Below are 71,323 nucleotides of genomic sequence, written 5' to 3'. Positions count from 1 at the left end.
TCGCCTGGATGGGGAGCCACGCCAGGCGAGCGGCGGTCGCCACGCACGGCCCTCGCTTCCTGAAGCTCCTGAGTGGTCTTGGTAATGAACTCCTGAACATTGGGCTTTCCACGCCTTGTGTCTTCCTGAGGGAAACGTGCCGCAAAGCACGCCTCGAAGTGATGCCCGAGCGCCTCCCTCATGATGTTGGCGAGGTCTGAGGCCCTCCAGAATAGAGCCCCCAAGCCCTGCCCGAGGAGGGCGCCAGGTGCGCCTTTCTATGCGATGGAAGGAGGCGTCCTAGGCACAGGCGCTAATCCTGACGCGGCACCACCTGAGGTGTCGACGTCCTGAGGCCATGTGCGGAGTGATTGCTTCTTCTTCTTGGGGAGGGCCTTAGGAGGGTTCTCGCTCTTGCTGTCCGGGTCCTGATTGCTGCGGCTTGGAAGGCACGCTTGAGGGAGCACATCGCATCTCTCTCTTCGCAGGGGACCGTGATGATTCCGCCGCTTCCTGGCATCTTGAGGACGTTGTAGCCGTGGTGGGTCACTGCCATGAACTTGGCCAGGGCTAGATACCCGAGGATGGCATTGTACGGCAGGTGGATGTGGGCGACGTCGAAGTTGATGAGCTCGGTGCGGTAGTTGTTGCGCTGTTCGAATGTGACAAGGAGGCAGACCTGCCCTATCGGGGTGGTGGAACCGTTGGTAACTCCTGAGAAGGGCTTGGTAGGCTGGAGTTGATCATATGGCACTTGAAGGTTGTTAAACATCTCAACGGACAGGACGTTAACCCCTGCGCCGCCATCGATGAGGGTCTTGGTGACTTGCACGTTGCTGATGATGGGTGAACAGAGCATCAGGAGAACGCCAGCAGTAGCCACACACTTGAGTTGATCTGCCGAGCTGAAGGTGATGGCGCACTTGGACCACCTGAGCGGGTGCGTGGCCTCGAGCCTGGGGAGGGCTGCGTTCACCTCGCGAGCAAACTGCTTGAAGATACGCTGAGAGGCTGGGGCCTGAGCCCCTCCCAAGATGCAAGCGATAGCACGTGGCTCCTGAAAGCCCCCAGCCCCCTCGTCCTGATGATGGTCGTCATTCCTTCTTGGTGGCGGTGGCAGCGGAGGAAGGCCTACGTTACCCTAGGGGCGGTCCTCGCGAGGCTGATCCCTCCAGGCGCCCTTGCGAGGCTGGTCCTGCCAGCGATCCTCACGAGGTCGGTCACGCCACTCCTGGCGAGGGCCACGGTCGTCCCATCGTCCTCCGCCACGTCCTCCTCCTCGGTCGTAGCCCCGATCATTGTGCTCGGGGCGTCGACTGAAGCGTCCTTCTCGAACGGCCCTAAGCTCCTGGCAATCATTGTTGTTGTGGGTGTGGAGGTTGTGGTAGGCAGAGAACGGTCAGCTGCCCTTGGACGACTCCGGCTGGTCCCTGCCGCGCTTCGTGTCTGGTTCCGCCGCGAGCACGGCCACTCCCTTGCGCTTCACGTCCTTGGCCTTGGTCTTCTTTTCTTTCGGGTCAGCAGCTGGGAGCTCGAGGAGGGAGAGGCGTCCCTCTTCAGCTCTTGCGCACTTGGTCGCCAGGTTGAACAGCTCCACGGATGTGCATAACTCCTCGTGGATGGCAAGCTCCTCCTTCATCTTGACGTCACGAACGCCATCAGAGAACGCTGAGATGATGGCCTCGTCCGTCACCTTGGGGATCTTGAGGCGGACGCTATTGAAGGGATGGATGTATTTCTGCAGGGTCTCCCCGGGCTGCTGCCTGATGCGGCACAGGTCACCTGCGGTCGGGAGGGGGGGGGTCGCAAGTGCCCTGGAAGTTGGCGATGAAGCGGCTGCGCATCTCGTCCCAGGAGGAGATCGAGCCGGGAGGCAGGTTCAGGAGCCATGAGCAGGCACCATCCTTGAGTGCCATGGGAAACCAATTCGCCATGACTTTCTCGTCGTTGTTGGCCGCCTTGATGCTCAGCTCGTAGAGCTGCAAGAACTCCATGGGGTCGGGGATGCCGTCATAGCGAGGAGGCAGGTCTGGCTTGAACTTGCCCGGCCAGACGACGCTACGCAGCTCAGGGGTGAAGGCGCGGCAGCCTGCTGTGGTCACCGGGGCCCTTCGCTAACGTAGAGCTTGCTCCTGATGGTACCCGTGAACTGCTACCATGGGCAGTATGCGGTCTTGTCATGCCGGTGCAGGGAGCACGGGGGCGCCTTCTTGAGGCCGAGGGATTTCTAGACAGCTTCTTTCTTCTTGCGCGGGCGCCGGACGCGGTGGGTCACGCCCAGTGGCCGCGCACCTGGGTGCCAGGGCACCGTCTTGTGGCAGAGGTGGTGGAGGCGCTCCATGAGCCACGTCGCCCGTACCTGGCGGAGGGCAAGGCAATGAGAGGGACGGCGCGGGAGAGCCCCCTGTGGCGCTGACAAGCTCGGTGATGCGAGCGAGCCATTCCTCGTAGAGGTCGTCGACGGGGGCGGTAACGCAGGAGCTCATGTGCCATAAGCAGCGCGGACTGCGCGTCCGTGGGGGTGCGACGAGCGTGGGATGACGAACCATCTAGGATCAGCGATGGAGTGGCGGTGCGGCCGTCCCGCCGCACTAAGGGGTGCAATGAGGATGCTTGCTGCTCGTTCCCCGCCGGGCCGGTGGCGGCGTTGGCGGCAGGAAACGGATAACAACGGGGAAGCCCGCCGACAGGAGCCGTCCGGGCGACGCGTGTGGCGAGAGCGGACCGACGCTCAACGCGGGCTCAGCGGGTGTCAGACATGGATGCGACGAAGCGATGGGACGTAGATCAGCGGAAGGAAGACTTCGGCACACCCCTACCTGGTGCGCCAAATGTCGGATTTAGGGTTCCAGCAAAACTCTTGAGGTTCGAACACTGGGGTGCGCATGAAGACTTCCCCCTACCGAATCTCGCCCTCAGCCTCGCCGCGATCTCTAAGCTTAGCTCGATGAACTCACAACATAAGAGACACAAGATTTATACTGGTTCGGGCCACCATTGTGGTGTAATACCCTACTCTAGTGTGGTGGTGGTGGATTTCCTCTTGGGCTGATGATGAACAGTACAAGGGAAGAACAGCCTCCCGAGGAGAGGTGTTTTTGTGCCTGGTGGGTGCGAGGATGAACCGAGTTGGTCTCCCCCTTTCTACTGTGGTGGCTAGTCCTACTTATAAAGGCCCTGGTCCTCTTCCCAAATATTGAGTGGGAAGGGAACCAACAACAGCCAATTTGAAAGGGGACACCTAATACAAGCTATCCTGACTAAAGGTGGTCTTCGCCTGTCAAAGGTGCTGGTGGTGACGCTGTCTTGGGCTCCACGATGACCTTCGTCCTGCCGTCCTGCTGGTCTTGGTCTTGTTGCAGCGATATGGAAACCTTTGCCTGATGCCTCGGTACTCCGCGCCTGCGCTTGCCTCCCCCCCCTAGCACCAAAGGGGAAACGAGGACATTGCGCGCACTGGCGCCTGCTTGGCCTTGGTAGTCATGGCTTGTGTCACGGGAACCTCACGAGGTACCCCTTTCCTTGATCTCTCCGCCCCCTCGCGAGCCTGCCTGGTGAGGCCGCTCTTGAGGAGGCCTTGTGTCATCCGCCTCGCGAGGCTTGGCCCCTCGCGAGGGTCTTGAGTGTCGGCTGATGAAGAGGGTCGTACTGGGCCACTGGTGGAGCCACGCTGTGGGCCGCAGGCAGGCAAGTCTGGGGACCCCCATTCCCAGAACGCCGACAGCTGATTTTGTTGAATTCCTCGGGGCACAATCCATTGAAGAGAATATCACAAACTTGATCATTCTATTGCAACATCTTCAATTCTTCCACGGTCGCTTCACGATCCGGTTCTCTACCATCCTCAAAGAATTCACCTTGCAAGCCAATACGAACAACAACCCAAACGGCGGGGTTATGACCAAGAATATGCATTTTCATCGTATGCTTCCAACTAGCAAAATATGTACCAAATAAAAATCTTTCCTTTTCTCAATTTTTGTTGTGGACAGATTTTAGCAATTATGACAAGTCAAGCAATCAACCTACACATGCAATTCTAAGAGTATAGCAGCGGAATGTAAAACATTGCATACGAAGGTAAAGGGAAGGGTTTGGAGAAGGCAAATGCAATGGAGACACAAAGATTTTTGGCGTGGTTCCAATAGGTGGTGCTATCGTACATCCGCATTGATGGAGACTTCAACCCACGAAGGGTAACGGCTACGCGAGTCCACGGAGGGCTCCACCCACAAAGGGTCCACGAATAAGCAACATTGTCTATCCCACCATGGCCATCACCCATGAAGGACTTGCCTCACTCGGTTAGATCTTCATGAAGTAGGCGATCTCCTTGCCCTTACAAACTTCTTGGTTCAACTCCACATCATGACGGAGGCTCCCAAGCGACACCTAACCAATTTAGGACACACTCTCCAACAGGTAATAGACTGTTTGTTGATGATGAAAGCCTCACTCTTGTGCTTCAAATGATAGCCTCCCCAACACTCAATTCTCTCTCACAGATTTGGCTATGGTGGAAGAAGGATTTGAGTGGAAAGAAACTTGCGGAAGGCTAGAAATCAAGGTTCAAATGGTAGGAATGGAATCTCTTGATCTCAACACATGAGTAGGTGGTTCTCTCTCAGAAAATGAATGGTGGAAGTATAAGCACGTTTTGATGGCTCTCTTCAATGAGAAAGAAGGGGTGGATGGGTATATATAGCCTCCACACAAAAATCCAACCGCTACACACTTTTGACCCATATCAGTGGCACTGATCAAAAAAATTCGGTGGCACTGATCTGTGCAAAAATATGAATGTTAGGAATCTCGGTGGGACCGACGGGAACAACTCGGTGGGACCGATATTCTAGGGCTTAGGGAAAACCTCATCTCGGTGGGACTGAAGTGAAGCAATAAGGCAATAGAGAATCAGTCATGCCATCTCGGTGAGACCGATTGCAACTTATTGGTAAGACCAAAGTGGCTGCAACAAGTCACAGAGAGCTGGCAAGGCCATCTCGGTGGGACCGAGATCCATATCGGTGGAACCGAATTGTTAGGGTTTTGGCTGTGGCTAAGTCCAGATGAACTCGATGGCTCCGGATGGGAAATATCGGTGGGGCCGAGTTGGGAATTAGGGTTTGGACATATTTGGGTAGAGAAAGTGAGTGAGGGTTCTGGAGCAATATCACTAAGCACTTGAGCAAATAGATCATTAAGCAACACTTCATCCCCTTTTAATAGTATTGGCTTTCCTATGGACTCAATGTGATCTTGGATGACTTAAACAAAAATGTAGAGTTTTGAAATTTTGGCAATCCTTGTCCTTAGCATTTTGAGTGGTCCACATATCTAGTCCATGCCATGCCAATCATTGAACATCCTGAAATACTTATCTCAAATGGATATTAGTTCAATTAGATATATGTTGTTCTGAATTACCAAAACCACCCGGGGATTAGTTATATTTTCACCTTCGCATGCCATGTGTTAACCTCTCATAACCTTACTACTCAAGTACACATGTCAACATTGAAGTTTAAAGATCCACATGTTCAAATGTGCATTCATAATCCTCAAGTCAGTAAAGTGTCATAAGTAAATCCCATGCCACCAAACTCTATATGACACCACAAATAGCACCATTTAGAGCAACTTTAGCAGAGTCGCCATGTTGACAACCTCGATATGCATATGGGCCGCGCTCGATGCATTATGGAGGCTGCTGAGGTGATGCACAAACTCAGCGTATACATGTTGGTTGCCTCCCTATCATGGGACCCACTCATCAGTGGGGCATTCTTTTTCTCTGGTCTCTCTTTGATCCCCACGCGAGGTGGTGGATTAAAGTTTCCTTGGCACCATACACACAACTCTCATATGGAGGCGCTACAAAAGTTGGCACACAAAAAATGGAGCATGAGAGGCCAAATATCGATGGAGCTTCATAAATCCTCGTGATTCTGACATGTATGTTGACTCTGCTAGTGTTTTTGTTAGAATTGCCATATTAACAGTTATTATGGCAACTGGCCCACTATGAAGACTCTACTAGAATTGATCTTAATTCGGTGACACTTTCTTTTGTCACTGTTTTTTGTCTCATAGATGATCATATTCATTTGTGATGCAAAACTGGGGTTACATGGTACTTCAGAAAATAAGCTTATGGGTTTGCTCCTGGTTCTTGATTTTTTGCGGGGAAGCACAAAAAAACATACAAATAGGATTAGGAGAAATAGCACAAAAACACTTTTTGGCGGGGAAGCACAAAATTATTCTTAGAATCCCATTTGAAAAGAAAAGAACATTTTTTAAGGTAAAACACTATGTGGATGGGAAAGTTTTTTCTTTGGGCACCGCTAGGCGCCGGTGCACCGGCCGAAAATTTCGGTCGGTCCAGCCCTAGCCGCTTGATGCGAGCCGCGCGGCGGTTGGATCTGGAGCAAAAAAAAACCGCCCCAGCTTCTTCTTTCTCGGGCTCGATCCCCTCGCTCAGGTTGCGCGGCGCCGCGCCTCCTATCCCTTCTAGTAGCCGTCCTCGTCGCCAGTCCACACCCTCGCCGGCCATCCCCGTCGCCGGTCCCCACCCTCGCCGCCCGTCCCCGTCGCCGCTTCCAACCCTCGTTGGTCGTCCTCATCGTCGCCGCGACGCATGAAACAACTACATATGCGGTTGCAGCTTGCAGCGGTGATGCTTGTAGCTCTCCCCAGTTATATCTCCACCACTGCGGCTCCCCATTGATGCTCATCGCTGCACGAAATTGCGTCGACGACGGCTACCAGGGCATCAACTATGATTGTAGCTCCGGTGGCAACGCACGTCGGTTGAAGATTTTCACACATACGATTGAAGCTTTCTCTACAAGGGATGCAACTTGTCTAATTATGCAGCGTATGGTTGTAGCTTTTTGCATCCACGGGCGAAACTTTTCTATCAACGGTTGCAACTATTTTTCTTTGTAGCAGTCTTGGTTAATGCTTTCTCTATCGTTTCGGTTGAAACTTTTTTCATCAAGGGTTGTAGCATTTTATGTCAACGGTTGTAGCATTCCGCCATGGCAATGACTGCCTACAACTTTTCATATATCTCATTGAAGTTTTTTTCATCTCATTTGAAGCTTTTTGGTTAGCGGTTGTAGCATGAGCGCATGCAGCAGGTTTTGTAATGCCTCCACCACCGTCCAGTCGAGGGTCCTGGGAGTTGCAAGGCACTGGAGTTGCAAGGTTCTGCGGGAGGAAGCGGAGGTGATTTCTCCGGCGGCTTGCTTTGGCTGCTCGCTGAAGGTAGGGGATGAATGAGTGGAAGAGAAGAGTCTGTACGGGATGCCGGTTCCAGCAAAAAACTCATCAGTTGTAGCAAAAATTGATGCCGGTTCCAGTAACCACGGTGGGATCGTGAGACGGAGAAAGCAGAGACACCCGCGTGAGAGGATAAGGCTAGCGGGATGTGGGTGTGGGCCAACCAGCCCACGTGGGCCCGAGGTCGTGGCACTCCCTGTGTGAAAGGATCCAGCGTGATCCGATTGCATGCGCTCGACTCGCAAGCGACCGGTCGAAACGCTCGGTCGGTGCAACGCAGGGAAATGTTTCCCTTTTTCTTTTGATTGGTGAAGCCCTTGCACGGTGGCCGAGGTCCGAGGCAGCCAAGCTCTGCAATGTCCACAGCGCGCTCCTTTCTCCCTGCCCCGCCCCGCCCCGCTACACACGGTGCAGCAGAGGCCCGGGCGATTCTTCCAATTTCCTGTGCGGTGCAGTGCAAATCATGGGGCATAAACAGTGTTCAGAGTCACCACAATAAGGCCTCGTTTGATAGGAGAGGATCGAGGGGGTTTTGAAGGCAATTTCCTCGCGTGGCCCAGAAACCCCGCAGAACCGCGAGGGCCCATTTGGTACACGGGTATTCGACTGCCCAACCCCCTCCTACACCCTCCTTTCCACACGGAACAGAACCCTCGAGTGGGGCCTCGCGGATTTGGGAGGAACAACACCACGCTGCCGCCGCCTGCTCATCGCGCCGCCGCTCGATTCCTCCACAACACGCCGTCGAACGACATCTCTACACCGGCGTACCTCCTCCGTCATACTGTCCTTCTCCTCGGTGGTAAGCCCTCGCCTCGCCTCCCCTCCTTTCCCCTTGTCGTCTAGGGTTCTTTAATCCACCCGGCCATGGTTGCCGCCTCATCTTCCCCGGCGAGCTCGCTAAGCATGACGTCTCCGATGGCATCAAAGCCATGACCAAGTTCACCTCCTCTTAGATTGTGTCCCCTGTATCTAGTAGCAGGTTACTGTTGGTTTAGTGATTCACTGTCGACTCTGAATCTTAATGTGAACTGCAAGTAGTGGTAATGCTTGATGTGGTTATCTGCAAGTAGTAGTGGTAATGCTTGATGTGAACTGCTAAATCGGTGCCAATGCTTCGTTGGTTCGTTGGCTGCAACAACTTGGTGTGGGAGGAGGAGGACGAGCCTGTGAAATCCGACTGAGACGAGTGGAGTGGAGTTCAACATGTATCTTTATTTATCAAGAGATGTTTTGCCCATCTATGATGGGTTTGTGATTTAGGAACATATGTGTATTGGAGCAGCGCTCCGTCTTGTTCTACAATGCTGTGCACCTGCTTGCTTGTTTATTTAGCATCAACAGCAAGAAGCATTGTTGACTTCTTATTTGGTTGGTGGATGTCGGTGTCAAAACCGGCGGATCTCGGGTAGGGGGTCCCGAACTGTGCGTCTAGGCGGATGGTAACAGGAGACAAGGGACACAATGTTTTTACCCAGGTTCGGGCCCTCTCGATGGAGGTAAAACCCTACTCCTGCTTGATTAATATTGATGATATGGGTAGTACAAGAGTAGATCTACCACGAGATTAGAGAGGCTAAACCCTAGAAGCTAGCCTATGGTATGATTGTTGTTTGTCCTACGGACTAAAACCCTCCGGTTTATATAGACATCGGAGAGGGCTAGGGTTACACAGAGTCGGTTACAATGGGAAGAGATCTACATATCCGTATCGCCAAGCTTGCCTTCCACGCCAAGGAAAGTCTCATCCGGACACGGGACGAAGTCTTCAATCTTGTATCTTCATAGTCCAGGAGTCCGGCCAAAGGTCATAGTCCGGCCATCCGGACACCCCCTAATCCAGGACTCCCTCAGTAGCCCCTGAACCAGGCTTCAATGACGACGAGTCCGGCGCGCAAATTGTCTTCGGCATTGCAAGGCGGGTTCCTCCTCCGAATACTTCATAGAAGATGTTTGAACACAAGGATAGTGTCCGGCTCTGCAAAATAAGTTCCACATACCACCGTAGAGAGAATAATATTTGTACAAATCTAATCTGCTGACGTATTCCGTGGCGTGACATCATGCCACAGCCAAGCTTTTATTCGAATCGTTTACTGTCCTACCTCAGTGCGTTTAGCGAGGCGGTTTCCTTGGCACGTCTTGTCAAAGCAGAGATCATGCCCCCTTATTCCGGGATTCTCATCAATACGGGCGTGGGTAACCCAACCGTGCCATTGGTATGACTTCTTAATTGAAAGTGAGTCCCAAACAGTCACGGGGAGGGCTCTTGGTATTCAACCTCTTTATAAAAAGACCAAGGCTCGACTCATTTCTTTAAATCCAATCAAATCCGCCTCTCGCCTCGAGTTCCAACACCCAAAGCTCCAGATTCCAGGCGCTTCAGACCTTCAATGATGTCCGGCTCCGACCTCCAAGGCCGGTGGACGCCTTCCTCCGTTACGGAAGAAGACATGCGAAAGCTGAGAGACGCCAGGTATCTAACCGGTGAAATCTCGCATAGGCTGCCTGCTCAAGGGCAGGCTATTCCCACTCCCCAGCCCGGTGAGAGCATGGTGTTCGCATCTCACTTCCTTCGGGGGCTAAGTTTCCCGATTGATCCCTTCGTGAGGGGGCTCATGTTTTATTATGGACTGGAATTTCACGACTTAGCTCCGGAGTCCATTCTCCAAATCTCATCGTTCATTGTCGTGTGTGAGGCCTTCCTCCATATTACTCCTCACTTCGGACTGTGGCTTAAGACTTTCAAGGTGGAACCGAAGAGGATCGAGGGGCAGCACGCTGAGTGCGGAGGTGCTATTATAAGCAAGATTGCCGACGCTCCATGGCCCGAGGGCTCTTTTCAAGAGGAGTTCGGCTTGTGGCAACAAGAGTGGTTTTATATCACAACTCCCAGGGGCACCAAATGGGTGGCGCCTCCTGCCTTTCGCTCGGGTCCCCCACCACAGCTGGCGTCATGGGTCAATAAAGGGCTCAACTGGGGGCCGTCCAAGGACGTGCCTTTGTTGCAGGGCCGCATTCGAGATCTCCTGGAAAGAAATATTAGTCTGGCCGCAGTGACGCAGGTTATGTTGATTCGTCGCGTCCTGCCCTGCAAACATCGTCCCCTCTGTCTATGGGAGTTTAATCCGGAAGGACCACGAGCTCTCCAACATTTTATGGGCACGACGCCCGTGGAGATGTATAAATTGTACTTCGGATCACAAGCAATGTGTCCGGACTTGTCCGAGGACGTAGGTCTGAGCTACAATCGCCTGGATACTCAAGTACGTAGCCCTGTACCCGGACACGCTATTCGTACATTTATCATAAAACTGCCCTTAAAAGAGCTATCCTTTGAACAGGAGTGGATAGCGAAAGCAAAGCTTATCAGGTGTCCGGGCCCCCTCCCCGAGACCACGCCGGATCCCGTGTTGACCAGGATGCTGGAGATTGCGCCTTTGGAAGAAGGTGAGGAGGGGAATAAAGAAGCTACCGCCTCCGTGAAGGAGGCTGTCAGGGAAGGAGGAACCCAGAATTCCGCTATCCTGGGAAAGAAGAGGACCGCCTCTGAAGAACCGGAGGCGATGGCCTCAAAGCGGGGGAAGAAATCTTCATCAGAGGGTCTGGCGCCGGAGGGTGCCCCGGCCGCATTGCACCCCCAAGGGGACCAGCTCTCCACCGAGCCGTAAGTAAAGAGAGGGGTTTTAAAATGAGAGACATCCCTATTTTAATTCTGAGGAAGATAACCGAAATTTTACCTTGCAGTTCGGATCTCAATCCTTCTCAGCAGAGCTCATCTTTAGGGGATCTTTGTCCGGAGATGATGGAGAGCAGAACACCTCCCCCAGCTGTACCGTCTTGCGAGGCGGGCGACCCTGAGGTGTCGTCTCAGAGGGTTTCTCCGAATCCGGCCTTAGAAAAAGGTCCGCGGACGAGTCCGGCACCGTCCGGTGCACGGTCGCAGGAGCTGAAGGATCTGCTCGGGCGAGCGTCTATCTCAGAAGAACACCGTGTGTTGATGAACATGGTGATTGGAAGGATTTCATCCGCGGAAAGCGGATTGCACGAGGCCGCCAGGAGTTTACTAACAGGTTTTGAGGTACGCGAAATGATGTACCATTTGACAGATCCGCATATATAAAATGCGCCCTGTATAGATAGTAGCCCCTGAGACTCTGTGCGTTGTCAAAAATGACGGCGCGCAGAGGATCATAATCCCACGTATAATATGTCGCCTTTCCTATGTAGGTGGCGGGGTGTTCGGTGGCTAGCCGGACTGATGAATTTGCCGAGTTAAAGCGGTAACTTGACATGGCAGATGCCGACATTGCGCTTGTCAATGAGCGGCTGGACGAGGCACAAGGTATGTAATGTCTCCGAAGACATCTGGTAAAAGGAGCTTGATGCTCGTACCTTATAACATGTGTGCTTAATGCAGATGGTGCCGCTGCCATGGAGAACCTTCGGGCGGAACTTGCCCGAGCCAAGGAGCAAGCCAGAAAAAGCGATGCGACTGCCTTAAAGGCGGCTGAAGAGCTAAAAGCCGAACAGGCTGCTCACTGCCAGAGCAAGAAGGAAATGGCCGAGATGGCTATAAAATTGAAGAATGCTGCCGACCGTTGCAAGCTTCTTGAAAAAGAAGATAGGGTGGCACAGAAGGACCTAGAAAAGGTCACTGCCGAGGCCAAGGATACTCGCTCTGCAATGAGAGCTATGAAGGAGGAGCTACGTCAGGCCGGAGATATCACGGCTGGAAAGCCCTATATGCTGCGGATGAAGTTCGGGGATCCTAAGTATGCTCCGTTGGACCGGAAGTGGAGTGCGGCGAACACTTATCTGGATTTGGCGGCGAGTGCCGCGGACGCGACCGAACACTTCCGGGGTCTAAATGACCACGAATTGGAAGAACTTTTTTGGTCGCAGTTCCACAATCCAGAGCGCCCACTTTCGGTATCCGATCGTTTGGCCGCATGGGCGGAGCTGAACAGGTTATCCGGACTCGCCATGAAGCATGTCGTGAGTCATCTGTGGCCGAAAGGGCCCGAGCCGAAGAGTTATTTTAGCTTGGTGCAGCAGTTCCTTGGTGCGGTGCCGCATATTGATGCAATGAAGAGGTCAGCGTGCATAGAGGGTGCACAGATGGCTCTTGCCCGTGTCAAGACATACTGGGCGGAGATGAAGGCCAGTGCTGTTGCATCCCAGGATTCGGACGAAAGCCGAGTACCTGCCGAGCACTATTTTGAGGAAGTTCTGCAGGGCGCTCGTTTAATAGAGACGCAGTGCTCGAAGGATGTTATGTTCGAATAACATGTACTATTGTAAAACAATGTTTTGATGGAATATAAAAGCTTTTTATACTTGTGCTTTCAAGAATTAGAATACCTCCTGTGCGGCCGTTAATGTATATGTGTATATAACCTGAAAGATGGCAGTCGTTGGCTTTAGCCCCCACGCATATAATGCGGGGGTGTTCGCAGAAGGCGCATTTTCACACTTGATCCAACGTCTTGGTCCTATAAAGGAGGTGATAGCGCAGCGAACTAGGCAACCGGACTATAATGCTTTATCACTTTCACTTAGCCATAGGAGTTTGACAGTGGGGCTACTGAATAGCCCCTAGGGGCACCGCGCTCGCCCGAGTTTGGGTCGCGTGTGTGCCTGACCGGGAAACGGCCCTTCATTAATGCGGAGGAATCCTAAAGATTCCAGCAAGTCATCGAGTGGTTGACCAGTCTCTTGCTATATCATGACAGCCAGTTTTTGGCTTTCTCTACTAAGGTGCTCGCCTGGCCGAACCGGGGCACAATCGCAGTAGTTCTCCTGGTGCCGCCTTAGCCTATAGAGTGGAACGTAAGGCAGCAAAACACAGGAGCCGGGCAAACCCAACATTTGACCAAAGACATGATTCGGAGCTGATGCATATAAGGCCAAACTCGCGACGCCAAACACTCCCTAAGGTATTCGGTCTTTTATGAAAACGGGCTGAACAAAAGCCCTTGGTAAGAAGCCCCTGGTGTCCAGGTACGCGCAAAATTCTGGTGTGGCCACATGCCAAGACGCCAGCCTCCTCTTCGGTTATAGCAAAAAACCGGGGGATGTTATCAACAAGAGACAGTAAAAAAGGTTTACGCAGGGTCTTAATCTGAAAAGAATCCTTTCAAATGGGTCCCTACTGCACGTCTGCGCCTGTGTCTCCGTTGTGCCGTATCCTAGACAAATGTAGCACGGTGTTCATCTGTAAAAGAGAGGAACTTAGTTGAAAACAATTGTGCGAGAAATCTATGTTAAAATAAACAAAGTATAATACAGAAAATTGGTAGAATTGAGCTTTATTGTCTCTTGGTGTAAATGCGCGGAGCCCCTCGTACATGGGTATGCGGCTACTAAGCCTTTGTATGTTTACGCCGGACTCGTCAAGCCATGTCCGGGGTCTTGAACGACCTGTTTAGGTGCTCTAACTAGTAAAGCTGGTTTAGTGTGCGGCTGTCAAGGCAGCCACACCATCGTTCGTGCTCGAGGAACACTCGATATTTCCCTTTAATGAGATGATGCCTCGTGGACCGGGCATTTTGAGTGTAAGGGATGCATAATGCGGTATTGCGTTAAGGCGGGCGAAAGCTTCACATCCTAGTAGTGCTTGATAGCTACTTATGAATGGGGCGATGTGGAAGGTTAGCTTTTCGCTTCAGAAGTTGTCGGGGGAGCCGAACATAACTTCTAACAAGAGGGAACCCATACAATGGGTATCTGGGCCTGGCGTGACCCCTTGAAAGGAAGTGTTGCCATGGCGAATTATTGCTGGGTTTATCCCCGTTTTGCGGATTGAGTTCTGATATAACAGGTTTAGATCACTGTCGTCGTCCATTAGGACTTGTGTGAAGTGGAGTCCGTCAATTATCGGATCTAAGACCAAGGCAGTCCAACCTGCATTCCGGATACCTCTAGAGTAATCCTAATGGTCGAAGGTGATTGGTTGTAACAACCAGTGGCGAGACTCCACTGGGACAGGCCGTATGGCGCATATCTCCATAGGCGCCACTCTGTTTTTCCCTTTTGTCACATGAAGTGAATTTACTGTTTTGACTTCTTGCGGGAACTTCTTTTGTTCTCCGGTGCTCTGCTTGTGGGGTTCGTCGTCATCCTCACTTGGTATGTCGAGCCCCTTGTGTTCGGCGTTGAGTTTGCCGGATTGCTTGAAGACCCAACAATCTCTGTGGGTGTGGTTTGCAGGCCTCCCGGGAGTACTGTGAATTTGGCATATTTTGTCCAAGATTTTGTTGAGGTTAGATAGCTCGTCACTATTATCTTTGGGGGGCGGCTTTTTCTGATTCTGCCGAGAGCTTTTGAATCCGGCGTTGACTGTCGTGCTCTTCGGGCTGTTATCCTTGATCCGGCGCTGTTCCTTGCTACGGCGCGGTTTCCCGTTTCCATCTCTGACTTCGGATGTACTTGGGTCGCTGGTGCTGCTTCTTGCCAACCAGCTATCCTCTCCTGCGCAAAAGCGGGTCATGAGGCTTGTCAATGCGGCCATTGTTCTTGGCTTTTCTTGGCCGAGGTGTCTGGCGAGCCATTCGTCTCGAACGCTATGTTTGAAAGCTGCTAGGGCTTCGGCGTCCGGACAGTCGACTATCTGATTCTTTTTAGTAAGAAATCTGTTCCAGAGTTTCCGGGCTGACTCTCCGGGTTGTTGAGTTATATGACTTAGATCGTCTGCATCCAGAGGTCGGACATAGGTCCCTTGAAAATTTGCCCGAAAAGCATCCTCGAGCTCTTCCCAACTTCCTATGGTGTTTTCGGGAAGGCTTTTAAGCCAATGCCGGGCTGGCCCTTTGAGCTTGAGGGGTAAGTATTTTATGGCGTGGAGGTCATCTCCTCTAGCCATGTGTATGTGGAGGATATAATCCTCAATCCAGACTCCAGGGTCTGTTGTTCCGTCGTATGCCTCTATGTTTACGGGCTTGAATCCCGCTGGAAATTCATGGTCCAGCACCTCATCGGTGAAACATAGGGGATGTGCGGCGCCCCTGTATTTGGGTGTGCCGCGATGTTCGGATATTTGTTGCGTTGCATTGCTTACTAGAGCTTGCTTTCTTGGCCCGTAGATAGATCTGGTTGGGCCGTCTTTTTGATGCGAATCCTTGTGCGGATCGCGTGCCGGATTGAGTGCGGCGCCCTTTGCCGCTCTATGTCGGTCATGGGGTCGTCTATCCGACCTGGTGGCTTCCTTGTTTTTGACTGTGGGGGCTCTAAGGCCTCCTCATCAAATTCCGGTAGTAATTTTCGCTTCGGATAGCTCTTTGTGTGGTGACTGTCGCCGTACTTGTGTGCGGTGTTGAGTACTTTGCCCCATCTGATTCTGAGTGCATCTTCCGCTGTTTTGAGCTTCCGCTTCTGCTTTTTCAGGCTACACGCAGTGGCGACGAGCCTTTGGTGGAGGTTCTTCTGCTCCAGCAACTTGTCCGGCGTGAGGTCGTCCGGACTATTATTTTCGCCGGGGACGGGTTGTTCGGTTTGTTTATCCAAGTTGCCCTGTTCGGATGGTTGCTCGACGGCATGTTCGCCGTCCGCCGGTTCGTCCCGCTCTATGGCTGGGTCTCTGTCGAGGTGGGGTTTGGCGTGGCGCTTACGCCGCCGCTTTGATTGCTTTTCGAGGGAACGATCCCTCGTTGCGCCCTTTTGATCCTCGTCGTCGTTTCTTTTAGGTGTGTCCACCATGCATACATCATGGGATGAGGTGGTTGTCCAGTGCCCTATAGGCGCTGGTTCTTGTTCGTCTCCTTCATCGGCGTCCATACTGTCGATGTCTTCTGAGTCGAAGTCGAGCATGTCGGTTAAATCATCGACAGTGGCTACGAAGTGGGTGGTGGGTGGGTTTCGAATTTCTTCGTCGTCCACGTCCCAACCTTGCTGACCATAGTCCGGCCAGGGCTCTCTTGACAAAGAGAGAGACTTTAGTGAATTCAGGATGTCGCCAAAGGGCGAGTGCTGAAACACGTCCGCGGCGGTGAACTCCATCATCGGAGCCCAATTGGGTCCAATCGGAAGGGGTGCGGAAGGTTCGGAGTCTGGAAAGGAGTCAGGCACCTTGGAGTCATGAGCTTCGCAAAGGACAAGGCTGGTATTCGACTCGATCGTCGTAGAGATTGCGGCCCCCGAGGCGGTGTCCAACCATCCGTCCTCGATTGGCGCAGTCGGCTCTGAGCTAAGGGTCGGAGCGGACACCTGAGCGGCCTTCTGGACACTGTCCGGCGGCAAAGCTAGATCATGCCCATCGTGACAGTGTGGCGTGCTCGGCTGTGGCTCGAATCCGTCGAAGATCAAATCTCCGCGGATGTCAGCCGTGTAGTTCAAACTTCCAAATCTGACCTGATGGTCAGGGGCGTAGCTTTCGATCTGCTCCAGATGGCCAAGTGAATTGGCCCACAGTGCAAAGCCGCCGAATACGAAGATCTGTCCGGGGAGAAAAGTCTCACCCTAGACCGCGTTGTTGTTGATGATCGAAGAAGCCATCGGGCCTAAAGGTGACGACACAGAGGAACTCTCAATGAAAGCACCAATGTCGGTGTCAAAACCGGCGGATCTCGGGTAGGGGGTCCTGAATTGTGTGTCTAGGCGGATGGTAACAGGAGACAAGGGACACGATGTTTTTACCCAGGTTCGGGCCCTCTCGATGGAGGTAAAACCCTACTCTTGCTTGATTAATATTGATGATATGGGTAGTACAAGAGTAGATCTACCACGAGATCAGAGAGGCTAAACCCTAGAAGCTAGCCTATGGTATGATTGTTGTTCGTCCTACGGACTAAAACCCTCCGGTTTATATAGACACCGGAGAGGGCTAGGGTTACACATAGTCGGTTACAATGGGAGGAGATCTACATATCCGTATCGCCAAGCTTGCCTTCCACGCCAAGGAAAGTCCCATCCAGACACGGACGAAGTCTTCAATTTTGTATCTTCATAGTCCAGGAGTCCGGCCAAAGGTCATAGTCCGGCCATCCGGACACCCCCTAATCCAGGACTCCCTCAGTGGAGATTTCTTGTTTTCCTCTATTCTTGTACTGTAGATTATTATGCTGACAGAGAATGTAGCAAACGAAATTACTGCACAGTTTTTTGAAGAAATTAGTGCACTTCTTTTTAAGATAAGACAGTGTAGTAGTAGTGTTTGGAGTTTCAGAAGGGAGGCAATTTGGTTTGTGACTGCACATTTTTTTAAAGAAATTACTGCACAGTTTTTTAAAGAAATTACTAAACATCTTTTTTTAAAATACTTGAGATTACTCTTGTGTTTGTCTTGCCTTGTGACTGTTTCAAACTGCAAATAAATTGTTTGCTCATCGGACTTTGTTGTGAGTTTTTCTCTTCCACGGAAACTCTCTATTCGGTCTGGAAGTTTCTATATTCTGTTGGTCTTGATGTAGCTTTAACAAGGCCATGAAATAATTCATACTATTTCTTCATTGTACTTTTCCCTTTGCAAACAGTCTTCAGCCTCTGTTGGTCTTGATGTAGCTCTAACAAGGCCATGATATAATTCCTTGAAATATACCCGATTGTTCTTGTGCTCTTAATATCATTTACTTGAAATATACCTGGTCATTTACTTGTACATAAATACTCCCTCTGTCAACTGGCTCCTCTGTTTGTGGGTCTTGGAATTGAAATTGAATGAGAAATATCTGCATTGAATTGAAATGAGATATAATTTTGTCAACAGTAGCAACATTACCTTGTTTTCTTCAGTATCATCAGTTTTTTTCTGGAGTCATTAAACCAGGTTGAGAAGTGGAACAAAACAGAGGAGGAATGAGACGTTTGCAGGGTCCCTCGAAGTCGTCTATTTGAGAGTCTCGTCAGTTGCTTTTGTGTCGGTTCTATTGTTGTCAGCATGCTTAAATGTACGCATGTCTTATGTATTCTCAGCATGCTTAAATGTACGCATGTCTTTCCTTGGACTTGTGAATGCTGAAAATGTACGAGATATTTTTGGTTCCAAGTCATGCTGGTGTGAGAGATTATGTTGCTGTTATGTGACATTGCAATTATGTGATGACATATTGGTTCCAAGTCAAGCAAATTATGTTGTTCATGTGAAGAACTGTTGCAAGATTAGATTTTTAACCGTTTTACACCATTTTAGTTCAATATGAAAATCCCTCCGTGTCAAACAGTGTTCTCTATGGAGGGGAATTTGAGGGATGTGTGGTTGGAGGGGGATTTGAGGTTTCAAGAGAATTGGATGGAAGAGGGGGATTCACCAAATCCCCTGGAATCCTCTCCACTCCAACCCTCCACAATCCCTTACTGTCAAACAAGGCCTAAATGCTTTCCTCTCTGCTCCAAAGCCATTGCTATGGAGCCGAGTTCGCTACGAAAACCCCGCAATATCCCGTCAATCCAGGGACCAAGGGTGAGCAGAGGTAGCAGAAGCAAAAGATAAGATCCCTAAAAAAAAGTTAACAAGATGGACACAGTAAAGAAGTTAACGACAAGATGGTAGATGGGCACAGTAAGAAAGAACTTGCACACTTCCATTTATTGTCCTTTCTGCGAGAAGCGTCTTTGCCCCTTTTCCCGGTCTTGTGAAGTCCTACTCCTGTAGCCCCTGCCCGCCGGGCGCGGGGCCACCCACACCCACATGCGAGAACCCAACCAAAGCTAGAGCCAGTCAAGTCCGCGTGACCTTCCCATCCGACGGTTCAGGTCGCGCCCGCACCAAGCGCCGCAGCATCCCGGCCGTCCACCTACACAAACACACAGCACCTCCCCTCCACCCTCCCTCCCTTCCCTGCCCTCTCCTTGCCCCAAAGTACACAGCGCCCACGCAGAACCAGCGTCTCCGTCCGGGCCCACTCGTCAGCCTCACTGACATACCCACTACCCACACCGTCGCGCAGGCCTCCCCTGGACTCCTACTCTCTCTCTCTCTCTAGCCGATTTCGCATGCACCGGCAGCGGCGGCCGTCTCCAGGATCAAGAACCCCAATTTTTTTTCCCTTCTCTTTTCCCCCGCCGGTTCTTCTTGCCGTCGCCGCTCGCCTGAGAAGAAGGGAGGGTTCTCGCTGCCGCTTCGTCCTTGCATTTGTGTGAGAGCGCTTGTGAGCGGGGGAGGCCATGGCGGATCCGGACGCCGACGAGAGCCCGGACTTGTGGCAGCTCTTCTGCCACTACGACCGGCTCTACTTCCGCGGCGAGCTCGACGCCGCCGCCTTCGCCGTCGAGTGGGCCTACCCGCGCATGAGGACGACCACGTACGTGCGCCTCTTGCACTCCCCGTTTCTTTGATTTTGGGGGTTGGGGCGGGGGCAGGTAGGTTCTTGTTGGAGCCCCCCGTAGGCGATGCCTTGCCCATATAATTTGTTTTACCGTCTTCCAAGAACAGTCCTGCCTAGGATCGTGGTGCTTTGGATTCTTCCCAATCTCCTCAAAGACAAACGTTTCATTGTTTAGCATTTGACGCCTCGATTCACATAAAAGACGCCCTTTTTTTCTTCTTCGTTCGATTCTTCGTAATCTTGCCTTCCATTCCCTTTTCTCCATGTGGGAAGCTGGGTGCTTCCGAGGGAATCGTGTAAAATGTTCAGATTTCCGAGGGTTGTTGTTCTTCAAATAAGTTTTTTTTTTTTTTTTGCGTGTGTCGTAGAGTTCGCTCCAACATAGATGGTGCCCGAAGTTTATTTTCCCCGTTGTGTTCGAGATTAAAAAAACTTAATAATAGGATTACAAACCCATGTTTCGTAAGGCGTAAATACACGTGCATTGCAGACTCTGCTTAAGGTTATTGCTTCGCTGTACATATCTATTCACAGTGCAAAAATGCCTAGGAAAAGGAAATGATTCATTGGCTATTGCGGCATTAAGTCAAATTGGTGTATTTAAAATTTTGCATGTGTGTATATGGATACAGGAAAAAATAAGTATTCCTACAAAAATTATTGTTTGTGCCCCAGATGCTATTTACAGTAAGGTACTTCAGATCTTGTTGTGTTTTCTTTTTGTTGTTGTTGTTGTTGCTTTCAAATATACTCCCATTGACTGCTTGGTTGAGCTAAGCTCAACAATCATTTTTGTAGATGGCAGCACATCCTTAATGAGCTTATTATTGCATTAGCTAGATATACTTTAACAAGAGCATTTTCTTACTATATGTTCATTCTGGACTATAAATGTGTGTTATATACTGCTGTTCTGCTCAATTATTAAATTGTCTTTGCACAATTTATATGAATATAAAATAAAGAAAGCACTGATTTGATTGTCTATAAGCAGTTGTTGACTTGTTTCTGATCCTGTTCCTTTGGAGCCATGAGCAAAACCATAACACTCTATGACTTCAAACCTTGATTTTCTTTTTCAAATATAGCATTTTCCCCATTGACTGCTTGCTTGAGCTAAGCTCAACGTCCATTTTTATAGATGACAATAAATGCTCCCTCCGTCCCATAATGCTCTTATATTATAGTGTCAAAAACGCTCTTACATTATGGGACGGAGGGAGTACATCCCAAATGAGCTCATTATCACATTAGCTAGATATACTTCAACAAGAGCATTTTCTTACTATATGTTGATTCTGGACTATAAAATGTGTGTTATATACTGTTCTGCTCAATTATTAAATTGTGTTTGCGACATTTATATGAAAATAAAATAAAGAAAAACAGAAAGCACTGATTTGATTGTTTATAAGCAGTTGTTTTGGATCCTGTTCCTTTGAAGACATGAGCAAAACCATAACACTCTATGACTTCAAATATTATTTATTTTTTCAAATATAGTAGAATTTTCACCATTGTCTGCTTGCTTGAGCTAAGCTCAACATTCATTTTTTATAGATGGCAACACAATGAGCTCATTATTGCATTAGCTGGATAGACTTTAGCAAGAGCATTTTCTTACTATATGTTGATTCTGGACTATAAAATGTGTGTTATGTTGATTTCGAGTCGCTCGACTAGTCGCGACTAGTCGACGACTAGTCTATGAGTCGCAAAAATATGGTCGACTCAGCTTAGTGTCGACTCGCGACTCTGAGTCGCGACTAGTCACAACGCAGGCTCGACTTCTTCCGAGTCGCTGCCCCAGAGCGACTCGCATGAGTCGCGACTCAAAAACCATGGTTATGTAGTGTTGTGCTCAACTATCAAATTGTGTTTGGAAAGTTTATATGAAAGTAAAATAAAGAAAGCACTGATTTGATTGTCTATAAGCAGTTGCTTCGGATCCTGTTCCTTTGGAGACCTCAGCAAAATAATACTCTATGAGCCAATGCTGCAATGTCGCACAAATGCTGATATGAAGAACGCCCTGCTGCATCTGATGATTCATGCAATCATATTTCTAAAGCATGGTATGAAGAACCTCGGGTAAATGCTTATTCCTTTTAGCTAAGATTGCGTGTTCAAATTTTAGTCATTGCCCAGCCTGCCTGTAGCTTAATTTTTCTGTGCATTCATGTACCCAGCCATGGTCCTGTTTTCCGTGATTGGATGGATGCTATCAACACTTGCACCGCTGAGGATCGCATGGTTAGTATTTTCTGGCAGCTATATTTTTAACCATCGCGGCCCATTGATGATTTGGATTTATGCTTGCGCCACCCTACCCAGAGACCGACAGGTGGCTACTGTATCACCACTACCCATGATTTCAGTGAGGAAAAATCCTGCAACATCCAGGGGATTCCGTGGAAGGTACTGCTTTCCATAGTTCTCTTTTTATTGTTTCCTTTTTGTTAAATTTCTTTCTAGTTTACCTCTTACTAGCATGTTCAAATTGTTAAATTTCAGTGTGAACAGTGTGGCGTTACACTTCTGAGGGCAACGAATTTGGGACCTCCATCTGATTCCTGCTGTATCGAGAATGTTAGCGGAGATGCAACCTGTGACAACATGCTTTGCCAGTGGCACAAGTAAGACTGCATAAGTTTACCCTGACATATAACTCATGATGTTTATCGATATAGTTGTAAAGTTGCACCTTACATTCTTAATTGTTGTTTTCTCCCACAAAGTCGATAAAGATATGCCCTTGGACTCTGGGTGGTGCATTTCTTCTTGTTAATTGCTCTCTATCATTTAGATGCAGAATAACCTCTCAAACTCATAATTAGATGCATATGCCACTTGTTTGTTATTTTTAATACTCTCCATGACTTCTCTTAATGTATTTCTAGATAATATTTACTTTTGACTAATGTTTGCATGGTGAACTTCAAAGGTGTATTGACTGATGCTATTTTCTGCAGCCACAAGACGAATTGTGGTGGTACATATGTGGTAACCAAACCACGAGGGCAAAGGATGGTTCGAAAAGGTACAGTCAGAATCAAGTATCTAATGCACTTTTGGTTATAAGCTCTGAACTAACCATAAAGAGTATCAAAGTCAAACTTGGATCCCGTGCTTCAGTTTTACTATTACGCAATCCACCTAAATTTTGTTTGGTTTACGACTATTCTTGCATTCTTGTATCTTAATTTTTCAGCATACAACTGTCAGTGCCCACATTTTATTTTTAATTCTGTAGTTTGATGCATTCAAGAATCAAGATAGTTGCCCTGTATTATAAAATTCTTTGCTGATGTTGTAGGTGTTTATCTATTATATATTCTTTATGCTATACAATTAAGTGAAAAAGCAAGATGTTTGTGTCAGGAGTGGCACTGAAACTAAAACCATGATATCTGACAAAAAATAGATCATCTGTTGCCTTACGAATGAAGGATCAAGTCCACTGTATGGTAACTCCAGAACACTTACACTTGAGTAACTTGGTGGGTCGTGTAAACATGTTGCTATAGTGATTTTTTTGCTTAATCATTTCATTATGTGAACTTTGGTACTTCCAACACTAGTGTGAAATATTGTTCGCCAACAAGAACGTAGACTTTAAAACCAAAGAAAATTCTTGCTATAGGTAACTTGTTATTGTAGTAAATTCATGTTGCCACATCAACTTACAACATGGCTTCTTCAGGTGGAGAGTTGCTTCTTCAGACTGGAACAACTGAAATGACCAAGTCACAAGGAGCTGTACAACAATCAGATTCAGATGAAGTGCAGAAAGCAATTGTTTTGTCTGCAGCCCCTCGGAGTCGGAGAAGATTGAAGCCGAAGCAAGAGTTTGTTGCATGGGAGAATATTGAACTTTTGTCTATGGGGAGTCGCAGTAATGCAAAATCAGTGGGTAGTAGCTCCTCAAAGAAGGCAGAGGATGTCCTTTCGAGCCAACTGAAACGGAAGCAAACATCTGTTACATCAGAGAAGCATGGGTTTCTCTCACTAGGGAGTTGCGACAATGCAAAATCGTCGGGAAGTAACACCTCCAGGAAGGCAGGAAATTTGCATGAGCCAGACGATGTTAAGCCTTATGCATCCCAGAAAAAATTGAAGCTAGTGCAGGACTTGGCCGCATCGGAGAAATATGGAGCTTTCTCTCTAGGGACTTGCAACAGTGCAAAACCACCACGAAGCAGCACGTCCAGGAATGCAGAGAAGTGGTGCAAGTCCGAGGGTGTTGAGAAATCCACTGTCCCGTGGCCTGCTGCGCCCCCTCATAAAATGAAGCTTGAGCAAGACTCTGTTACATTCCAGAAACATGGGGTTGCAAAACCATCAAAAAGTATCACCCCAGACAGAGTAGGCAAGCTGCATAAGCCGGATCGTGTTGAGAACTCCGGTGTCCCGCCTTCCACGCCCCTAAAAAAACTGAAGCTAGATAAGGACCCGGTTGCACCCGAGAAACATGGGGTGGCAACATCAAGAAGCCTACCTGCTGCACCTCCCACAAAGCTGAAGCCAGTCTTGGTTGCATCGGAGAAGAGTTTTGATTGCGGCAATGCAAAAGTACCGGACAACATCTCCTCACAGATGGCACACAAGAAACTTGAGCATGGAGGGGCTCAGAAGCACATTTCTCTGCATGCTGCCCCTCAAACTATGCTGAAGCAACCGAACAAAACCAGCTCCACAGTGAAGGCACCAAAGCAACATAAATTTGAAGACTTTCGGAAAGCAACTGTTCAGCCTGCCGTCCCTCAGAGTAAACTGAAGCAATCAAACCGTGCTGCTGCATCGGAGAGGCAAAAGACAAGGAGCAAAACCAAGAGTTGTGCTAGGAAAAAAGAGTATGTTTGCTTTAGTCTGTGGCAGAACTTCTATGAACCGGAATGCTCGAGTGGATCGGACGAGCCGCTTGTAAACAAGAGAAGTGTGCGGAGAAAAAGAGAGAGGGAACGCGCAGTTCAGATCACATATTCACGGTCAAGGAAGCAAAGCACCAGTGGGATCAGCTCCATCAAGGCCAAACTAGATGAGGAAATCTCAGCTGGACACTTGGAGATCATTGTTATCGATGATGAGGTGATGACTGAAGCCCCTGGAGAACAGTGCAAGGCACCAACTCCATGCATGAACGCTCCTGTCGTCCCACCCACTGATCAGGTGACGACTGAAGCCCCTAGAGGTCAGTCCAAGCCACCAGTTCCATCCAAGGACGTTCCTCCCACTGATCAGGTGATGACTGAAGCCCCTGGAGGTCAGTCCAAGCCACCAGCTCCATCCAAGGACGTTCCTGCTGTCCCTCCCACTGATCAGGTGATGACTGAAGCCCCTGGAGGTCAGTCCAAGCCACCAGCTCCATCCAAGGACGTTCCTGCTGTCCCTCCCACTGATCAGGTGATGACTGAAGCCCCTAGAGGTATGTCCAAGACACCAGCTCCATCCAAGGACGTTCCTGCTGTCCCTCCCACTGATCAGGTGATGACTCAAACCCCTAGAGGCCAGTCCCAGCCATCAGCACAGCGCATGGACACTGCCGTCCCTCCTGCGGACCACGGAGACCGGTCCGATCCATCTACTATCATGGACATTGCTGCCGTGCCTCCAGCTATGACCCAAGCCCCTATGGACCAGCCACAGCCACCAGCTCCTTGCTCCATCGCCGCTGATCAGGTGGTTCCACCTTGTTCGGCCGACCTGCCCGGTTTACCTCCTTCAAATCCAAGCAGTTGGGCTGGCGTGATAGACATTTCTGATGATGATGATGATGACGACGACGAATGAACTCCTTTTCCATCACTATATATACTCTGCTTATTCTGGATTAAACTGCTGATCAGTGATTTACCATAGATAGGTACTAGTAACTTATCAACTGTCGTTTCATTAAATTCTGCTGTGGAGGCATAGAGCTCTGATCTGAACGGCGAAACATCCTCCTATAGATGACTTTCTGTAGTATTTTGTGAGACGGTGGCTTGGGCATGGTGAACTGAAGCATGGAGTTAGCTGCACTGCAATGCTGAAGCATGCGCTGTAATTTTTTGTGAGACGGTGGCCTGGGCATGGTGAACTGAAGCATGGAGGCTTGTTGTACTCGCTGGATCATTTGCGCCATGTCGTCTATCATTCTTCTTGCTTCGAGAAAATCTCAGTGTCTAATACTGTGGTAAATTGGTTATTGTTGCTCCACATCTACTCCCTCCGTCTCGTAATATAAGAGCGTTTTGACATTACACTAGTGTCAAAAACGGTCTTATATTATAGGACGGACGGAGTATCATTCTGCGTGCCGTGTTACTGGTTATATTGTTGCTCCTTGCTTTCCATGGTATTTTTGTGAACATGCCATTTGCTTGTGAAACGTATGTTCATATGACACTGCCATATGCACCATTGAAATGCATCCTACTGCTATCCTGGGTCAAATAGAGACGAGCATGGGAACGGAAGGGTGAAGAGAAACGGATAGAATGTGGATTGTACATGCTCGCTGATATACGTACTTCTCAGCCGGAGCCATGGTATGAAAGCTCTGGAAGTTACCTTGCGGAGATACTGTATTTTTGGAAGACGGTCCCCATCGACGACCAGATGCGGTGGATCGATCGGCCGCCACGCACGCACGGTTCATGCGCGCGTCCAACCGAAGGTGGCTCGACGGAGACCCGCGACGGATTTAAGCCAGAGTGATGCGAAGCATCCCACGTTCATCCCTATGTACACTCTGACTACTCTCCAAATCCTAAGAGGACTTATGACGAGACCTCAATTATATGTTATTGGACACAAGATGAACTCAGCTCCTCTCCGAACCTTCACTTCCCACATGTGAGACATGGTTACTACCTCATATATATGTGCTATGCATGACCAGGAACAAGGAGGAAGACCATGGACAAAACGGCGAGGACACCAAGTACAAGGACCAAGAGAAGAAGTTGCCCGAAGCTACAGCGGTCGGACGTCCGACGACTCCCAGGCTCCAGACGACCGGCCCCCTCCGGACGACCGTGCCAGCGACCACCGAACCGAATCTGCGGACATCCGAAGAACTCCGGACGTCCGGGACCCCGCGAGCCTCCGGACGACCGGCCCCCTCCGGACGTCCGACCGAAGCGCACCCGAGCCGAATCTACGGAAGTCCGAAGAGCACCGGACGTCCGAACCTTCCCGAGCCTCCGGACGACCGGAACCCTCCGGACGTCCGACGCCTGTCTGCGCACAATGTGTTGGGCCGCAACCCATGTACCCCTTCACTTACCCCTTCGTGGTCCTAGACTATATATACTCCTCCACCTCCTCCTAGTTAGATTTAGCGTTGATTTAGCTCAATTAGAGATAGAGCTTCGCTCATCCACCGGATCTCCTCCTCGTGAGAGACCGCGGCTTCCTCGGAGAAGATCCTATCGGATTCAAGACCCCCTCGTGGGAAAATCCCCTCGTGGATTTCAAGGCCTCCTCACGGAGAAGATCGGTTACCTACGTATCCTTACCTTTGTTGACTTTGGATCTCGTGTATCTCTTTGTGTTCTTTGATCTAGCACTTGTGTGACCGATTTCTTGTTGGTTGAGTGTTTTCCCTCGTTCCTCCCCGTGATTTCCTCGTGTTCTTCCGTGCGTTCTTCGTGTTTCCCCGTAGGATCCACTCCAAACGTGAAAGATCGTCCACATAGGGTTCCACCCTACATCATCTTGGTATCATGAGCCACGTTGATCACGTTTTTGGAGCCCCTACCCTTTGTTTTCTAGCTTGATTTTGTTGATTTCGTCCTAAATCCGAAAATCCCCACCAAAAATAGCCCCAATTTTTTTTGTGATTTGTTGCTTTGATGATGTTTTGTTGATTTTGATCCATGGATTTGCTTGGTTTCAAGTGGATCTAGCATCTCCCCAGGTTTCTCCATCTTTCATCCACGAAATCCTGCGAATTTTGACCCCGAAATCTCCATTTTCCGCCCAAAATCGCGTCCCGAAACTCAATTTTCGCGTTGACCCCGACCCACCGGACGACCGGACTTTTACGGACGTCCGGAGCCCCAGGAACGACCGGACGTCCGACCTTTTCCGGATGACCGGAACCCCTAACCCGAGCTGAAATTACGGATTCCCGACCTTTCCGGACGTCCGACGCCCCGGAAATCCGACCTTTCCGGACGTCCGTAACCTGTAGGTTTTGACTTCGGCTAATTTTTGTTTTGTCCATAACTAATTCATCCGAACTCCGATTTTGACGTTCTTTAGCTCGTTTTGAAGCTCTTGACATCCCCCTTCCCACAAAAATACCACCAACATCATTTGACTCCATCAAATTTTTAGAACTTTGGCATCTTTGCCTAGGCCTTCCACCATATCATCCGCATAGCCACTAGCGACTTCCGCAACCTAACACATTTTGTTCACCATAGCATTAGTGGTTGCTTGAGTAGTGATTCGAGTCTCCTAAGGTGTTTCGGCTACTTAAGGACGATTGCTTCTTCACCAACCACCACCACCATTTCCGCATAGGCTTACCCACCATACATTTCGCCACCCCCAACTTAACCCAATAGTTGTTTGAGCTTGTTTGAGTTGTGGCTTGCGTCTCCTAAGGTGTTTCGGCTACTTGGGGACGACAACTTCAACTCCGACACGTGTATAGCCATCATTCCACCTCCGCATTGCCAAGTGCAAACCACCACCGCTTTCCGCTACCACCATTTGACATTTGTCATTCGAGATTTTGAGTTTGCGGTCTTTCCGTTTCCTAAGGTGTTTCGGCTACTTAGGGATGAGTCTCCATCATCTTGGTATCTACATCAAGAACACCGCCACTCATCATAGCAAAGGACGGTAACCTCGACGACACCATTGTATATTCTCCTTGCCATTGCATTATTAACCCCTAGCCCATTTCGCGTTACTTGCCTATCGAGACTAGCCATTTGAGTATTGCCGGCAACGTTACTTGTGCACATTAGTGATCTACACCATCCATTGCATACATACCATATCATCTTGGTATCATATCATCCATTGTGTCTCAAGTTTGTTCCCGCATATACACAATTGCTATCTTGGTTTATGCATTGTGCAAAAGTGGCCATAGAAAAAAAAGAGAAATAAAGCTTTTAAGCAAAAGAGAAAGAGCAAAGAAGCTTGTAAGCAAGTGCCATAGCATCATACCACATTGCATATAAGATTGTCATACCCGATCATCTTGGATCATCTTGAGAGAAACACCGGGAACCATACATACATAGCATACTTGGGATAGAAAGTTTATCCATTTTGCATCTTATAGGTTGTGCACAAGTGTCGTATCCGCCTATGGAGCAATAGTGCTAGCGTCTCTCTTGAGTTGTGCAACACGAGCGTTTTCCGTGGATTCCACATTTTGTGCTCATTCCTTGGTTGCACGACCCCATTTATCTATCCGTGTGTGCGTTTCCGTGTGCCACGTATTGCTATTGGTCCATTTGTTTCGCTTGCAAATTTGTGAATCTCTTTCAACATTATTGACTCTTGCTAACATTTTGCATTAAATTTTTGTGCCACTATCCTCACCGAGCTCCACCATAAGCTTTACTTGTGTAGGTGTGAGAACCGACAAGGATTGGTACCAATAGTGCTATTTCATTGTCCGCATTTGAGTGAACTTGATTCATTGTCAACATCGGTCAAGGTACATTGGTATAAGTTCTTCTCTTTCTCCCACTCATATTTGCTCGAGTCTTGTGATGGATAGGCAAGGCATTTCCTCTCTGGTCCTCAACAACAACGACGGCGTGAACAATTACATCACCAAAGCGTCTATCCTCGATCTACAATGACAAGTGCAAGGCGCACAATCAAGATCGCGAGAGCGTATCGAGAACATCTCCATCGACATTCGTCACTCCAAACAAAGGAGAAGGGACTACATCGACAAGAATCTTGCCGCACATAAAGAGGAGCAAGATGCAAGGATGGAGGAGATTCGGACCTTGCTCAAGTCTACCTCCCCTTCATCATCTTCAAGGCGGCGACATTCAAGCCACAAGTCTTCGGAGCGCGAAAAAGATGCAAGTGCAAATCGTCCTCGTCCACATCTACATGGCGACCACCATCACGTTCGTGATCAACATCGTCATGAAGGGCAAGTCACCTCCAAGCATCATGTGCACGACGACAATGAACGACATCTTCTACGAGCTCAAGCACGACACCGACATCATCATCATGAAGATGCTCCACAAGCGCAAATGCACAAGTCCCAACAAGCCCTACATCACGCCAAGTCGACGCTTCATGAGCAAAAAAGAAGATCGCGAGACGACCACCACCAAGACGGTGCTACGACTACAACAACCACTTCGGCATCTTCGTCAAGTGCTACCAAGGCATCTTCACCTTTGGACGTACGGCATCTTCGCCTACTTCCCACGAGTACGCCTACAATGACTTCGTCAAGTCCAAGGCGACTACCTACGAGCGAGGGCGACACTTCCATCTTTGGAAGTCCCTCAAGGAAGATGGCCGAGCATGGGAAACTCCCTTCGGTCATGGAGACGAGCTACGAGGTGCCACATCATATGGGCCTCCAACAACAAGACGGCGACAAGACGGTCGAGCAAGGGCCATTCCCTTCGACTACGGCGACAAGCGTGGACCTCTTCAACAACATGAAGACGGCGCCCATATTGGACTCATACTCCTAGTCAAGCTACGCGACCACACATGGAGACATTTGAACCAACATCTCTCCGACACCCACACATGTTGAGATGCCCCAAGTGCCATGTGAGGAGAGCCACCACCACATGAGTGACATGAGTGACTCCACCATACGTGACATTGAGAGCATTTCCCATGAGAGGATGAGTGTGATCACCACTAGCCCCACACATGAGAGCATGCTACACATCCTATGTGAGGTTGAGCGCCATTTGAGTGACTCCACCAACCATATGAGTGAGAGCATCCTTGAGGGAGTGAGTGAGCCACAACACTTAGAGAGTGAGGTAGTTGATACGGCATGTGAGGCCACTGTGATTTCTAACGACTTAACCTCTACTCCTAGTGTGTTTGCTTCTTTGGTGCTAGGTGTCCTACATGACGACATGCCTATCCTCGACGAGTCCATCCCTCCAATGGAAAAACCGATGGCCATGGTGGACGATGATGCACCCCCCCCCCACATGGTTCCATCAAGATGAAGATGACAACGAGACGATCTTCAACACCTCACCTACAACACATGAGAGACGCTCCAAAGGTAACATAGGTGATGGTGCTTCTCTTGTCCCACTAGTGGACTCTCTTGACATCGATTGCTCCCATGATGTTGACCCACCTATTCCCATGCTTCATGCTAGTGAGACTTCTTCATGCCTTGACTTACCTATTTATGATGAATATGATGATGAGCATGTTGAGTTGCCTAGTTGTGATGCTATGCTCCATAGGATATCATGTGAAAATTCTTTTGGTCACATCATGTTTGACAATCCTTTGAACTTGTCAGATGCTATGAGTGAGATCTCCCATATTGCCTCATTTCAATCTCAACATAGTAACTATTCATGCCCATTAAAATCAATCCCATTTGCACTTATGGCATAGATGACGAGATGATGGTCATTGGCTTTTGCTTTTCTTGTGATGATATATCCATGCTTCCTTTATATGATTTGCGCAATTCATCTACTATGCCATACCATGATCACATTGTTCCAAATATGCATTGTTGTGGATGTTGTCAATATTCTCCATGTGATGTTGCTACTCATGCTCATGAGGAGACCCCCATAGTTTCCTCATACATATTACGAGATCTTGATGCATTTCATACTTTGCATGATTCCCATGATAGTGTACACCATATGCATTCCATGAATAACAATGCTCTAGATATTTCTCATGATGCATTACATCCTTTGAGTCTCCATTATGACATACTCCCTCCGTCCGAAAATACTTGTCGAAGGAATGGATGTATCTAGATATATCTTAGTTTTAGATACATCCATTTTTATTCATTTCTCCGACAAGTATTTTGGGACGGAGGGAGTACATAATAACAAACCTCTCATGATGGATGACATGTTTCTATATCATGCATCTCGTTTATTTGAGCATTGGCTATTTTGTGCTAACCGACACATGCACGTGCGCATCATGATGGATGATGTGTACATATATCATGCACACACAATTTTTCCTTTGTCTGTTTTGTGTAGGTACTCATGTATAATCGTCAACCTCTTAATCCCAAGAGTTGACGAAATGAGCTCTTGAGAGCAACGATGCTTTGGGATCCCGTGGACTATCCTTTCCACCGTTCCCTTCGCGCAAGGACTACGCGCACCTCTTCTACTTGGCTCTCACACGGCTATGGGCTATATACCATTTTTTCACTTATGTTCATTTTACCGTCTTCACTTTGCATGTTATACTTGCTTCTATGCCTTTGCCATGCAATTGTGACCCTTGCTTGCATCTACCCATGATTGACCCTATGTGTATTTGCATGCTTGGTGGAGATCCTTGTTGCTTATGCCATGTTTATCATGTGCCTCATGCTATTGTTAATTCTTGTGTTGGGAGAGTCATGATGTTACATTGCTATTTACATAGGACTTCTTGCCAACACCATGAACCTACTTTCCTCATATCTTCTTTTCATGCTTGTGCTATGAAATGTGAATTATTCATGCCCACTATTTGCACACATGACATGCTTGCCATGATTTCTTCTAGTATGTTGCATCTTTGCACTACTAGCATGCTTGACTTGATCGCTATGATTGCTTGCTATGTTGCATCACCCATGTTCCACTATTGCTTACTTTCTTGGGTTGATGACATAGATGTGGATGCCTCTCACTTGATTTGTCATGACCATTGCCTCTTGTCTCCATTAGTTGCATCTCTCATATCACCTTGTATTGAGTGCCAACTTGCTATGCTTATTGATCTTGGAGACTTGGACACTTTACTTGTGATGCATGATTGTTTGATTGAGCCTCTTATATTTGGTTGTTCTCGCATCATATGCCTCCATACTATGAAATGCTCCCTTGTACCTTCTTATGATGAGCATATTGCATACACTTGTTGGGTATATTACCACTCGAATGATAGGTTTTGCATGTCCGCTAACCTCATTTGTTTTTCCAAGTGTTTGTCATGTTCTTTCATTTTGGAGGATTCACAAGGCGGTGCCGTTATGCGACATGTTGGTTATGTGAAGGCATACATGATGTACAACTCCAACATCTTTGGGAAATTTCTTGAGGTGAACTCCTTCTCTTTGAGCCATCCTCAAATACGCATATTGGATGGGTCACTCTTTCATTATTGTTTCCTTCTTGTTGTCTACATGATACATCTCGTGAACGGAGGAGCGGCATTGGATATTGGCTACATGGGCCTTCACATTAAGGAGCGCTCGCACTTGTTGGATGCACCTTCGAAACTCCACTCATGCCTCGACATCGAGCTTTGGTACACCAACACCTCCACATTTGTTGATTGTGCTCATACATGTCATGCTCGATGGACATATCATACTGACCACAAGTTTGCACTCTATGCATGGATTGACTCACATTATGCTTGTCTTGTTGCATCTATTTCCATGTCATCCATGATATATGAGCTTGTGCATTTCCTTAGCAAATTTGTTGTGATTTTTCTTGATGGCATATTCATACATCGTGATCATATTGCCTATCATCAATTGCATGATAACATAATCATATTGAGCATCCATTACCATATTCATGCTATTGATGAACCGTCTCTCTATGACATCATTTTGCACAATGGTAGAATTTGTCGCTTTGTGCACCATGCTTTTGTTCCCATGAATGCTTTGCATCTCATTCTAGATCATCTTGATAAGCTTCATGCGCTTTGTCACGACCAATCTTGCTGCACGGACTCATTCTTACATGATGGACACTTTGTGTGCGCTAACCATTGTATTCCCGAGTGTTGCTTGTGTTTGCTCTTTTTGCATGTCTATCACTCCGGCGACACCTTGGACTACTTGGATTGCGCCATGTCTTCAACTCCGTCCAACTACAAGTTCATCCCCGACAACCGTTTCCATGGTGACCAGGATCACGATCCGAGGTCGGATCTTTCCCAAGGGGGGATGATGCGGAGCATCCCACGTTCATCCCCATGTACACTCCGACTACTCTCCAAACCCTAAGAGGACTTATGACGAGACCTCAACTATACGCCATTGGACACAAGGTGAACTCGCTCCTCTTCGAACCTTCACTTCCCACATGTGAGACATGGTTACTACCTCATATATATGTGCTATGCATGACCAGGAACAAGGAGGAAGACCATGGACAAGACGGCGAGGACACCAAGTATAAGGACCAAGAGAAGAAGCTGCCCGAAGCTACAACGGTCGGACGTCCGACCAGGACCGAACGTCCGACGACTCCCATGCTCCGGACGACCGGCCCCCTCCGGACGACCGTGCCAGCGACCACCGAACCGAATCTGCGGACATCCGAAGAACTCCGGACGTCCGAGACCCCGCGAGCCTCCGGACAACCGGCCCCCTCCAGACGTCCGACCGAAGCGCACCCGAGCCGAATCTATGGAAGTCTGAAGAGCACCGGACGTCCGGACCTTCCCGAGCCTCCGGACAACCGGAACCCTCCGGACGTCCGACGCCTGTCTGCGCACAGTGTGTTGGGCCGCAGCCCATGTACCCCTTCACTTACCCCTTCGTGGCCCTAGACTATATATACTCCTCCACCTCCTCCTAGTTAGATTTAGCGTTGATTTAGCTCAATTAGAGATAGAGCTTCGCTCATCCACCGGATCTCCTCCTCGTGAGAGACCACGGCCTCCTCGGAGAAGATCCTATCGGATTCAAGACCCCCTCGTGGGAAGATCCCCTCGTGGATTTCAAGGCCTCCTCACGGAGAAGATTGGTTACCTATGTATCCTTACCTTTGTTGACTTTGGATCTCGTGTATCTCTTTGTGTTCTTTGATCTAGCACTTATGTGACCGATTCCTTGTTGGTTGAGTGTTTTTCCTCGTTCCTCCCCGTGATTTCCTCGTGTTCTTCCGTGCGTTCTTCGTGTTTCCCCGTAGGATCCACTCCAAACGTGAAAGATCGTCCACATAGAGTTCCACCCTACATCACAGAGCCATGGTTCCACCCGCGCCAAATCCCCTGCCACTGCGAGCATCCCTCTCCTCTAGCGCGGCGGCACTGCTCCTCCACCCTTTTTCCAACAATAAAAGTTCTCAAACGTCGCGGTTGAGACCTAGACAAGACGTTTGGCCACCCTTTTCCACGAGCTGAGTGGCATTTTTGTCATGCCCATCTTGTGTGTGGCATTATTGCGAGGCCACATGCTCAAAGTGGCAAATATGCGATTTCTCGACTGAGATGGGCATGACAACGGTGGGGTTCTTCACCGTGCAAGACTCCAAGGAGACAATTTACCTAGGGAAAGGGGTTCAAGGTCGGTCCGCCGAGCTAGACTCTCCGGAAATGGAAGAATAGTGATTTCACGAATTTGGAACTGCATACGTTATTACACAACTACAAGCTTGTTTTGTTGCGAGCAATGTTTCAGTCTGCTTGCAAGCGGTGGCCTCTGTATGCCCCAACAGGCGCTTTTTCTTAATGTGCAAAACAAATTTAGACAAAGTCGATAATCCCCTGTAGGCCAGTCATAACTAACACTAGCGATCAAAGCATGCCAAGAGAAGAGAGCCAAATATAGGCGCTGATCAAAGCATGCCAAGAGAAGAGAGCCAAATATAGGCGCTGCAGGTAACGGCAACAAGAACGGGCTCAATCCCACACATAGGCCACCCGGTGGGTTCCACGCTGCAGGTAACTTTTTATACGCTGTCGTTAAGTCTGTGAATTAACATTTAAAGACAATCTAGAGTATGTACTAATAGCAAGGCAGAAAAGAATTACAAACTAAAGGACGAGACAAAATCTCAAAAAGATCTCTAAGGCCTGCCCTGCGAGTGCAGGAGTATCAGTCTCCCCACACCCTGTTCCCATGGGCTTGTGCATGTATTCAGAAACAACCTGCTTGTCTTACTGCGGCGCTCCATCGTCGAACTCGTTCATGTGGTCTAACAGGTAGTTTGCGGCCAGGGTCTCATCCTTGTTGCAGGCAAAGAACACCTCCAGAACAAGCGCCCGGTCAAAGCCCATTCCTTCAAGCTGCATATGCAAACTGCAGTGAGGTTTTTTCATGGTGCCACAAATAAGCATATCAAAGTACATGGAAATGCAGATGCGGGCAGTTGTGGAGAAACTTTCTCAAGATCTATGAGCTTACACGAAGTATAGCTTCATTCTCCTCAGGAGTGACAGCTATGGTCTGGGGCACTCCCTCAGCAAACTGCTCCAGGAGATTCCTGGTTCAGCAAGTATGAGATTGTCAAGCAACATGCAAAAAAGCCCAAAGTAAAACGTCACGGAGATGGAAAAAAATTCATACTCGTCTTCATCACCCTCAGCTGGCTCATTGATTAAACGAAGGAACTCTGCTTGGTTGTCCTGAATCAGCTGCAAAATCTGAGGGTTTTGCTTTCCCAGCTCTTGAAGCAATGGCTGTAAGAAAAATGATCCTGTTAGTCAACTGTCATAAGTAGACTACTTGACACAGGAGAAAGAGCAACAACATGATATGTACCTGTAAGATTTGAGGGTTGGCCTGCACTAAAGAAAGTAAGCTTCGGAACTGTGCATTGTTTCGTAGAACATCCAGATTTCCTTCACCAGCAGCATTTGCTGAAGCATTTGGCAGGGCCTGCAAGGTACAAAGGGCAAGTGTTAAAAATATGTAAAGGAGATGAACGCACCACAGAGGGGGAGAGAGAGAGAGGGAGAGAGAGTACTTGAGGGAAGAGGTCCAAGGGGCTAGCATTAGGACCAGAAGAGGCAACTGCAGGTTGAGCTGCTTGTGAAACCTGGGCAGGATCAGCTGGCTGGGCACTTGGTGGTGGTGCAGGAATCTCCATCGGCTCAGGAATACCCTACATTAAAAATCAAAGGGTATTAGTTGTATAGCCAAGAGATCTGCAATATAAGTTGTTTCAACATGCATTTCCTGTAGTACATATTACATAGATTCAAAGACAGCCAAGTTTGTAAAAGACACCTAATCATATAATCTAGTCATCTACTCATTTGTAAGCAAGACATGATGTGTTCACTGCACTAGTTATTTGTATATATTGAAGAAAGTTGAGTCATAACCAAACTAAGGGAGGATATCTTCTTACAGAATATAAATACTCAACAGCCCGCTCCGGGTTGTTGAATGCAGCACGTAGGGCACGCAGCACAGTGTCTCTGTCCCATGTTCCACCGCCCATTTCAAGAATTGACTGAATTGTTGCCTCTAGGGTGCCTCCCGCGACAAGGTTTGAAGCAGCCTGACCATAAGTTTCTGCTTCAGTGCTGTACAAATGATGGTAGTAAAGATCATGTCAAATGGGTTAAGAGGAAGTAATATAACTTCTTGAAATAGAAAATACAATTGAGATTACAAATCAAAATAAGATGAAATAAAAAACATAAATCAACTCACGAGACAGCAACAGCAGGAGCTGGGGAGGCGGTGGCAGCTGGACCAGGAGCACTAACAGGTACACTACGTCAATAAAGGTAAGGATAGGGTTATCTAGCTGCCAACAACCACTAGCCATATAGCATAACAATAATAATGCAAAATTACAAATCGATGATAGGAAGCTATCATTTACTAGCAAACTTTTGAGACTCCTGCTGAAGTTAAAAAGGAACTATGCCAAGATATTAAAATATCACATCTTCTGTGACTGATAAAGAAGAAATACAGAATTGTGCATCTCATGGCATGTCATTTAAAATGGCAAGGCGGTATTTTATATACAAAAATTATCTTTAAAGAGACCAAAAAAACCTGAACACAACAGAATACACCTAAAAATATCAAATCAGTTTTTTTAATATGAGTAAAACTCACATAGGTGCTGGCGCAGCCACTGCTTGAGGTGCTGGTGTGGCTGGTGCTTGAGAGGCAGGAGTAGCAGGCACTGTCTGAGTAGGGGGTGCCTGCATAATAAATGTGGGTCAAAAAGTAGAATCTCACCAATAGAAAACACATAAATGCAAGTCATATATAGTACGTAGTATATATTTTTTGTGAGGAAATGAGAAATTTGACTTAACCAGAAAAAAAACACAAACAGATGACAAAAATACGTCGAGCCAGGAGTTCATAGTTGAGAACTTCGTAAAATCTGCCATTCTAATTCTACTATATAGTAGTCTCAGAGTTTAACTATCTCTGCCAATTAAAGAAACAACGAACTTAAACTGTACCATCATAGTTTCAGTGAAAAAATATGGCAAAAGGTTCTGTCTGCAAATAACTCCCAGAGAATCATGACAAAGTTTTGGATATATGGTACAGGTGAAAGAATTTTTTGCGCCAAAAGAACAAAAAGAGACATTAGTGGTAGCGGTGAGTAACCTATATCAGTGTAATCAAGTTCCAACTCACCTGATTTGAGGGTTCCTTGGATTTAGCTGGAGCTGCACTTGATGAGCCTTTATTCTGTGAAAGGTCAAGAGTCAGAAGGAATAATAACAATAATCTATCTTATAATCAGTTAATAGAAACAGTCCTGAAGCAACTCTAGGTTGTAGCCATACTAAAACGAAGTTTATACAAAAACTAGGATCAGCAATAGAAACACCTACACCTTTTAAGACAATTCCAATAAACACTGAATTTCATTACGTTCCAAGAGGTCAAGATCTTGATATCCGAAACAAATACTTCCAATGCACAAGGTATTGTTATGATTTTTTATCATTCTAAGCATTGCTATGCTACTCCATAATTTTACGACATATATAAACTAGTATCAAGCAGGATGCGTACCTGTCTAAGCATTATCACAAGAAAGTTGTTTTCAACAACTTTGTTTTCCTCCAACGTAGTCTCATCCTTAAGAACTGACCCTTGGTAAATGAGCATTTGTTGATCAGCTGGGTACACATTCTGCCCTTGTGAACTCTCAATGAGCTTCTTTACATCAGAAACCTGAATCAATGAATCAATTACAAAGTTACAGCATTCCGATTGCACAGAATCCAAAGAACCAGGAATTCACATGCTGGTAGAATCTAAAGGTTACGTAACCGCATACCATGAAACCACACTGCAAAGACCCCATATCTTTACACCTACGGTTGTTTGGCAAAGGCCGACCTATGATTCTACCATGCTGGTAGAATCTAAAGGCTACATAACCCCATACCATGTAACCACACGGCAAAGACCGCAGTACACCTATGATTGTTTGGCAAAGATCCTTGGTTAGTTAGTGACTGCATGCGCCTGCCGTTGGCTAGCTAGCAAATGCACTAGCATTTAGCAACGTCATGCAAATAGTTTACAAGTGGTGTATCTGTATTTGAAAACAAAGTCGGATGTAACTTGTGTTTGGTATGCTAATTCAGTAACTTGGGCATCAATACTGTGAAACGTCAAACGTCACGGTTTGTTTACTCATGTCGTGACCCATAATGGGCCACCCATAAGGGGGTTGCACATAAAGTGATGCCATGTGTTATCATATAAATATTATCTCATTTCAGTTAGTCAACCCAAATATTTCTTTATTATTTGCTTCACTAGTGATAGACAATACATGAGAAACAAAATTTTAAGTAGCAATACAGTAACTAGTTAATAACGCCCCTTCCCTTTCTGTTGCTACGCTATGTACTGCAACTGCACTTGCACATTCATACCAAGAAAAGGTAGCTACAGTCCACAGATAAAAAAGATGTGGCCAGCCGGAACCTTATCTCCAATACTGACTCCAATTTTGCTTTTCCTCTGATAGATGCCAGTATTCCATTCCTAGGGTTTGATATAAAATACTTCAAAAAGAACAACCACCTTCGTCACATAGTCCTAATCTATTTTGGCAACAAAACGATTACTGAAGTTCACATATTCCAAAGAAGGTTCGTTTTCTACCAGCCAACAAATGTATGTATTTCTAAAGCTTCAATTGCTCCTGTCCAAAGAGTCCACATTAGCAGACAGAGAGAAAAATAATCCAGCATTACATTCTACATTTTGCATAAATTAATTCTCTGCAGTTATTATGACAGCATAGCCCATAGACCTCCAGCCGCCACTAAAATACTGCAGCTAAGGGGCTTGCAGTTTGAAGAGTTAAATCCACACACAAATGAAAAGGTTCAACAATAGATGACACCTGTAGCCTGTAAGGAGAAAGTCACACCCGAGCGACCCTTAGCTTCTACACTTCGGTTCATGGTCAGAATTCAAGTTTGGTTGTGCATCTGGTAAGACACCAATCAGTACAGCCTCACAGATTCCAAACCCCTGGATATTCGCCAAACAATCATAACCTACACATCGACGCGGCCATACCCTAGACGAACTCCGCATCTGCTCTCCGCTCCGCCCAGAGCAGAGCCCAACCAAACGAGCCACAGATTGGATTCGCGGCACCATCGCTCGCGCTGCACACAACTCGCGACTCACCAGTTCCCCGCGCGCTCCACCAATCCCTCGGCGCGAAAACCGTGCCCGGCAACCCAGCCCCGCGGGCAACCCCAACAACCCACACCCTAAATCTCGCCCAGATACGCCAACCCTCGCGGCGACAGACGGACAGATCGGGAGGCGGGGCGGGAGCGGCCGTACCTTGTCCGCGGGGTTCACTTCGATCTCGAATTTGGAGCCCTTGAGCGTCTTCACGGAGACCTTCATCTCGCCGCCGCGCGCGCGTGCGTCGGTCGCGGCACTCGACGAGTTCGATAGGCGGAGGCGGAGGGGGAGAGAGAGAGAGGGGAGAGAACAAGGAGGCGGCGAGTTTTCTCTGTTTTGTTTTTTATTTGGGCCCCCTGGCGCACCGTGCGTGGACGGGTGGTTTTGCGGGTTAACCCCTCTAGTTTGTTGTATTTTTAACACGGCCGTGCTTCGCTGCAAGGGTCGCTCTTTGGTGTCTTGATCGGTTTTTGTTTTTGGCGCAGGAGAGGAGGCTTCAAAGCTAAAGAGTAGACAGGGACACTGATTAGACGGGGGCATCTGCTGTTTATTGTCAGTGATGTGCGTTTGGCGTGTTACCAACACAAACAACTCCGTCTCAAAAGGAAAAACTCTCACCAACTGACAAGCATCTGTCACGCTTATGTTATTTTCAGCCAACAAACCAATATTCACTTGTTTTTTTACAAAAATACTAAGATTTATTTTTTTGATAATACAAAAATACTAAGAATTGGACAGTAGGAGAGTTATGAACTACAGTACTAAACAGTAAATCAACAAAGTTTTCTTTATAAGCCTAGCAACATTATTATGTATGTAAACTGATTTACACCTATCTCTCAACACCTGTGATAAGCAACTTTGGAATTGAAATTAAGTTATGATGAATTGGGTCATCAGATAATAAAAAATGATCTATACTTGTTTGTCTTTTTAGTCTTGATCTATACCTGTTAACATTGGTGTTTTTCACATCAAGTTTGAGTTGCTTACCACGTGCGCCACGTGGTCTGTTACTATCGGTTTTAGGATTAGAAAGCATCAAAGACTCCACAATAAGCCCATGTGTGTAGCCCCTTTATGATTATCTTTAATAAATGTCTTATAACTAACTAAATTTGTTAAAAGGTATTGAAAATCAATATAATTGTTAAACATCAAAAATATTTAAACTACCTTGTTGTAAAGAAACGGTGATTACCATTGTAAATTTAACACACAATCAAATGCCAGGAAATCTACACCTCCATCAGTTCTCGAGTAAGCACAGAAAAATGAGAGGGGCGTTTTGGTTCCGATGCTCATATTCTAGTAATCATGGTCGTTGCATGTGCTATTGAGATTCGGAAAATGGAGGCTCAAGTGTTTAGTTTGGTTCCGCTGAAAAGTCTAGTATTGAAGATATATTGGTGTGAACAGTTAGTACGACAGGGCCATTGCATACGGCGTGAGTGCAATTCAATTTTGGATAGGCGGTATTGTCTGTCTCGCGATTCTGGTCCATGGAACAACAACGTTTGATCCATCGGAGCCATGGCCCAGTTTGTCAAGCGGCACTGCTCACCTTCGTGTAGACTACTCGCTGGACATGGGAGTGCGTCCACCGAGGCAAAAACGCGGCGGACCATGGTGGATGAAGGCATGAAGTTCCCACTAGATATAGTTGATAGGCACAACAATCTCCGATCCCCAGACCTGAGTTTCCTCATGCTCTAGCTAACAGATGTTTGATTTAGTTTCCTGTGTCGCTTTTTTATGTTGGTGATGTAGGCAGGTGCACTGAGGTGTGAGTGGTCTGCCCTTTGCATGTTCACTACAATGTCGTGTCAACGAGGCAATCAAAGACCATATGATCTGTGAGTCCGAGAAGAAAGTGGCATTGAGGAACAATGCATCGCCGATGCAGTTTGTTGAATCTATTGGAAGGTGAATCTTAATGCGTGCGTGGATGGACGAAGATGTATACTGCCTTGTGATAATCTAATTCCATGCATTGTCGTACATGTGCCACACTGGATTAGTTGTATGGAAGTTCTTGAATCAAGTATAGCGCGGATTTTCTTTTAGGGCAACTATAGCGCGAATGTGGTTTTACGACGCGATGCAATATATATCTTTTCAAATTGGTTGTTTGTTGGGCCGTCTATCGCTATAATGTACTAGAAGACTCGTAACGTAACCTACCAAGAATTAATGCGACGGGACATTTTTAGTTCTAGTGAATATACGGGAGAGATACAACCCTTGATACAGCATACAACGCCAATCTCAAGGAGAACTGATGGTTAGGATGTCGAGAGCAGCTAAGTCGAGGCTCATAAATGAATTTTTGTAGGAAAATCTTCACTGGTATAGTGTGTTTCTCTTGTTTTTTCTAGTTGCATACATTGTTGTATCTTTGCCACACATAGAACAAGGACGATTTGTAACCTCTACCTAGGTACAATCAGCATGGTCCGCATAAACTCAAAGAAAGGAAAAACGATCTAGCTTTCCACCGCCAGGGACTCACACTTCGCCGCCGTTCTTCAGCGACTCTCCTCTGTCGACGACCTCCGTCATCGGTGGTGAGGGGGGCGCCAGATCCACGCGTGTGGATAGTTTTAGGCCAAATTAGCTTAGTTTTTAGGCTATTCATCGTCTTGGCTTCGGTGGCGGCGATGGCGACGCTGAATAAAGTTTCTTCAGATCATACTCCGATGAGACGATGGTCCTATCGCTGGGGATGAATTTGAAATCCAGTCTTTTCAAGCAAGGACGGTGTGGTGGCGACGGTATCCTCGTGGTGGACATGTGTCCTCGGGCTCCGCCGTTATGACGACGTCTGCTCCAGCGTCGGCGCGAAGCTTGGCAGGTACTCCAGGAGCGGACGCATATTGTGGTCTGCATCGACGACATCTGAAGGATGGAACGTGTGCCAGGTTCATGTTTGATGGATGGCAGGTGTAATTTCCTCCTTCGGTGTCTTAATCGTGGTGGGGTGTCAGGTCTGGAGTTCGATGGTATGTCCGGGGTGTTGCCTGGTCTGACTCGTTCAACGACAATGACTTCACTTTTGGGGAGCCACCTTGGAGGACCGCAAAGCTGCATATCAACGATGGAGCCGCGTCGAGCTCGGATGAGGAGGTGATCCGTCATTCTATTCTTTGGTGGCTGCTATGGTGGTGACAGAGGCGGGTGATGGACGTTGGTCTCAAACTCAGAGATGTTCTGCCATCTTTTCAGTTTTGTTATCTCGGTTCGTACGTTTCTTGTACTTTGATCTTTATCATATGAATAAGACACTTACCATGCCAAAAAAAAACTCAAAGAAAGAGAGCAACTGTACATGCTATATATGTGAGCACACTTACCTAAAAAAACAATATATGTGAGCACACCGGATCATTCTTCCCTATGCTTTTCAAGGAAATAATTATACTTGTGCCCGCAAGTTTAGCCAGCCCCTACTTAAAACAACTCAACCAACGCAGGGGTGTAAGTGCAAGATCTCCTTCCAAATAGCAGCAGACGGCGGCGTATTAACTCGGCGTCCTGTTTCATGCCTTCCGTAACAGCAGACACCGTGCGGGACCAACCGAACCGCGGCGCACACCCAGCCACGGCCCGAGGTTCACCGGCCACACGAAGTGCACACGGGGCGTCGTCCGCAGGGATCCCTCAGTATCCTGGCTTTCTGAGCTGTACCGGGGATCCTTTCCAGGCGCCGTACGCCTCCTTTCGCCTCACGAAATATAGGGTTCGACTCTGGGCGAAAGTTACCCCAAAAGGCAGTTGTCCGATGGCCGATGCGGTGAGCTGTTTAGGCCCAAAACGTGTTCGGGGTAGTAGTAGAATGGGCTGAGGGTTTGGCCCACAGGCCCTGAATGTATGGCCCAGCTGGCCTAGCAGCCTCTCCTCTAAAAAGAAGGGAAACTGGGCTGGCAGTCCATCTAAGCTATTCCTCAGTTTTCTCACAAAAAAAAAACTATTCCTCAGTTTGCCTAAAAAAAAACCCTAGCTATTCCTCAGAAAAACAAAGCAGTCCACCTAGCGCCACACTAGCTAAAAAAAACCTAGCGCCGCACTAGCTTACAATAAAAAAAAACTAACGCCACACGGTTTCTAAGTGCCAGGACATACGGCTAAGCTAAGACTGAAGTTTAGTTTAGTCAGTAACATAGACAACATATATGAGCTGTAAGAACATAGATAAAATCAGTGGCCAAGTTGGAGGAACTGTCAAAAAGAATGGCGGACAGACAAACGGTGCCACTAATCTAACAAAGTCCTATTAAAGTTTATAAGCGGCTTTCGTCGCCGGGTTTCTTTGAAAGGTTCAGAAGAATCAAACCGATATAGTCTACCACCAAGTTGCTTGCTGAATATGCAGAGCTCAGCTAATAGCTGCCATAAACATTCTAAGAAAGCAAAACCACTGCACAAGTCAGAGTTCTCCGTGGCTATGCTATGTCTGACTGAGATTCTGAGATCGGTGTGACGTACGAGTTACACTATATTTACATGCACACTCCACAGATCTCATTAACTAGGGGTGTGAACATGTGCTTGCTAAATATAATCAGTGTCTCGCTAACTGGTGACTGTTTCTTCGTCTTAGCTTGCGATAAGCTGGCCAAGTTTAGTCGCTGAGCTGGGAGATGCCCACCGGCAATGGCAAGATATCCTGTGAGTAAAGCTATAAAAATTTGGGCACGAGGGATGGATTTCTTGCCCATGATGCGTGCAGGATATTCCATAGCAGAATCGCTCCCATGGAAGATGGAACGGCTCCAAGATACGTTCCTGGTTATTTTTCCGTTTTTGTAATGTCTCATGGCCAGCGTTTGCACCGGGGTTCGGGTCCAGCGGATCGGTGTAGCACCGCACGGTGAGTAAAACTGAAGGAGAAGGATATCTTCTGGCCTCTTCAAAGACAAGGGTATGTGCGTGTAGGCGAATTATGCAGAGATCGGAGGACGATTCTTCCACTATCTTCATAATATAAATTCTTCGAGAATTTTTTCCAACACACCGCCTAGTGGCCGCCTTGCATGCTCCAGGTGGTCATCCACATTCCTAGCAAGAGAGACTGTAATTCAAACGTCATGACAAAGGTTGCTTGTTCTACAGAGCGGGGTAAAGGTTCAGTTTCAGCTCATTTTTCAGCAACAGAAAGCTTGCAGTTCATTTCTTTGAAAAAATGGCAGGTGCTCTGACTAATTCTTGACTATAGAGGGGGTTACAACTGACAGCCGGTCTTACGGCGAGCGCTTCCTACTTTTACAGTCTGACCGAAAGCCGACAACAGCGAAAACTGCCTGAGACTTCAGCAAGAGAGCAGCAGCACCGACTCGGCCTTCAGTTATCTTTTCTCACCGCATGAGTGTGTGTGAACCAAATCTTCCGGAGGAAAGAATTGTCAAATCAGATCATCACTCGCAGAGAGCTAAACCGCTCGTCTTAAACCGTCACTAGCAGGAGCACTTAGCAGGATTTGCCGGTGCACCGACTTTGCTTCGATCGGGTACAGCTCATTCACGCTGTTTTCTGTTTCCAACTGAACCATGAGCTCTCTCCTTTCTTTCCTGGCATATACAAATGTGAGAGCTCCACACTAAACAATCATATTGTGTGAGGCTAAGGTTTTGTACGCATGCCTAAAGCTCAAGCACACAGCATTTTCTTTCTCCAAGTTGCCGGAGGTGCAGAGAACTAGCTAGGCTTAATTGGCTTGATGTTGAAAAACAATAACAAAAATGGCCTCCTTTTGCACTTTTCAGGCTTCGTTTGCAGGATTGCTAAGCTAGTTTATGCCTCTTGTCAGAAGAAGAAAAACTTTGTTTCAGAACCATCCATGGGTTATGTTTCCTATCGGAATCGTCCATGGGGAAAGTGCAGGGAGAGGGAATGGAGAATATGTAAAGCTATCGATGCTGAATGAGATTTGCCAATTCTTTTTAAGGGATTGACCAGGTTATTGCATACTCTATGCAAAGATGGCACACTGATACTCTAAATTAAGCCCGATTCAGACAAGAAATCCTGGGGCTGGACCTCTAATGCCGCTGCCTAATCAGCCTTATAATTAGTACTCGAGTGCCCATTTTGGAATTTCTGTGTGTACAATATTGTTGTCTCTTCTGTGGCACGTAAGCTATGCATACGAAGGGAACATTTTGCATAAATTGAGTAAGAATTATTGTATAGCGGTCGTCTAGTTCCTTGGCGTCCATTGAGCCCACCCGTCAGTCAGCGATTCCAGATGTTCTTCTGTATATATGTATATGTGGATATTAGGACTCCGGTATGTATATGCAACTTTTGGCATATGAATTTGGTAGGATCTTTGTGCCTGATCTCTACCGATCTTGAAATAGGCTCTGGCCATAGGTTGGACGAATATTATTAGCAGCTACTCTAATTAAGAATCGCCTCCTTTATATCCCAAAATCTTTATGAGAAATAAATGGCTTCCAAATATGAGTGACACACTACTACTTTTGCTAGTGGGAAGATAGATTGACCACATCAATTGCTTCTAAATAAACAAGTAAACCCTCTCGGCACATAGCAATCCAATCCCGTAGATTAGTCTCTAATTAAGGCGCCCACTAATGGAGTGACCGCACCAGAAGAGAATAACCTTTCTCTCACACGGTAATGCACTGTCTCTCGCCTTATCAGTCAGTAAACAAGTCGTGCCCGTTTATGATACGAAAGAAAAGAAGATAGACGTTTTTTTTAGCAAATACTCCCTCCGTTTCAAAAGTTGATACATCCGTATTTAGACAAATCCAAGACAAGAATTTTGGGACGGAGAGAGTAATAATAAAAAGTAAAAAGGCAACCGATCTTAGGAAATAGAATATCTTAATAGGGTATTTGTATTTGAGAAGTTTATTACTACGTGCCAATAATCTCCGGCTCTATCAGTATATATATAGCCCAGAGAAGCGCAGGGAAAGCCTGCATTGCAGGCGGCAGCTAGGAGTAACGCCTCCAATTCTCGCTATCTCAGTTTCTCTCTTTATTACATCCTACCTATTCTCTAATGGCGTTCATGGCGGCCATGATCACTGCCATCGCCTCGGCTGTCTCGGTGTTGTTGCTGAGGGCGCTATGGGTGACCCTATCTTGCTACTTCCTGACGCCAATGAGTATCCGTAGAACCATGGCGGCGCAGGGTGTTCACGGTCCCTCGCCGCGCCCGCTCGTCGGCAACCTACGCCAGGTGTCGGCCCTCGTTGCGGAGGCGAACGCCGGCGCCATGACGTCCCTGAGCCACGACATCGTCGGCCGCCTCATGCCCCATTACGTGCTCTGGTCGGAGACATACGGTGAGAATTTAAGACAGCCCCCACCGCATTGCGCTTGCGCGCCGGCCGCCGGGCGTGCGTACGTACTGACCGATGGGGATTCCGCGTTTCAGGGAAGCTCTTCGTGTACTGGTACGGGAGCGAGCCGCGGCTGTGCCTGACGGACACGGACATGATCAAGGAGTTCCTGTCGTCCAAGTACGCCCACGCCACCGGCAAGTCGTGGCTGCAGCGGCAGGGTACGAAGAACTTCATCGGCCGCGGCCTGCTCATGGCCAACGGCGCCAGGTGGTCCCACCAGCGGCACGTCGTCGCGCCGGCGTTCATGCCTGACAAGCTCAAGGTACGCATGCGCACCGTCGAACACATGGTGGCATTGCCATCAATTTCTACCGGTTCGTTTGCCTGACCGCGCCGTACGTGTACGCAACGCAGGGGCGTGTGGGGCACATGGTGGAGTGCACGAAGCAGACGATCCTGTCGCTGCGGGATGCGGCGGCGCGGGGCCGCGGCGAGGTGGAGATCGGCGGCCACATGACCCGGCTCACCGGCGACATCATCTCCCGGACCGAGTTCGACACCAGCTACGAGACCGGCAAGCGCATCTTCCACCTCCTCGAGGACTTGCAGCGCCTCACCGCGCGCTCCAGCCGCTACCTCTGGATCCCCGGCAGCCAGTGAGTCACGATCGCCCTCCCCTCCCGGCCGGCCAGCTCGATCCTCTCTTGCCTCGAACACACCACTCACTCCCTCGTTACTTGCCTGGCCCTTGTCGCCACTTTCGTTCACTTGCGGCCACATCTCGCATAGTGCATACGCGCGTCTAATGTGTGGAATTATCCTAACAGCTTAAGATAAACAAGCCGATTAAGCCGGTATAGCACAGTAATTGGTCTTAGATAACTATGTGTCGTGCAGGCGCAGCCCATCCCTGTCCAGTTAGTTTTTGGGCAGTGGCACTGACTCCAATTTGTCCGGCGCTTTGGTTTGATTCCATCATCCACTGGCGCATCCGTGCGTGCGCATATGTCCATTGCCGTACGCGCACATACGAGTAAACAAGTGTGCACTACATGTGCTCGAGGACGAGAGTGTTCCGCCGATCATGGCCTCATCGATCCGTGTTGCTGCCGTACGTGCAGGTACTTCCCGAGCAAGTACAGGAGGGAGATCGGGCGGCTGAACGGCGAGCTGGAGGGCGTCGTCATGGAGTCCATCCGCCGGAGCCGCGAGATCGCCGACGAGGGCCGGACGACCTCCACCTACGGCCGGGGGCTCCTCGCCATGCTGCTCGCGGAGATGGAGAAGAAGAGGGAGAAGGGTGCAGGCGACGACGGCAAGTTCAGCTACGACACGCGGCTGGTGATCGACGAGTGCAAGACCTTCTTCTTCGCCGGCCACGAGACGTCGGCGCTGCTGCTCACCTGGACGCTCATGCTGCTCGCCACGCACCCGGAGTGGCAGGACAAGGCCCGCGCCGAGGTCTCCCAGGTCTGCGGCGACGACCCGCCGTCCGCCGACCAGCTCTCCAAATTGACCGTGGTAAGTCGTACGGTGCACATGCATACGTAAGCAAAGTCTTATGGCATTTGATCATTTGGCTCATGGCGAGAATCTTAACGTTTTTTCCTCTGTGCGCGCGAACTTGCAGCTCCAGATGATCATCCACGAGACGCTGCGGCTGTACCCGCCGGCGACGCTGCTGCCGCGGATGGCGTTCGAGGACATTCGGCTCGGCGATCTCCACCTGCCGCGCGGGCTCTCGGTATGGATACCCGTGCTGGCAATCCACCACGACGAGTCCATCTGGGGCGCCGACGCGCATGAGTTCCACCCGGAGCGGTTCGCCGCCGGGCGGCGCTCATCCGCGGGCGCCGGCCGGTTCCTGCCGTTCGCGGCCGGGCCGCGCAACTGCGTCGGGCAGGCGTACGCCCTCTTCGAGGCCAAGGTCGTCCTCGCCATGCTGCTGGCCAACTTCCGCTTCACCATCTCCGATGACTACCGCCACGCGCCGGTCAACGTGCTCACCCTCCGCCCCAAGTACGGCGTGCCCGTCCATCTCCGGCCGCTCCGGCCGTAGGGCCTCCATACTTATTTTTGTTCCTTTGGCGCGCGCCTCGATCGGCTATAGAGGAAGATTTTGTGTTTTCTGATTGGTTGCCCTACCTGTCTGACTGACTGACGGGGGAGGCCGGCCTGTCAGTTGGCCCGGCTGGTATATGCTGCTATTCTTTCTAGAGTGGAGTTCCTGCACTAGTTATATATACTTGCAATTTTTGTTATGGTAATCCTAAAGAAAGAAGAATTTTTATGCACAAAAGAAGAAGAAGAATTTACATGTGCATCTTCTAAAACAACAAATGTTAGCCCACAACCGTGTGCAACGACCACCAGGGTGACCGTAGATACCATGCGGATACCCTAAACCGCCACAATTCAATCCCGCCCCTACCTCCGCTTCCTCCACTAATGGAGCTGATTTATATGTTGCCTCACCTTGGAGGTGATCCAATATATCATATATCACTCCTCACACGATCCCGGCTTCGCTAGTGCTGTCGTTGGACGGTGGGTCTCCAAGTCAGGTCGTCGACCTCGGTAACGACTCCTTCTCGGCGACATCGTGTCTTGGCAACGAATCCTTCTCGGCGGCATCGTGTCTTCACATGGTGCGGAGGGATGCGAGTGATGATTGACCATGGGTGAGACCGACTTGCATCTTGTCGGGAGGAGTTCATGCCCGAATTGGTGTTGGCGGTGGATCTCGGGTAGGCTTTGGGGCAATTGATGTGGGTGTGGACGAAATCGATGTACGCAGTCCAGAATGGTGGTGCAACATGCCAAACGTGGTGGACATGATGGCATAATGCTTTTGTCGCTCTCCTTTGAAGTGAGCGGGTCAATAGCTCTTTCTACATCGAGACGGGCTCGTGATGCTCAGACCTTCACCCGCAACAAGGTTAGATGACAACAATAGCATCGACAACGAGTGTGTGTTCTTTGGGGGTGAAGACACCATGCCTCTACTTTTCAATTAGAGTAAAAAGGTTGGACGTACATACATGATACTCTTGTTGAAGTGTTGGCTCAGAGTTTCGTTTTAGGCGTGATAACCACACCGTTTGACCTCTTGGTTAGACCTAGCAACATTGGGGTACATATGATAATTCCTTTTATAAGGTGTTGTCTTTGAGTACCACGTTCTTCGCTCATGGGTAGTTTTGGGATCTTTGGTGGTTTCTTTGTGTGCATTCATCCGTCGGGAGGTTTGTACTTTCATTTTTTGGCAGATTTCCCTTCATATATTATTATGGTCAGAAAGCACGTAAGAGGGACCAAAAAGCCCCTTTTGTAGTTGCAACCCTGGCAAAAAGGAAAAAGAAATTGGAGCTCAACAGTTATGCACTTGTATGAAGAAAATATACGTGTTGACTCAGCAAGGGTTGGAACAAGCGAATGGAAAGCCACACATATGTACGCAGGCACAGTCATCACCACCAGGTGTAGCAGCAGCCAGATATCTGTCCCACCGCCTACCAACTCACCACTCGCCACCGATGAGTGTCAGGAGCTCATGACCAATAGCGAACGCAAACACCATGGCAAGGCCTCATATGGCTCTGGTCAACAAAGGCCAAGGTTGAAGACAATGTTGGCCTCATAGTGGATGAAGGATGACCACACACCAAGATCAACAAACTGGACCATCCCAATCGTGGTTTTGTCACAGCAGATATCCTCATAAACGGACTAAGTCTGGAGGCCATCGCAACTAGGTGGTTGCTTGAACGGGTTGGCCGGGAACGAAGGACACAAGTTTACCCACGTTCGGCCCCTTACGATGGAGGTAAAGACCTACTTCCTGCTTGATTGATATTGCTGGAGATCTCGATTACAAGGATGCGGATTCGCTAACCTAACTCTCGAGAGATTGCAACTTAAGTCTTTTCGTCCTAGGGGTTTCATTTTATATAATAGGTTGAGTCCCTAGGTTTATAACAGAGTTCGGGTCATACTGTTAACCTGTGTCTTACTCTAACTCTTGTTCATCTCGCCTCCCAAGTTAGGGAATCTTCTGTATATGGGCCTTCTCTATAAGTCGGCCCACTAGGCCTCTTTATGAGCCGACCAAAGGCCGGGTCTTGATACGAGCCTTTACTCCTTTCCTTGTTGTGTTATCATGACCTGGAAAGTTGGGCGACCCATAGTGCTTCTAGGCACTTTGCCGGGTCAGACCTAGAGCCGGGTCTTTAGTCAGGGGTAATATCCCCAACATTAGCCCCCAGTTTAGCCTGGATTTATCCATGTTAAACTTCATCCTAAAATTAAAACAAGGAAAGGAAAACATGAAGGCAATGTAACACACAGAGTAATGAACATAATAAATGCTATCACTACATGCATATATGGCTGGTGGAAAGCTCTATGGTTACTGTTTTGCATAAAGCAAATTTTTCCCTACAACAAAGGAATAAATTTTATTTAACTATCATGGTGGTTGTTAAACATTGAGAAGGTTCCTCCAACTCAATCCCAATTAAACATCATCAATAACCCAACAAATTAATTAGAGTGATTAGATCAACATGATAATCCAAGAACCAGATACTCAAGATGTCCATAACCGGGAACACGGCTAACCATGATTAGTTTGTACACTCTGCAGAGGTTTGCGCACTTTTCCCCACAAGACTCGATCTCCTCCGTTACATTTCTCGCACTACATGGTGTTTGAGAAACGGATGACCGAGACATAGTCTTTCAGAAACATTAACTCTTTACTCTGGGTGGACAGTTACACCTACTTTCCCCTACATCTGCCAGCCCACCACTGAAAGAGGTCATGCAACTTACTCAACTATGCTAGAGCCCATAATAGCTTGTGATTGCACATGAAAGTTTCTAGCATGAATAATCTTATGATCCCTTTGAGCCTGGGTGGCATTCCATAGGGTAATCACACAGGTACTCCGGGATCCCCTTGGGCAACACTGGATTCTCCAGGTGCCCTGACAACCACTGGGTACTCCAGGGTGCCTCAACCAATCCATCCAAATGTGTATTAAGTAGCCACCTTAAGTTAACCATAAATTAACAATACTCACATCTGTCATGGATACACTCACCCGATCCACGTCTACGAGCATAGCATAGCAATCCTGAGCATAGCGTAGAAGTAACTCCCAAAGGTTTGATAATAAAAGGCAATGGGTTCTACCTCATCATCTACTTCCCAAACCCACATGTTATTAAACCTACTCATGCAATGTTTGAGGATTGAACTAATGCATAAAAACTTGGTAACAAAGAGATATGATCAAAGTGTTACTTGCCTTGCCGATGATCCGCAAAACCTAGAGACTCATAGTAGCACGCTTCGCACTCCGAGAATTCTATCGCAAACAAACAACAACATATATAAGCACTCAAGCTAGAAGCACGGGTAAAACTCAAATAAGAAGATCTAACCAGAAAGTTCAACTGAAGAACTCCGGTTTGCAAAAAGAACAAATCAAACGGAGCAACAAAACTCAAACTACGAAAGAAACAAGAATCATTTACTAATCTGGACTAAATTCAAATTTTACAGTACCAAAATCTTGTTCAAGTTGGTTAAACAGAAAGAGGGCTTCGAGACGAAGATCTGGGCGCTTGTTTCATCTAATTCGGATAAACGAGTGAAAAGATAAACTAGATCGAAGATCGGGGCAGAAATCGCGATCGAAAATAATCGCAAATAAACCCTGAAAAAACAAAACGAGAACAACAGGCTAACGAACGAACGTTCGCTCTCTGCGACTAACTGACGAACAACGTTCGTTAAAACGAACGTACGGACGAACGTTCGCTAACTAACTAAACCGAAAAAACGAACCGATCTAATAATAACAAAAAACTAGATCTAGGGTTAAAAAAACTGAACAATTTTTTTAAAAAAAAAACCATAACGACGGCGGCGGCTAGCTTCGGCGAGGCTCCGGCGGGGCGGCGCGGTGGCGTGGGGCGTCAGAGGACGGCGGCATGGGACAGGAGGCGGCAGCGCGGCGGCGGCGGGTGGCGGGGAGGCGGTGGCGGGTGTTGGAGAGGGCGGCGGGGCGGCGGCTTAAATAGGGGGGTTGGGGCGGAGGCCGACTTGGGGGAGGGGGCGGCCGGCGACGGCTCCCAGCCGGACTCCGAGAGGAGTCCGCCGCGAGCACGGCGGGGAGGGCAGCGGTGCTTGGCGGGCCGGCCTGCTCGGCTGGGCTCCGGCCCAGTCGGGCATGAAACTTATTTTAAAAATAATTTCGCCGAACTTAAAAAAATCCTAGAAAAAATAAAAAAATTCGAAAAATGCCAAAACCAATTTTCGCTGTCTAAATGAAATATTTAGAACAAAGCGAACATTTTTTTGGCCTAAAATGCAATTTTTTAAAATGTGCAATTTTTCTAATTCAAATAAAATAGCGATAAACTCCAAAATAAAATACTTAATTGATTTTAACATTTTCCCTCCAATATTTATTTTATTTTGGAGAAATTATTTTATCCCCTCTCTTTTATTTTGACATTGGAAATATTTGATAAGAAAAATAATTAAAACCAAAATGATCCTCTTTTCAATATTTGAGAAAACTCAAATATGAAAATAGTTGAAACCCCCAACTCTCTTCGTGGGTCCTTGAGTTGCTTAGAATTTCTAGGATCAACCAAAATGTAATAAAACATGATATGCATATGATGTCCTATGTATAACATTCCAAATTGAAAATTTGGGATGTTACAAACCTACCCCCCCTTAAGATGAATCTCACCCTCGAGATTCGGGTTGGCTAGAAAATAGGTGCGGGTGGTCCTTTCGTCGGTCTTCCTCTCGTTCCCAGGTGGCTTCCTCCTTGGTATGGTGGCTCCACTGAACTTTGCAAAACTTGATAACCTTGCTGCGTGTGACTCGGCTGGCAAACTCGAGAATCTTCACTGGTTTCTCCTCGTAGGTCAAATCACTATCCAGCCGAATCGCTTCCAGTGGCACTGTATCTCTCAGAGGTATATCAACCATCTCTGCATGGCACTTCTTCAACTGGGAAACCTGAAACACATCATGAACTCCTGACAATCCTTCTGGCAGTTCCAGCTTGTAAGCAACCTTTCCCATACGTTCCAAAACTTTGTATGGTCCCACAAAATGTGGTGCTAGCTTTCCCTTAACTCCAAAATGCTTAACTCCTCGAAGTGGGGACACACGAAGGTATACTCTGTCTCCGACTTCATAAACTGTCTCCTTGCGTTTAGAATCTGCATAACTCTTCTGCCTGGACTGGGCTACCTTGAGTCTGTCGCGAATCAACTTAACCTTCTCTTCAGACTCCTTAATCAAATCCGGTCCAAACAACTGACGGTCTCCAACTTCATCCCATAACAACGGTGTCCTGCACCTCCTTCCGTACAATGCTTCGAAAGGGGCCATCTTCAAACTGGCTTGATAACTGTTGTTATAAGAGAACTCTGCATACGACAAATTGTCATCCCAACTAGATCCATAATCTAGCGCACAAGCTCTCAACATGTCCTCCAGAATCTGATTGACTCTCTCGGTCTGTCCATCTGTCTGTGGATGAAAGGCTGTACTGAACTCTAGCCTGGTACCCAAAGTCTCATGCAACTGATTCCAGAACTTTGAGGTAAACTCGGTTCCTCTATCTGATACAATGGTCCTCGGAACTCCATGCAGACATACCATCCTGGTCAAGTATATCTTTGCCAACTTAGGACTCGTATAGGTGGTCTTCACTGGGATGAAATGAGCTACTTTCATCAATCGATCGACTACAACCCATATCGAGTCATAGCCTGAACGATTCCTGGGCAATCCCGTGATAAAATCCATGCCAAGCTTGTCCCACTTCCATTCGGGTATCAGCAATGGTTGTAGCAATTCTGCTGGCTTCTGATGCTCTGCCTTTACTCTCTGACATACATCACATACCGCTACATACTCAGCAATATCCTTCTTCATTCCGGTCCACCAGAAACTTTCCTTCAAATCCACATACATCTTGGTGTTTCCTGGGTGAATCGAATACGGCAAATCATGGGCCTCCTGCAGAATCAACTTCCTGATCTCGGGGTCATTAGGCACATATATGCGATCCTCAAACCATAAGGTATCATGCTCATCCTCACGAAATCCTTTAGCCTTTCCTTTGCTCATCCTTTCCTTTATCTCGGCAATCTCCTTGTCAGTCTTCTGAGCTTCTCTGATCTTATCCATCAAAGTGGAATGAATTTCCAATGCTGCTACATAACCTCTCGGAACTATTTCCAAACATAGCTCGCGAAGATCCTCTGCTAACTCCTTGGGTAATCCTCCGGTCATGAGCATATTCACATAACTCTTGCGACTCAACACATCGACTACTACATTAGCCTTTCCGGGATGATAGTGCAACTTCATATCATTATCCTTAATGAGCTCCAACCATCTCCTTTGCCTGAGATTCAACTCCTTTTGTGTGAAGATATACTTCAAACTCTTGTGATCCGTGTACACCTCATAATGGTTTTCGATGAGAAAATGTCTCCATGTCTTCAACGCATGCACTACGGCTGCTAACTCCAAATCATGTGTAGCATAGTTTTGCTCATGAGGTTTAAGCTGTCGTGAGGCATATGAAACAACTCTTCCCTCCTGCATAAGCACTGCTCCAAGTCCTCGACGAGAAGTGTCGCAATACACTTGATAATCCTTGCGTTGATCTGGAAGAATCAACACTGGGGCTGTAACCAAACATTTCTTCAACTCCTGAAAACTGGCTTCACACTCCTCAGTCCATTTGAACTTGGTGTCCTTCTTCAACAACTCTGTCATGGGCTTTGCAATCTTGGAAAAATTCTCTATGAACCTCCGGTAATATCCTGCGAGTCCAAGAAAACTCCGGATCTCTCCAACTGACGTGGGTGCCACCCATTTAGTCACAGAAACAACCTTGGTGGGGTCTACTGCTATTCCTTCCCCCGGATATAATATGTCCGAGAAATCCAACTTCCTTCAACCAAAGCTCACACTTGCTGAACTTGGCATACAACTGATGTTCGCTGAGCTTCTTGAGAATCAAACGTAAATGCTCCTTATGCTCCTCTTCATTCTTCGAGTAGACCAATATATCATCAATGAACACCATGACGAACTTATCCAAAAATTCCATAAACACCTTGTTCATCATGTTCATGAAATAGTCAGGCGCGTTAGTCAGACCAAATGACATAACGGTATACTCATATAGCCCGTACCTTGTGGTAAAAGCTATCTTAGGTATATCCTGCTCTCGAATCTTCAGCTGATGATATCCTGATCACAGATCGATCTTGGAGAATACTTTAGCTCCTTGCAACTGGTCAAGCAACTCATTGATCATCAGCAGTGGGTACTTGTTCTTGACCGTCACTTCATTCAACGCATGATAATCAAGAACCATCCTCAATGATCCATCCTTCTTCTCCACTAGAAGTACCGGGGATCCCCAAGGTGACGAACTTGGTCGAATGTAACCTTTATCCAGTAACTCCTTAATCTGCTTCTTAATTTCCTCCAAATCCTATGCGGGCATCCGATACGGTCTCTTAGATATTGGCCCTGTGCCTGGCAAAAGCTCAATCAAAAACTCAATGTCTCTATCCGGTGGCATGCGTGGCAGCTCCTTTGGAAATACGCCAGGGAAATCCTTCACCACTGGTACTTCCTCCTGTACAACTCCTGATAAGGAATTCACTTGAGTCCTCTTCGGCATATGCCGAGATACATACTTAATCCTTCTTCCTTCTGGGGTGGTGAGCATAATCGACTTACTGGTGCAATCGATGTTTCCTGCATACATTAACAACCAATCCATACCCAAAATCACATCCAATCCTTGCAACTCCAAAATTATCAGATCCGAGGGGAAAACATGCCTACCTATGGTCAATGGCATATGAAAACATCCTTGGCTTGCCATATGCTCCGCTCCTGGCGAGCTTACTAACATAGGTGTCCTAAGAACTTTGGTGGGCAACTTATACTTATCCACAAACCCCCTTGATATGTATGAATGCAATGCACCAGTATCAAAAAGAATGATTGCAGTAAATGACTTAACCAAAAACTTACCTATAACTGCATCTGGCTGCTCTTGAACCTCCTCCACGCTAACGTGGTTCACTTGTCCCCTGTTGAAAGGGTTGGGCTTCTTCCCAGAGCTTCCATTGCCATTTCCATTCTTTGTTTCAGAACACTCCGTGGCGTAATGTCCATTCTTCCCGCACTTGAAACAACTAATGTGACTTAGATCCTTCTTGGCGGGCGTTGCTGGGTTGGAACGGTTCTGACCGTTGCTTCCTCCATTCCCATTCCCATTCTTGGGGCCACTATGGTTATGCGAACTTCCTCCATTTGCATTATGGCCTCCATGGTTATGGTGAATGTGTCCTCCCAAATTCGGGGTAAAACGAGGTCTCTGCTGAGCTCCTGAATTGTACTTCCCTTGTCCATACTTCCTCTTGCGGCTGTCTATCTGCTGTTGCTTCCCTTCAATCATAAGAGCTCTATCTACCAACTCCTGGTAGTTATTGAATGTTGCCACCATCAACTGCATGCTCAGCTCATCATCCAGTCCTTCCAGAAACTTCTCTTGATTAGCAGCATCTGTAGCGACGTCATCCGAGGCATAACATGCTAACTTACTAAACTCATCCACATACTAGCCCACTGTGCGTCCTCCTTGGTGCAAGTTGCAAAACTCGCGCTTCTCCATGTTCATGCCTCCTGTTGAAACATGGGCAGTGCGGAAAGCCTGCTGAAACTGGTCCCATGTAACAGTGTCAATGGGGTAAGTGGCTGTGAAATTCTCCCACCATGATGCTGCGGGTCCATCAAGCTGATGTGCGGCAAAACACACTCTCTCCTCATCTGTGCATCCTGCAGTGGTCAGCTACCTTCCAATCTTGCGAAGCCAATCATCTGCAACAATCGGCTCGGTGCTACTAGAGAACACCGGCGGATTCAGCCTTAGGAAACATGCTAAGTGATCAACAGGTGGTGGTGGTAGTGGGTTGTTGTTATTGTCTTGGTTCTGATTCTGGACTAGTAGCTGCATCAAGGTATTCTGCTGCTGGATCAACTGAGTGAGCTCTGGTGGAAAAGCAAATCCATTGTCACGTCTCGGAGGCATCTGATGGGTCTAGAAAAGGTGAGAAAACAGAATAGAATGAGGTCTAGAGGGAAAACACTACCCATATGCACATGAGACAAACACAATCATATCACTTCAATCAATTCACACAAGGGCAATACAATCGGTCTAACTATCGTTACAAAAGTGCTCGGACTATACTATATACATGGGTGAATACTACTACTGATATGGTGGTCGACTAGAAGTTTTAATCAGTACAAGACTCCATGATATATGCTCCAGCTTCATCAACATATTCTTCATCGCTGTCGTCGGGGTCCGAGTCGTTGTCGTTGATGATGATGTAGTCCTCCGCACGAATGTCCTTGGAATCGTCGTCATCTCCTCCTTGCGCGTGGTCTCCCATGAATACTCCTAGCTTCCTCGCCAGGTCGTCATTCTTCTCCACTAGTATCGTCATTTCCTCCTCATATCCATTGCGTGTAGACTTGAGTTCCTATTCTAGCTCCGAAATCCTGGTCATTGCCTTCTTCATATCTATCATGCTTGTGCACATATGGTTCTCCTGGCGACGAATGTGCTGGTTTAACTCCTGGATGAAAGCTGCAATGGACCTGTCTCTCCGGGTGCTGACCATCTCCCATTTCTCATCTCGGCGCCCACATATCTGGTAGATAGTGTCCTTAAGATCCTTGTGATAAACTTCTCCAATGCGTCCCATGGCAATGTGAGATGCCATGCTCTTTCCTAGACTCCAGGTTGGTGCATCAAAGGAGAACTCTGTGGGCTCAGTGCCTGGCATGAACGTCCTTCCTGGAACTTTAACTCGAATCATCCAACGCTCCTCTTCTGGTAATGTAGGTCCCGGTGAAGCTTGGTATTCTGATGTTTAGGTACTTAGTGACTTCCTTCAAGTGTCCCCAAAAGGAGTGTCTTCATCCGGCTGGGTAAACTTGTTCCTTGAGTCCGCCATCCTATAGAGTAGAAAAGGGAGAGGAGTCACAAATGAGTAGAGAAGAGTAACCTATGGTTTTAGCTTAGTGGTCGTGTCCTACAGTCAGCATGTTCTCTGATACCATCTTGTAGCGACCAAACCTCAAACAGTCCAGTCTCTGTGCATCTGTGTCATCCCTGGATCGGTAATGCTGACACACGCATTACTCAAGGATTTATAACAGAGTTTCAATCACACACTTATTACATCGAATGTCTCAAAAGAGAACTTATTACAATAATATGGCTTAAGGCCATCTAAATAAGATAACATCGGAAGGCTTGGAAGATAAAGTGAGTCCATCAACTCCAACGGCATAGCTGAGTGAACAACGACAACCTATGGCACCTTACTCGTCGTTTGAAAAGTCTGCAACATGATATGTTGCAGCCCGAAATGGGTCAGCACATGGAATATGCTGGCAATGTAACACATAGAGTAATGAATAGAATAAATGCTATCACTACATGCATATATGGCTGGTGGAAAGCTCTATGGTTACTGTTTTGCATAAAGCCAATTTTCCCCTACAACAAAGGAATAAATTTTATTTAACTATCATGGTGGTTGTTAAACATTGAGAAGGTTCCTCCAACTCAATCCCAATTAAACATCATCAATAACCCAACAAATTAATTTAGAGTGATGAGAACAACATGATAATCCAAGAAACAGACACTCAAGATGTCCATAACCGGGGACACGACTAACCATGATTAGTTTGTACACTTTGCAAAGGTTTGCGCACTTTTCCCCACAAGACTCGATCTCCTCTGTTAGATTTCTCGCACTACATGGTGTTTGAGAAATGGATGACCGAGACACAGTCTTTCAGAAACATTAACTCTTTACTCTGGGTGGACAGTTACACCTACTTTCCCGTACATCTACTAGCCCACCACTGAAAGAGGTCATGCAACTTACTCAACTATGCTAGAGCCCATAATAGCTTGTGGCTGCACATGGAAGTTTCTAGCATGAATAATCTTATGATCCATTTGAGCCTGGGTGGCATTCCATAGGGTAATCACACGGGTACTCCGGGATCTCCTTGGGCAACACTGGATTCTCTAGGGGCCCTGACAACCACTGGGTACTCCAGGGTGCCTCAACCAATCCACCCAGACGTGTATTTAAGTAGCCACCTTAAGTTAACCATAAATTAACAATACTCACATCTGTCATGGATACACTCACCCAATCCACGTCTACAAGCATGAAGTAACTCCCAAAGGTTTGATAATAAAAGGGCAATAGGTTCTACCTCATCATCTACTTCCCAAATCCACATGTTATCAAACCTACTCATGCAATGTTTGAGGATTGAACTAATGCATAAAAACTTGGTAACAAAGAGATATGATCAAAGTGTTACTTGCTTTGCTGATGATCCGTAAAACCTAGAGACTCGTAGTAGCACGCTTTGCACTCCAGGAATTCTATCGGAAACAAACAATAGCATACATAAGCACTCAAACTAGAAGCACGGGTAAGACTCAAATAAGAAGATCTAACCAGAAATCTCAACTGAAGAACTCCGGTTTGCAAAAAGAATCAAATCAAACGGAGCAACAAAACTCAAACTACGAAAGAAACAAGAATTGTTTACTAATCTGGACTAAAGTCAAATTTTACACTACCAAAATCTTGTTCAAGTTGGTTAAACATAAAGAGAGCTTCGAGACAAAGATCTAGGCGCTTCTTTCATCTAATTCGGATAAACAAGCGAAAAGATAAACTAGATCAAAGATCAGGGCACAAATCGCGATCGAAAATAATCGCAAATAAACCCTGGAAAAACAAAACGAGACGAACAGGCTAACGAACGAACGCTCGCTGTCTGCGGCTAATTGACGAACAACGTTCGTTAAAATGAATGTACGGACGAACGTCCGCTAACTAACTAAATCGAAAAAACCGAACCGATCTAATAATAATAAAAAACTAGATTTATTAAAAAAAACCGAATGGTTTTTAAAAAAACACCATAACGGCGGCGGCGGCGGCTACCTCTGGCGGGGCGGCACGGCGCGGCAGCGGTGAGGCACGCTGGCGGCGGTGTCGGGTAGCGGGGAGGTGGTAGCGGGTGGTGGAGAGGGCGGCGACTTAACTAGGGGGGGGGGAGGGTGATTTGTCTCCAACGTATCTATAATTTTTGATTGTTCCATGCTATTATATTACCTATTTTGGATGTTTATGGGCTTTACTTTACACTTCTATATCATTTTTGGGACTAACCTACTAATAGGAGGCCCAACCCATATTGCTATTTTATTGCCTGTTTCAGAAAAGGAATATCAAACGAAGTCCAAACGAAATGAAACCTTCGGCAACGTGATTTTTTGGAAGAATATCACCCAGGAGACTTGGAGTTCATGTCAGAAGACCCTTGAGGAGGCCAGGAGATAGGAGGGCGCGCCCCCCCTTACTGGGCGCACCCCCCTGTCACGTGGGCCCCTCGAGCACCCCCCGACCGACTTCTTTCGCCTATATAAGCCTACGTACCCTAAAAACATCGAATATCAAGATAGATCGGGAGTTCCGCCGCCGCAAGCCTCTGTAGCCACCAAAAACCTCTCGGGAGCCCTTCTTGGCACCCTGCCGGTGGGGGGATCCTTCACCGATGGCCATCTTCATCATCCCGGCGCTATCCATGACGAGGAGGGAGCAGTTCACCCTCAAGGCTGAGGGTATGTACCAATAGCTATGTGTTTGATCTCTCTCTCGTGTTCCCTCTATGGCACAATCTTGATGTATCCCGAGCTTTGCTATTGTAGTTGGATCTTATGATGTTTCTCCCCCTCTACTCTCTTGTGATGAATTGAGTTTTCCCTTTGAAGTTATCTTATCGGATTGAGTCTTTTATGAGAACACTTGATGTATGTCTTGCCGTGCTTATCTGTGGTGACAATGGGATATCATGTGCCACTTGATGTATGTTTTGGTGACCAACTTGCGGGTTCCGCCCATGAACCTATGCATAGGGGTTGGCACACATTCTTGACTCTCCGGTAGAAACCTTGGGGCACTCTTTGAAGTACTTTGTGTTGGTTGAATAGATGAATCTGAGATTGTGTGATGCATATCATATAATCATGCCCACGGATACTTGAGGTGACAATGGAGTATCGAGGTGACATTAGGGTTTTGGTTGATTTGTGTCTTAAGGTGTTATTCTAGTATGAACTCTATGATGGATTGAGCGGAAATAATAGCTTCATGTTATTTTACTACGAACTCTTGAGTAGATATAACAGAAAGGATAACTTTGAGGTGGTTTCGTACCCTACCATAATCTATTTGTTTGTTCTCCGCTATTAGTGTCTTTGGAGTGACTCTTTGTTGCATGTTGAGGGATTGTTATAAGATCTATCTATGTTATTATTGTTGAGAGAACTTGCACTAGTGAAAGTATGAACCCTAGGCCTTGTTTCCTACCATTGCAATACCGTTTACGCTCACTTTTATCACTTGCTACCTTGCTGTTTTTATAATTTCAGATTACAAATACCTTTATCTACCATCCATATTGCACTTGTATCACCATCTCTTCGCCGAACTAGTGCACCTATACAATTTACCATTGTATTGGGTGTGTTGGGGACACAAGAGACTCTTTGTTATTTGGTTGCAGGGTTGTTTGAGAGAGACCATCTTCATCCTACGCCTCCTACGGATTGATAAACCTTAGGTCATCCACTTGAGGGAAATTTGCTACTGTCCTACAAACCTGTGCACTTGCAGGCCCAACAACGTCTACAAGAAGAAGGTTGTGTAGTAGACATCAAGCTCTTTTCTGGCGCCGTTGCCGGGGAGGCTAGGTAAACGGTACTCACACCCCGTCAACTAAGCTCTTTTTTGGCGAGATGAGTGCTTGAAGGTATATCTTTAGATCTTGCAATCGAATCTTTTTATTTCTTGTTTTATCACTAGTTTAGTTTATAAAAGAAAACTACAAAAAAAAATGGAGTTGAGTTTGTCTCATATGCTTCATCTTTTTAATATCTTTCGTGAGAATGATGGTAAGAAGAATTGTGCTCAAGTGCTATAAGAAGAAATCTATAAAATGTTTTGCGTGAAATATTTGAATGATGAGCATGATTGCAATGTTGTTAGTATGAATTCCTTGAATATCCATGATGCTAATGATATGCAAAGCCACAAGCTTGGGGATGCTATGTTTGATGAATATGATATTTTTTGTCCCCCAAGTTTTGATGAGAATATTTATTATGATGAAAGCATGCCTCCTATTTATGATGATTATATTGATGAAAGTGGGTTTGGAAGAGTGTTAACTTTAGGAAGTAGTGATCCCACTATTTTGGAGGATGTTGAATCTTATTGTGATGAACATGAAAGTGGATTTGGAAGAGTGTCAACTTTATTTAGTGATTCCACTATTTCGGAAGAGGTTCCAATTGATTATGAGAACAAAGTTGCTATTTATGATGATTATTGTGATGACTTGTATGCTATTAAGAATAATGATAACTATGAAACTTGTCATCATGATTTTAGTTTTCAATTGGATTATGCTTCACATGATAGTTATTTTGTTGAGTTTGCTCCCACTATTATTCATGAGAAGAATTTTGCTTATGTGGAGAGTAGTAAATTTTGCATGCTTGTAGATCATGAAAAGAATACTTTAGGTGCTGGTTATATTGTTGAATTCATTCATGATGCTACTGAAAATTATTATGAGAGAGGAACATATGCTTGTAGGAATGGCAATAATGCCAAGTTTCCTCTCTATGTGTTGAAATTCTTGAAGCTATGCTTGTTTTATCTTCCTATGCCAGTTGATTATTGTTCCCATAAGTTGTTTGCTCACAAAATCACTATGCATAGGAAGTGGGTTAGACTTAAATGTGCTAGTCATATTATTCATGATGCTCTCTTTATGTTTCAATTCTTATCTTTTATGTGAGCATCATTGCCATCATCATGCCTAGCTAGGAAGGCATTAAAGAAAAGTGCTTGTTGGGAGACAACCCAATATTTATCCTTACTGTTTTTGTGTGTACACATGATTATGCTACTGTATTAATCATGTTTTATAGCTTTTGTTTCAATAAAGTGCCAGGTAGAACCTTTGGGAAGACTTGGGTGAAGTTTATGTGATCTTGCTGTAAAAAACAGAAACTTTTGCGCTCACGAGAATAGCTGCCATTGTTTACTAGAGAGTTATTTTAGGTTGATTCTTTTTGCAGATGATTAATAGACAAATTCCTCAGGTCCGCCAATTTATTTAATAATTTTGGGGTTGCATAAGTATACGTTTGATACAGATTACTACAGACTGTTCTGTTTTTGACATATTCTGTTTTCATTGTGTTGTTTGCTTGTTTTGATGAATCTATGGCTAGTATGTAAGGGAATGGACCATAGAGAAGTTAGAATACAGTAGATATTACACCAATATGAATTTAAAATTAGTTCATTACAATACCTAAGTGGTGATTTATTTTCATATACTAACGGAGCTTACGAGTTTTGTTTTGAGCTTCGTGTTGTGAAGTTTTCAAGTTTTGGGTAGAGATTCGATGGACTATGGAATAAGGAGTGGAAAGGGCCTAAGCTTGGGGATTACCAAGGCACCCCAAGGTAATATTCAAGGACAACCAAGAGCCTAAGCTTGGGGATGCCCCGGAAGGCATCCCCTCTTTCGTCTTCGTTCATCGGTAACTTTACTTGGAGCTATATTTTTATTGACCACATGATATGTGTTTTGCTTGGAGCGTCATTTTATTTTGTTAGTATTTGCTTGATGTTATTTAGAATAATGTTTTGAATATTTAGTTTCAATAAAAATGTCAAAGATAGCCTTTGCCATGCTTATTTTGCTAGTATACATGTTGCTGTTTGAAAACAGAAAGTTTACCGCTGTTGCAAAAATTCCCTAGAAAAGCCAGAGAGTGGTATAATGTTGAAACTTTTTGCATATTAAGATCTGATAAATTTACTACAGTGGGAAGTTTCTCTCATAATTTTTAGAGTCAGGGAAGTATTGATACTCTTGCATTCTTTACAGACTATACTGTTTTGGCAGATTGCTGTTATGGTTGCATTGTTTGCATATGTTTGCTTGTTTAATAATTCTCTTTGAGGATAGGAGTATTAAATATGCAGAGACATTTAGTATTCAATGTTGAATAATAATGTTAGTAATTTGTTACATTAGAAAATGATAAGGTTTTGCATTGTTTTATACTAACTTATCTCACGAGTTCTTGTTGAGTTTGGTGTGGATGAAGCTTTTGATAAAAAGAGAAACCATGATATGAGAGAAATTAAGGAGACACAAAAGTTCAAGCTTGGGGATGCCCAAGGCACCCCAAGATAATATTTAAAGAAGTCTAAAGCATTCAATCTTGGGGATGCCCCGGTAGGCATCCCGCCTTTCCTCTTCAACAACTATCGATTAGTATCCGTTGAGCCTAAGTTTTTGCTTCTACACATGAGTTGTGCTATCCTTGCAATGTCATTTTATTTTGCTTTGCTTGCTGCTTGAATACAATACCAAGATCTGAAATTCTTAAATGAGAGAGAGTCTTCGTATAGTTGCATAATTATTTAACTACTCATTGATCTTCACTTATATCTTCCGAAGTAGTTTGTCATTTGCTCTAGTGCTTCACTTATATTATTTTGAGAGTCTTAAACAACATGGTAATTTGAATGAAAACTATCATAGGAAGTGAATTGGATGCTATGATCAATTTGTTGCTTGATAATTGTTTTGAGATATAAATGCAGTAATGTTAGGGTCATGCTAGTGGATAATTATGAAATTGAGAAATACTTTTGTTGAAGTTGGCAAGTCCTGTAGCATGCACGTATGGTAAAAGTTGCGTCACAAATTTGTTGCATGAGGTTCTCTTTTGATTGTCTTCCTTATGAGTGGCAGTCGGGGACGAGCGATGGTCTTTTCCTACCAATCTATCCCTCTTGGGGCATGCGTAGTAGTACTTTGCTTCGAGGGCTAAGTAGACTTTTGCAATAAGTATATGAGTTCTTTATGACTAATGTGAGTCCATGGATATACGCACACTCATCCTTCCACTTTGCTAGCCTCTATTATGCCGCGCAACTTTCGCCGGTATCATGAACCCATTATTTACCTTCCTCAAAACATCCACCATACCTACCTATTATGGCATTTCCATAGCCATTCTGAGATATATTTCCATGCAACTTTCCACCGTTCCGTTTATTATGACACGTTTCATCATTGTCATATTGCTCTTTGCATGATCATGTAGTTGGCATCATATTTCTGGCAAGGCCACCTTCATAATTTTCATACATGTCGCTCTTGATTCATTGCATATCCCAGTACACCGCCGGAGGCATTCATATAGAGTCATATCTTGTTCTAGCTTTGAGTTGTAATTCTTGAGTTGTAAATCAATAAAAGTGTGATGATCTTCATTATTAGAGCATTGTCCCAGTGAGAAAAGAATGATGAAGACTATGATTCCCCCACAAGTCGGGATGAGACTTCGGACTTTATAAAAATAAAAGAGGCCAAAGAAGCCCACCAAAAAGAAAGAAAAAAGAGAAAAGAAGAAAAAAAGAAAGAAAGAAAAAGAAAGAAGAAAAAGAAAAAAATGAGAGAAAAAGAGAGAAGGGACAGTTGTTACTATCTATTTTCCACACTTGTGCTTCAAAATAGCACCATGATCTTCACGATAGAGAGTCTCCTATATTGTCACTTCCATATACTAGTGGGAATTTTTCATTATAGAACTTGGCTTGTATATTCCAATGATGGGCTTCCTCAAAATGCCCTAGGTCTTCGTGAGCAAGCAAGTTGGATGCACACCCACTTAGTTTCTTTTGTTGAGCTTTCATACATTTATAGCTCTAGTGCATCTGTTGCATGGCAATCCCTACTCACTCACATTGATATCTATTGATGGGCATCTCCATAGCTCGTTGATACGCCTAGTTGATGTGAGACTATCTTCTCCCTCTTTTTGCCCTTACAACCACCACCATTTACCACCATAGTGCTATGTCCATGGCTTGCGCTCATGTATTGCGTAAGAGTTGAAAAAAGCTGAAGCGCGTTAAAAAGTATGAACCAATTGCTCGGCTCGTCATCAGGGTTGTACATGATGGGAGTATTTTGTGTAATGAAAATGAAGCATGGCCTAACTATATGATTTTGTAGGGATAAGCTTTCTTTGGCTATGTTATTTTGATAGGACATGATTATTTGTTAGTATGCTTCGAAGTATTATTATTTTTATGTTTTATAAGCTTTTATCTTGAATCATTTGGATTCGAACAGTCATGCCACAATAAAGAAAATTACTTTGAGAATTATGCTAGGTAGCATTCCACATCAAAAATTCTGTTTTTATCATTTACCTACTCGAGGACGAGCCGAGCAATTGGGTGTGTTGGGGACACAAGAGACTCTTTGTTATTTGGTTGCAGGGTTGTTTGAGAGAGACCATCTTCATCCTACACCTCCTACGGGGATTGATAAACCTTAGGTCATCCACTTGAGGGAAATTTGCTACTGTCCTACAAACCTGTGCACTTGCAGGCCCAACAACGTCTACAAGAAGAAGGTTGTGTAGTAGACATCAGGGGGGAGGGGGGGTCGGGGCAGAGGTCGACTTGCGGGAGGGGGCGGCCGGCGATGGCTCTGAGCCGGACTCCGAGAGGAGTTCACCGCGAGCACAGCGGGGAGGGCGGCGGCGCTAGGCGGGCCGGCCTGCTCGGCTGGGCTCCAGCCCAGTCAGGCGGGAAACTTTTTTTTAAAAATAATTCCGCCAAACTTAAAGAAAATCCTAAAAAAAATCTAAAGATGCCAAAACAAATTTTTACTGTCTAAATGAAATATTTAGAAAAAAGTGAACATTTTTTGGCCTAAAATGCAATTTTTCTAATTCAAATAAAATAGCGATAAACTCCAAAATAAAATACGTAGTTGATTTTAACATTTTCCCTCCAATATTTCTTTTATTTTGGAGAAGTCATTTTATCCCCTCTCTTTTATTTTGACATTGGAAATATTTTAAGAAGAAAATAATTAAACCAAAATGATCCTCTTTTGAATATTTGAGAAAACTCAAATATGAAAATAGTTGAAATCCCCAACTCTCTCCGTGGGTCCTTGAGTTGCTTAGAATTTCTAGGATCAACTAAAATGTAATAAAATATGATGTGCATATGATGTCCTATGTATAACATTCCAAATTGAAAATTTGGGATGTTACACAGAGATCAAACACATAGCTACTGGTACATACCCTCAGCACCGAGGGTGAACTACTCCCTCCTCGTCATGGAGAGCGCCGGGGTGATGAAGATGGCCACTGTTGAGGGATCGCCCCTCCAGCAGGGTGCCGGAACGGGCTCCTGAGAGGTTTTTATTAGCTACAGAGGCTTGCGGCAGCGGAACTCCCGATCTAGGTTATTTTCTGGAGGTTTCAGTATTTATAGGAATTTTTGGCGTTGGGAACAAGTCAGGGAGGTCTCCGGGCTGTCCACGAGGCAGGTGGGCGCACCCAGGGGGGTGGGCGCGCCCCCACCCTCGTGGGCAGCCCGGGACTCTTCTGGCCCAACTCTTTCACTCCAGGGGCTTCTTTTGGTCCATAAAAAATCATCAAAAATTGGCACGTCAATTGGACTCCGTTTGGTATTCCTTTTCTATAAAACTCAAAAACAAAGAGAAAACAGAAACTGGCACCGGGCTCTAGGTTAATAGGTTAGTCCCAAAAATCATATAAAATAGCATATAAATGCATATAAAACATCCTAGATGGATAATATAATAGCATGGAACAATCAAAAATTATAGATACGTTGGAGACATATCAAGCATCCCCAAGCTTAATTCCTGCTCGTCCTTGAGTAGGTAAATGATAAAAACAGAATTTTTGATGTGGAATGCTACCTAACATATTTATCAATGTAATATTCTCTATTGTGGCAAGAATATTCAGATCCATAAGATTCAAAACAAAAGTTTAATATTGACATAAAAATAGTAATATTTCAAGCATGCTAACCAAGCAGTTTATGTCTTATCAAAATAACATAGCCAAAAAAGCTTATCCCTACAAAATCATATAGTTTGGCCATGCTTCATTTTTGTCACACAAAATGCTGCCATCATGAACAACCCTGGTTTCAGCCAAGCAAATGGTTCATAGTTTTTAACGCGCTTTAGTCTTTTCAACCCTCACGCAATATATGAGCGTAAGCCATGGACATAGCACTATGGGTTGAGTAGAGTATGATGATAGGGATTATGTGAGAAAACAAAAAGAAGAAAGTCTCACATTGACGTGGCTAATCAACGGGCTATGGAGATGCCCATCAATTGATGTCAATATGAGGAGTAGGGATTGCCATGCAACGGGTGCACTAGAGCTATAAATGTATGAAAGCTCATCAAAAAGAAAGTAAGTGGGTGTGCATCCAACTTGCCTGCTCACGAAGACCTAGGGCATTTTGAGGAAGCCCATCATTGGAATATACAAGCCAAGTTCTATAATGAAAATTCCCACTAGTATATGAAAGTGACAACATAGGAGACTTTCTATCATTAAGATCATGGTGCTACTTTGAAGCACAACTGCGGTAAAAGGATAGTAGCATTGTCCCTTCTATCTTTTTGTCTCATTTTTTTATCTTTTTTCTTTTTGGTGGGCTTCTTTGGCCTCTTTTTTATTTGGGCTTCTTTGGCCTCTTTTATTTTTCATAAAGTCCGGAGACTCATCCCGACTTGTGGGGGAATCATAGTCTCCATCATCATTTCCTCACATGGGACAATGCTCTAATAATGGAAATCATCACACTTCTATTTATTTACAACTCAAGAATTACAACTCAATACTTAGGACAAATATGACTCTATGTGGATGCCTCCAGCGGTGTACCGGGATATGCAATGAATCAAGAGCGACATGTATGAAAGAATTATAAAGGTGGCTTTGCCACAAATACGATGTCAACTACATGATCATGCAAGGCCATATGACAATGATGGAGCGTGTCATAATAAACAGAACGGTGGAAAGTTGCATGGCAATATATCTCGGAATGGCTATGAAAATGCCATAATAGGTAGGTATGGTGGCTGTTTTGAGGAAGATATAAGGAGGTTTATGTGTGATAGAGCGTATCGTATCACGGGGTTTGGATGCACCGGTGAAGTTTGCACCAACTCTCAAGGTGAGAAAGGGCAATGCACAGTACCGTAGAGGCTAACAAATTGTGGAAGGGTAAGAGTGCGTATAATCAATGGACTCACATTAGTCATAAAGAAATCATATACTTATTGCAAAAGTTTATTAGCCCTCAAAGCAAAGTACTACTACACATGCTCCTAGGGGAAGGGTTTGTAGGAGTTAACCGTCGCACGATCCCGACCTCCACTCATAAGGAAGGCAATCAAAGAACAACTCATGCTTCAAATTTGTCACACAACGGTCACCATACGTGCATGCTATGGGACTTGCCAACTTGAACACAAGTATTTCTCAATTTCATAATTACCCAACTAGCATGACTCTAACATTACCACCTCTATATCTCAATTATCAAGTATCAAATTTATCATAGTGTTTAATGCACTCCACATGAAAGTTTTTATTTTACCCAACTTGGATGCCCATCATATTAGGACTAATTTTATAACCAAAGAAAATTACCATGCTGTTTAAGACTCTCAAAATAATGTAAGTGAAGCATGAGAGTTCATCTATTTCTTAAAAATAAAACCACCGTCGTGCTCTAAAAGATATAAGTGAAGCACTAGAGCA

At 46.5% G+C, this 71,323-nt stretch overlaps 3 protein-coding genes across 5 annotated transcripts; 2 read left to right on the top strand and 1 right to left on the bottom strand.

The window, feature by feature from the left end:
* Positions 1-19,060: 19,060 nt before the first annotated feature.
* LOC123111925 (actin cytoskeleton-regulatory complex protein PAN1) lies at positions 19,061-25,511 on the top strand. Of its 2 annotated transcripts, XM_044532806.1 has the most exons (7): positions 19,061-19,502; positions 21,465-21,617; positions 21,716-21,779; positions 21,861-21,944; positions 22,041-22,162; positions 22,499-22,566; positions 23,230-25,511. In XM_044532806.1, exons 1-7 carry the CDS (start codon positions 19,366-19,368, stop codon positions 25,314-25,316), a joined length of 2,715 nt encoding a protein of 904 aa, XP_044388741.1. In that variant the 5' UTR covers positions 19,061-19,365; the 3' UTR covers positions 25,317-25,511. The 2 variants fall into 2 exon arrangements, with proteins under 2 accessions (XP_044388741.1, XP_044388742.1); XM_044532807.1 differs by lacking the exon at positions 19,061-19,502 and having other exon boundaries at positions 21,478-21,601.
* Positions 25,512-35,333: 9,822 nt separating this feature from the next.
* LOC123111926 (probable ubiquitin receptor RAD23) lies at positions 35,334-40,483 on the bottom strand. Of its 2 annotated transcripts, none has more exons than XM_044532808.1 (11): positions 40,246-40,483; positions 38,440-38,601; positions 38,056-38,109; positions 37,516-37,604; positions 37,099-37,161; positions 36,791-36,968; positions 36,404-36,541; positions 36,199-36,315; positions 36,004-36,116; positions 35,842-35,920; positions 35,334-35,723 (listed from the first exon to the last, which is right to left on the bottom strand). In XM_044532808.1, the coding sequence occupies exons 1-11, from the start codon at positions 40,309-40,311 to the stop codon at positions 35,595-35,597; spliced, it is 1,188 nt and encodes a 395-aa protein (XP_044388743.1). In that variant the 5' UTR covers positions 40,312-40,483; the 3' UTR covers positions 35,334-35,594. The 2 variants fall into 2 exon arrangements, with proteins under 2 accessions (XP_044388743.1, XP_044388744.1); XM_044532809.1 differs by having other exon boundaries at positions 37,099-37,149.
* Positions 40,484-47,057: 6,574 nt separating this feature from the next.
* Positions 47,058-49,710, top strand: LOC123116150 (cytokinin hydroxylase). Its single transcript, XM_044537149.1, has 5 exons — positions 47,058-47,411; positions 47,504-47,733; positions 47,826-48,067; positions 48,533-48,932; positions 49,042-49,710. The coding sequence occupies exons 1-5, from the start codon at positions 47,126-47,128 to the stop codon at positions 49,468-49,470; spliced, it is 1,587 nt and encodes a 528-aa protein (XP_044393084.1). The 5' UTR covers positions 47,058-47,125; the 3' UTR covers positions 49,471-49,710.
* The last annotated feature ends 21,613 nt before the right edge of the window (positions 49,711-71,323 follow it).

The sequence above is a fragment of the Triticum aestivum genome, chromosome 5B, assembly GCF_018294505.1.
Source record: "Triticum aestivum cultivar Chinese Spring chromosome 5B, IWGSC CS RefSeq v2.1, whole genome shotgun sequence".
Taxonomy (NCBI): Eukaryota; Viridiplantae; Streptophyta; class Magnoliopsida; order Poales; family Poaceae; genus Triticum; species Triticum aestivum.
The sequence above is the reverse complement of the archived record's forward strand: the minus strand, read 5'-3'. Positions and strand labels throughout refer to the sequence as shown.

What these genes read in the sequence shown, in the direction of transcription:
- LOC123111925 (XM_044532806.1), top strand. Translation starts at nt 19,366, where the DNA reads ATGGCGGATCCGGACGCCGACGAGAGCCCGGACTTGTGGCAGCTCTTC. An exon ending in GCACCGCTGAGGATCGCATG is followed by an intron (nt 21,780 to 21,860) that starts GTTAGTATTTTC and finishes CACCCTACCCAG; the next exon opens with AGACCGACAGGTGGCTACTG. An exon ending in ATGCTTTGCCAGTGGCACAA is followed by an intron (nt 22,163 to 22,498) that starts GTAAGACTGCAT and finishes TATTTTCTGCAG; the next exon opens with CCACAAGACGAATTGTGGTG.
- LOC123111926 (XM_044532808.1), bottom strand. Translation starts at nt 40,311, where the DNA reads ATGAAGGTCTCCGTGAAGACGCTCAAGGGCTCCAAATTCGAGATCGAA. An exon ending in CCAAGGAACCCTCAAATCAG is followed by an intron (nt 37,605 to 38,055) that starts GTGAGTTGGAAC and finishes TTTATTATGCAG; the next exon opens with GCACCCCCTACTCAGACAGT. An exon ending in GCTGAGGGTGATGAAGACGA is followed by an intron (nt 35,921 to 36,003) that starts GTATGAATTTTT and finishes TTGCTGAACCAG; the next exon opens with GAATCTCCTGGAGCAGTTTG.
- LOC123116150 (XM_044537149.1), top strand. Translation starts at nt 47,126, where the DNA reads ATGGCGTTCATGGCGGCCATGATCACTGCCATCGCCTCGGCTGTCTCG. An exon ending in TCATGCCTGACAAGCTCAAG is followed by an intron (nt 47,734 to 47,825) that starts GTACGCATGCGC and finishes TACGCAACGCAG; the next exon opens with GGGCGTGTGGGGCACATGGT. An exon ending in CTCTGGATCCCCGGCAGCCA is followed by an intron (nt 48,068 to 48,532) that starts GTGAGTCACGAT and finishes CCGTACGTGCAG; the next exon opens with GTACTTCCCGAGCAAGTACA.